We start from the raw sequence: 72089 nt of genomic DNA on the forward strand, positions 1-72089 counted from the left end.
GCCATAAAGGTCACTGTGTGTCTGCCTGCACTGTGTAACTCACTAGCTTCTTAATGAAGATAAGCTTATTACCTAGTAGCTATGAAACCAGGACCTTCCTGTTTTATATGGTTCAGTGCTAGACCAGTAAGGAATGGTTAAATTTGATTCTGATACAACAACTTGTCTATGTTTGATCACCCTTCAGCAATGAGTGACTGCATCCATATCTTTTTACCTCAGCTCCAAATGAATTAGTGGCAGTGAGGAAGACTAATTATATTAGCCAGCCAAGTCAATGCAGAAGGATTGAGGAATTAAGACTGATATCATAAACCTTATTCATTCCAATTACAGAATCTCAATACATTCCAGCAAATTTCATTGCCACATGTGAAACAGATATAACACATATAAAGCACAATGGCTGCTTTATTTAACCACAGAGCAACAGTGGCCAGGAGCTCTCATAGTGCAGTGATAATGTCCCTCGCTCTATGCCAGAAGACTTGCATTCAGGTCCTTCCTGCCCAGAGATGTGTTATAACTTATCCAAACAGTTTGATTAAATAAGAAGATCTAGGTTCAAGTTCCACTTGCCCCAAACATATGTTATCACATGTTCAAACAGGTTGATTAAAAATATCTGCGGCAATTGCCAGTTTGTAAAAGTACTTGGTTGAGGATCATTTTGGGATGTCTTTGAGGACATGGGAGACACTCAAGTTAAAGGCATTTCTGCATGTGCAAGATGCTAAGAAGAAATGACATGCTCTGAAAATGTTGACTCTTGCATTCTTTACCTCTTAATGAAGCATGGGCAAGCTCTTGGAAACTGAAGTCAAGAGCATTACAGTTTGTCCAATTCAAAGCCAAGTTGGTAACTGGATGCAAGTTGTTGCAATACAGAAAAAAGAAAAACATGACATTCACATGTACTATTTCTTGAGCTGTACCATTTATCATTTGGTTTTGTCTTTCAAAGGTACTGCTGCAAATACACTCATACTAATGGCGATCATTTAAACATCAAAGTGAAGCCATTGAATGGTGCAGACAGCTAGCTGCTGTAAAACTGGTCATCAAAATTAAATAATGTCCTTCAATGAACTAAATCTATCACTACCCCTAAAGATCACGAAACAAATGTAAAGGAGAGAGAAAAAAAATCAAGTTACAGTATCATAAATTATTTAAGTTGAAGTCTATGCTCACTTTGATCCTTCTCAGTCACTTCAAAGGTATGGACCTTATATTAGCAATAGAACAAGTGATGGCTGTTGAAGTTTTTTCATTTGCTGTGATACTGGTCACGAAGTATCTCCAAAGTAGAATCAGATCACTTGCTTCTCTAATTAGTATTAATCTGTTGAGCTCTGTCAGCCTGCTCATAAATTGATTCTTTATGCTGAGAGGTAAATTAGGCCTAGTTGCACAAAGCTCTGTGTCCCAATTAAATACATATATGCAGAAAAAAATGAAAGTTATCCCCTTGCAAATTCATAAGCTTTTAACCATTAATAGCAATTTATTGTTCTCTTAATTTCTTGATCAATCTTCTGATGGGAAGATTAAGAAACAATGAACCGAAACTACATGAAAGGTGACTGCCCCTCTGGTACTCTGGAGTGAAATATTCTTCAATTGTGCCCAATTTCAAGCTCAACATCACATTTTAAAGTTTTTTTAAAAATTGATCGCAGTGTGATATATTTGCCATTAAATTGGTCTTATTGTTTCACTCAATTTTTAAAAATATCCTATTAACCCTTCCCCTTGCTGCAAAAAAAAATTCATTGAAGTGAATGCTATTTTGGTGACAAAAGTCGCTTTGGTGAGGAAAAGGGTTAAAAGCATTAGCTTAAGTGCATTTAATCACTGTTGACATGCTGCAATTTTATTGACATCATAATAGAAACAGGGCTTATTTTTGTAGAATGTTAAAACATAGTCGCTGAATAATTTACTCATGTCTAGACCTGCACGTCAAAATTTCACACCTCTTTGGCCACCTTTGCTGTACCAGCTACTGTATTTCTGTGATTAGTGGTATTTGTGATGTGAACTTTAATTGTCTCAAAGTACCAGTTCAGCTACAACATGTTTTGAGAGTCATCACAGAATGATATGGCTCTGGACAAGCTGCCATGTCTCAAAATCCTATGGAGCTCCTCCTGTTGTGGTTGCAAATCCTGGGCTGGATTTATGTCCCCTGGCTTGCCCACATATTTTCCATGTTATGAGATGCTGCATAAGAGCAGTTTCTGGATTGCTCCTGCATCATTAATGATCACTATGTGGTGCAGAATGGACATAATGAATGATAAGGCCAACTGACAGTCCCTATCTCTTCTGTTGAAACCATCATCCATGTCTTAAACTCCTTTAAATCCGTTCACTCCAATGCCCTTCTGCCAAACGTGTCAAGTTCTTCTCCCTTGAGGTATATGTGAGACCATCCAAAACTATGCTGAAATTGCAACAAGTCCCACTCATCCATGGCCCCTGTGCTTGCTGACTAACATTATCTTAATTGTAAAATTTTCATTTCTGTTTTCGATGCCTTCACATCTTCACCCCTGCCCATCTCCCTAATTTCCTACAGACCAACTACTATCTGAGGCAATGGTCCTCCAATTCTGTTGCTTGACAATTCCTAATTTTAAATGCTCCATCATCAGCAGATCTGTTCAACTCTAGAATTTTATCCCTGAAATTTCTATTGATTTTTTCTTTTAACACATTCCTTAAAACTCTCTTATTCTTTAACAAAGCTTTATTATCTTGATAGCTCCTTAAGTAGGTCAGCCTCAAATATTGTTTGACAACTCTTTTGAAGGCCCTTATATTTTCTTACATGAAAAATAGAAATAAATACAAATCATTGTGGCGAATAAGGCAGCTTAGCAAGATTACTACCCAATCATGATTTTTATGTTTAAACGACCATTAAGAAATGTAAATTTCTGGATTCGTGCCACATATTCATAGAGTAGTAAGTTGGCATGGATTTCCTTTCCCAGTTGGATTTAACTAGATGAGACAATGAGACCTCCTTCAGAGAATCATACAGCACACATGACGCCATGTTGTCCATCATTCCTGTGTTGGCTCTCAAAGAGGACCCGCTCTCTGTTCTTTCCCTGTCGTGGTTTTAAGTAGAAACTTAATTCCCTTTTGAAATATATATCTGCCATTGTTTCAGAAAGTGGTTTCCAAATCATAACAAGGTTGCTGAGTGAAACGATTCTGCCCAGATTCCCACAGACTGTTTTTTCCTGGATATATTCATTTTTCTGTCAGAAAGAGCAGCATAAAGCCATGAGGCAGGAATTGAAATATTATTGGGCTTTCAGTCAGAACTGGAAAATATGGCAAGAATCTGGATTCTTGGCAGTACATCCTTAATGGTTGTTGACTGAAAAATCCAGCCTTCTGTATTTAGTATTTCAAAACAGATGTAACTGCATCAACGGAAAACAAGGATCCCTTGCCACGGCAACAAACTCAACAAATAGTTGATAACAACTGATGCATGCACCAATATAACAATGGCAGTTAGGAAACCCATTGCAAAAAGAAGAAAGGCGAAGAACAAATAAACTCACAATCAATCTCTTTGATGTGTAAGGGAAATGTCTCAATGGTAAAGTGAAAATCAACCAGTAAATTAACCTTCTGTATCCTCTGGCAATAACAAGCTGCAAATACGTAATACACAAAATAAGTCACATTATCTACAGGAGCTATCTATTTCTGCTGTGAGATAATACTGCCTGTCTGTACTGTGCCACATGCAAAGTGGACTGTGGGTCTCAACCAATCTGAAAAGCTCTGCCCACCACCTGATGAAGGAGCATCGCTCCGAAAGCTAGTGTGCTTCCAATTAAACCTGTTGGACTATAACCTGGTGTTGTGTGATTTTTAACTTTGTACACCCCAGTCCAACACCAGCATCTCCAAATCATGCCCACATGCATTGACATTATAATTTTTTTATATTCCAAGAATACCACTAGAAGAATCTACATTTTCATAATGTTGTAGAAATTTTATGTTTGGAGATGACCACATGGGCACTTTTTTAAACCTTGCTTTGCAAGATGTAGGAACATAGGAGCTGGCCATTCAGTTCAATTAAATCATGGCTGATCTGCATCTTAACTGCCTTGGGACAATGTTTCTTAATACCGCTGACAAACAAAAAATGATCAAACTCGATATTTTAATTTTCAACTGTACTACTCTCAGCAGCTTATTTTTAGGAGAGAGTTCAAATTTGCATTAACCCCTGATTGAAGAAGTTACATCGCTAAACAGCCTAGCTTGAGGAAAAGGTTGTATTCCCTTCTAGATTCTCCCAAACATCCTATTAAGTCATTTGATCGTCTTCGCAACTTCAATTCAATTACTTTATTTCTTTATTGCTCTAATTTTATTTCTCAGAGAATTTGTGCTTTAAAATCTGTAGCTAGGTACCTTTGTACCTAAGGTAGCACTGTAAGTGGCAACTTGTAAAATTCTCACTGTATTCATTTGCACACATTTAACAACAAAGATAATTCAATTCTAATTCTATCAAGGAGGACAGATCTCATCATACAGTGTGTATCCATCATTAATCCCTGCAATTGTGGTATCACTCTAGTAAACAAAGCATATTCTCTAAGACTAGTAATACCTTTCCCACACCAGGAGTATGCTTCACTTCAGTGCCAAGTCCAGTTGGTATGAGGTGACCATACTAAAGAAATCTGCAATGCTTTTACATTTTTGATCAGAATCTGGTCTTATAGTTATACTAGTAACTTGCAATGATGATGTATACTTTGTTTAACAGACCAAATTTCATTAAGCCAAAAATTGAATTAGACTGCAAAAGATTTTCAGAGATTTACAAGGCTTTTATTGCAAATCTATAGTTCAGCAAATACACCAATTTTCACCTTTCTCTTCTTGACACTTACATTGTCCAGAAGCCAACTCCCTACTGAGGAAGAGTCCAGTTCTCTTTTTAACGAATTGTACCCACAACCATCACCCAAGTGAACACTAAAGGTGACAATTGCCCACATGGGCAGAGCATTTGTTCTATGACCTGAGCAGTCTCCTTTTAATCTGAACAATCTCCTGTTCAGATGCATTAGGACACACATTTGGAATAGTTGGGACTTGAAAACAGCCCTTCTGGCTTAAAGATGGGTACACTACCATTGCACTTCAAGACATAATATTTGCCTGCTTGTGTTTTTAGCATGATATAAATCATAAATTCTAACTTAAAACACCAAAGAATATCACTGAGTCCTTCGTGTCTATGGCTTCCAGCTCTTTAATTGGAGCTTTTTGCTCCCATTTCCTTCAATAGTTTTATGTATTTTCTTCATCCAGTTTAGTCTATCTCACAAGCCACTCATGGTACACTGCTGCATGTTCCGATAACTGTCTGACAAAGTTTCTTCAGCCTTTCCTTTCATTGTTGTAATGATGATACATCAGCCAGCGATAGAAATGTTTCACTATTTAAGCTTCTGACCAACTTTCATAATATCCAGATTGCTTTTACTGCTCTGAAAGTATACCGATTTCTCAAAATTTCTTCCAATTTTCACTTTTAATTCTTGAGTCATTCTAATGAGTCTTAGTTATGCTGTAATAGCTGTACAACCCCTTGATGTGATGAGAGATTGAATAGACTAGGGCAGTTTTCTTGGAGCAGAGGAGACTAAGAGGAGACATGATTAATATGTATAAAATTATGAGGCTAGACACAAGTACCTTTCCCCTTGGTGGAGGGATCAGTGACCAGGGACACAGATTTAGGGTAAGGGATAGGTGGTTTAGATGGAATGTGATGACAAAGATTTTCAAGCGAACGGTGGTGGGAATCTGAAACTTACAGCCTGTAAGGGTGGTACAGCCAGAACTCTTGTAATACCTAAGAAGTAGTTCGATATACACCTGCAAAACCAAAACATACAATCCTATGGGCAAAGTGTTGAAAAGTGAGATTAGAATGGTATAAAGCCCAGGGTATTATTTACATTTTTGTTGTTTACACTACCTGAAACTTTCAAAACTGGAAAAAATGTAATTTGGAGAGAAATAAACTTGTAGTTTCTCCGAGTACAAACATTCCAGCAACCAGGTTTACTGGTTTTTGGCACTTAGGTACTATTATGCAAGGGATCAGCTAAATTGACACTGTAATCCTGTTTCTATAAAATAAGGTCAATCAAGAATAGAAGCCTTACCAAAATAAAAAAAGATATTATTCTTCCAGAGTTGCTCTGTGACATATGGCAGAGTCAAGTTTGACTTCTAATACTTCCGTTATTATACTTTGTGGTGTAACAAGTATTAAAAGAACCCTAAAATGGAGGGAATATGTGGTTAAAATTAGACTTGTGTGGATGTAAAATGGGAGGCATTTCACCCATTATACACTCTGCTTCCTATTCAGTTCTACTTAACTCAGTTAATGTTAAAGTCTGGTTGTGGTATGCCAGTAAGTTAAAGCAATATCTCCTGTTACATACGGTATAGCTTTGATCAAGTCCACTCTCACCTAACAATGACCAAAGTGAGCTTTACTAGGTTGGCAACACAATTTCACTTTAATAAAAGTAAATAAATAAGAATAAGTGTGATCCCACACATCTCCTAGATTTGCTGTGATGCCTGTTTCACTAACAGGCTTGCTTCCCCTGCAAAAAAACACACTGTCCACCACTGAGGTGATGACCTCAATCTTTACTGTGGGGTGGTGGTTGGAAATGCAAATAGCAGTCAGAATGTGTGGGTTTTCTGTAGACTCAAAGTTCTTGGAAACAAACATATCCTTTGTTCAGCACTATTAGAAATGGCTTGTCAAAAAAACCAAAAAGATTAAAAATACAAGAATTAAAAGCATTGTTTTTTTTTAAATAAATACTAGTATTAATATGACAACATTTGTTGCAAAGTGAATCGTTTTAACTTTTCCAAACAAATTAATATTCTAATATTGCAGAGGCTGGACCTTTTGCAAGCGTTGGGAGCTGCAAAAAATAGATAGATTAAAATTCAGCAAAAAGGCCATTAACAATGACACACAGTTGTTAAATGTAATATATCTATTGTGTGCAGATGGACAGTGACTCGTTTTGTTACATAAATCTTAGCTAAAAAGAACAGAATAACCTTTTAGTCCTGAGAATTTGATGCCACTGAAAACCCTAATGATTTATAGTTGGTGTACAAAAATTGCTTATGCCGATGACTTATTTATTATCTACCTGGGAGTGTAGGTCCTGTAAGTTTACCATTTCAGCCTGAAAATGATTTTTCTGTTTTGTCACAGAAACTTTCACCAAACTTGAAAAAGCAGATGGTTGAGGTTAACGTTTTACTTAAATAAAATAAATCAACTCCATCACTAGTAGCTAAGTTATTCACATCAAAATGAAGGATTACAATGCTGGAGAATGGAGGGTTTTCTACTTTTTGCACTTAGTGTCAGCATCAAGCACGTCCTGACCAGGCCTGCTACTTTAGACGCAATGCAAAAACTCTTTCTACACTGTATTCAACCTCATCTTCAGAAGGACATCCTTCAGTGCACCCCGTGGAGCATTATTTTGTTCTGCACACCACACATCTTTACAGATCACCTTCTGCAAAATTTACATATTATAATGTCACATTATGTAAGACTATGCTTTGGAAGAATGTTCGCTTAAAGCACTGAGTCAAAACTATCCAAAATAATTTTGTTTAAGACTCTTTACAGATGACATGAAAAGAAAGACATTTGTCCTGAGGAAGGGTTACTTGAGCTGAAACATTAACTCTGATTTCTTTCCATAGATGCTGCTAGAGCTGCTGAGCTTTCCCAAAACACTTCTGCATTTGTTTCTGATTTACAGCATCTCCGGCTCTTTCGGTTTTTATTTAAGACTTCTATCCTGTCGGTTTTGGCTTGGCTCTATCTCAGCCTCTTGTTCTCAATAAGAGTAAACACTTCATTTTTTTCTTCCTTGCAGGTTCTGCGAAATTTTAAACTGCTGGTTTAATGATCAAAGAAGTGAAAGATAATTGTGTTTTCCAGGTCCAGACTTCAAAAAGCACAATGCTACAGTGAGCACCAGGAATACAGACCAATATTGAATATCGTCACTAACTAGACCCAATGGATGAATACCAACCACAAAACCACCAGAGGCTGGATGTGAACCTGATTCTGAATCTCTGAGGAGAGGCTGATACAGAAGAGGTTACTCTTGTTTGCCTAGAATTCAAGCACATTTCTCATCATCACTCACCACAGTGAGGTACTAGCTGTTTCAGTTATTCAGCTCCGGTAAACCTCAAAATTGCAAATTATTTGAAGCATAATGTTTTATAGAGATACTAACAGACTTTTTTTGATGAGATGTTGGAAGATATGCTGCTTCGTTCAAGGACAGATGACTATTCCAAAAACTGTGAGATATGTACAATCATTTCAAACAAAAAAGGAGACAATTCTTTGCAGCAGAAGCTTGTTTAATATTTACCTCACTGTGCTGTTGATTCCTGGAAATAAATTGTCTCATTTAACCAACACTTTAACTAAATCTTGTAACGAATTTGTATTTTTGAAGCAGGATGGGGAAGATAAATTGATCTATTTCACCCTGTAAGCTCTCTAATAGTACTTAACTTCTTCTGAAGTTACATGGAATTAACCATCATAGTTTTTTTCTTGCAACAACACTTTGAACAACTAATAAGAGGGCAAAGGTCAATCAGAGTTCACAGCGGTTCAGTCTGAACTGCAGTCAGTAACCAAAAGCCAGAAAACAGCTTAAAAGTGACATTCATTTATAACTAACATGTGAAGCTGGTGACATCATTTGGGAAAACTGACACATACACATTTGTTCTCAACTGACAAAGGGTTGTCCATGATTTTAAAAAAGACAGAAATCACATTCACAACAATCTCCCTTCCACAAGAAGTTTTAGGTTTTTTACTTTAGTTTTCTGTCGAGCTGTTGAGTCTGGGTCAGGCCCAGACTGACCTTGTGTGTTACACCTTCCTAAAATAAAAAACTATTCAGTACTCACAAGTGTCTTTCACAATTTCTCCCATCTGACAAATCTACTGCACACCCACATTGTTTTGGGGAATGTTTGGTTTTTTTTGCTATTTGCTCTATATTCCTCCCTAAAATTTATCCCTTTCATATTCATTCTCTTTTTTACCATCTTTCTCACCTTACAAAAATTTCAGATCATGAGGCCATACATGATATTTGCAAGGTACCTTTTTTTTCAGATCTGCCTTGCCAAATTGTCAGTTCTACCACCTGGGCCTAGTATAAGGCTTAGCCAGTAGCAATGTGAAGGGCAGAGTATAGAACCTGCAGTTTAAATGGCTGCAACACCTTTAGGTCAGAGGTTCCCTCAGAGTTTTTCAGAAATCCAATGGATACAACAGAGCAAGTAAGATTAAAGGAGCCTTCACATCACTGCACAACAGAACATATATGTAAAAAGAAACAGCTGTTAGGTCTTTGTTGTCAAAGGAGAGGCAGGTAGCTAATACCAGAGACAGTCAGCAATCAAATCAGGGTTTCACAGTGCTGTCTTGTTGAACTGATCAGATCAACAGAAAGGCCAATGTCAGAGGATTGTGATGATGACTAGTCATTGAAAAACCTCACTTTGAATGAGGAAACTGTAAAGTAAGCAATATGCTTGGTAGTAAGGCAGAGAACGATGCTTAAGAAGCTTTAAGGTAGCTTTGTGGGCCTGTTTCATACATCATACAAACACAGGGCTGTGCTGTGGCTCAGGCGAGCTGGTGCTAAGCAGCAAAATAACAAATCCCTATGCATATTCAAATGACTCCAACCCCTCAGATTGCTGAATCCATGCCAGATGTTGCCTGTGCCTCATTCACTGCACATGTGTCACATTACACAAAAACCAGATAATCATTACCAATGATTATAAGAGACACCATGTCCAGTCATCATATCACTTACATTTATGCAGAACATTTGTGACAGGGGTTGAGGGGAACAGAATGCAGCTGTCCAACATGAACTTCCTTTCAAAAAATCAAATAAAATGGCCTGCTGCTCACTGACAGACAGAGAACTGCAAGCAGCAGCTGTAGGTTTTTTTTTAAAGGCAATCACCAATTATGGCATCACATATGTGATTAGGACAAAAATTACGGCAAAGGCTTTTAATTTTGTCAGGGAGGGGAAATACCCGGCTTAACTTGCTCATCAGATCACATTTGACTTAAGCTTCTATCTATCTGCCCACCACAGCTCTCAACTCAATGCAATTGTCCATGAAGCAGGTACATTGCAGGCAAAGTGATGAAAGACAATTTGTTGATAAATCTGGTTGCTACTTACTGTAAAATATTACAAGTGTAAGCATTGCTTCATTAGTAAAAATATTAGAGAAATATTGTCATTTTAACATCACATGATGAAGCTGTTCAACATTTTCTTTTAGTCTCTGTGATTTTGATATGCTTTATCAACTTCATCTGTTGAACGTAAAATTATAAATGCACATTCTGTGATATTTATTTAAATTCACACACAGAAATCCATACATATATTACATAAGCAAAACTAATGAAATACACAGACAAATTGGAGGTCTTATTCAATGCTTTTAAATTTCATTCACTCTCTGGTGCAGTTTTTTCTTCACTGTAAATAAAGAGTCAAAAGCAGAAGAAAGGATTCTTTCTGCATACTCATTGTTCAAAAACAGGGTTATTCACAATAACTCTTATTAAACTCTTTCCTAGTGAGTCTTACTGAAAGTGGTTATCATATAATTCCGTAAAGTGGTTGCAATTGGTGCGCAACCATGAGAGAGAATTCAGATTTCTATTTTAAATATAGTGTTTTCAGTGTAATATAATTATATATGTTTAAGTTATCAATTACATTGATTTGATGTTGACAATGTTGTTGGGCAACATTTTATGTATGATATAGAATAGCAGGAAGTTAAATGCCTTCCTCTATTATAATCAACAGAGATCCTATAAACTAATGAGGAATATTAGTTAACTGATACTTGAATAAAGTGTACAATATTTGCTACAGAAGATTTCTATGAAAAGTCTTGAAAAACAAGGAATTTATGAATAAACTATTTGCAGTTTCAAAAATAAGCTGCATTAATATGATTGTGATTTGATTACCTTTAGTCCCCATATGTATGCTCAACTTAAATTGTCAGCATATTTGTGTTTGCCTGAAACAATTGATAGATAATTTAAATGTAAATATTTTCTTTGTAAACTTCTGTCACCTGAAAATAATTTAAGTTTGAGATGTGTAATATTTTATTTGCTCTTTTTTACATTATAAACAGCCTAAACTTTGTGTTGTCTGTAAACTCAACTTTTGAAGCAACAATATCAGGATTATATCATATCGTATAACCTGAAGAGAACTATGGACAAAGGCAGGTCTTACTTAACTGGTAACTTCCAGAAAGGATATTGTGACTTGTTTAATGAAAACTAATGTTAATGTAAGAACTGCCGATGTTAGATCAGATTTACTTTTGAAATTTTATGTGAGTTATGTTTTGCTCCATAGATGTTCACTGCACACTCATGTCAGATTGGAAATGGAGAATATCACAGGGATGGGCACCACGGAGCATTGATATTTCTCAATCAGTTCTAAACAGACTTTAACTTTAACCCCATCTGAAAATGTTGCAAAAGCATTGAAGAAAAACTCAATTGCTCATTAAACCTTTTTTGATACTTAACACTCCTAGCACTTGGAAATTAGGAAGCTACCTTGCAAACTAATTGCGTGAGTAGCGTGGCATAAAGATCTGGAATACCGTGAATAGATTAGGTTGAAGAGTCTGAATCATTGGTCTAATATGGAACTGTTATTTAATTTGGTATGGTGCAGTGATTATCACAATAGGTAAAAAATAATTTTAGGTTTGTACTTCTTGAATAAAACAAAAGTTGTTCATATTATTTTAGTTGATAATATATATTTTAAAGAAAGAAATCAGGCACAGATTTAAAATGATAGAACTATCCAAAATACATATTAACATTAAACTTAAAATATTCTACAGTGTTCTAACTTAAAGCTATACAAAACCCACATATATTTCAACACTTTTTTGTATCTTTTGTTCAGTTGAAACTTAATTAAATTAGAAGTGAAAATGGATACATTAATTTTTAATATTTGTTTATCTGCTCAGTTGAAACAACATGTGTGGAACTTATTTCAAAGTAGTACATCACGCATAAATAATCTCATAAATTTGCTGTTTCTTTCAACTCAGTCATACAAAATGTCAGCAAAGTGCAATAACATTAACACTGAGTCCATCTTATTTAACTGGTTCAGTGTTTTCACTCTAGTCTGCAATCATAGATTGTTCTTATTAGATTATCATATTAAAATGACAGATATTTAAAAATAGGATGCTGAATGTTTCAAATTATCCAACACCTTCTTGTCAAGATTTAATTAATAGAGAGGAAATATGATCACATCTCACGGGGACATCTCTATAGTCCTTACTGGCAGGCATTTTATACAGTAAAGTGTACACACAAGATTTCAATATATTTTTAATATATGGAGTACAACTTAATCTTGTAGCATACAAATTTCCAGGTAAACAATAAACTAAGTATTCAAATAATCATTAACTGAATGAATTAGCTGTCAAAAGTTAACCACCTTTCAGTTACTAAGGTAAATAAGGAAGAAACTTGAACCTCTCCATGTTTCAACAACTTAAAAAAGAACAAGCTAGAAAAATGAAGAATGTGGAAGAAAAACTGGAAACAATCTATTAAACTCATTTTCATTAATACATTACAAGTGGTTAAAATAAATTTAGAACAATCTAGGATTTCTCTTCAAATAAGAAAAATATAGTTTTCATTGGAAATCATTACTTCTTTCCCATAGAGGCACTTAAACTAACTGTGGTCCTTAGTAGAACATTTTTGGCACTTACACCATTTAATTTCACAGTGAATTCTTTCAGAGCTTTGCATAGGATGATATTGACGCAAGTGAAATGACTATGCAGAGCACAATGTTGAAAGTTTGCTCAGTAAGCCTACGTTAATTTGTTGACATTTATGTAAATTACAATTAACTTAATGGACTGAAGTTAAAAATGGCTTAGTTTTGAATGTTCTTTTTCTTAAAGTTTTCGCTGAAACAAAAAATAAGTACATCTCACCTTAATGCCTAAAGAAGGCAGTGAATGTACTATGTACAGAAATGCCCTTGTTTTGCTTGCATTTCAAGTTTATTTTCACTTAAAAGCCAAAATTAAATATATGCTTAGACCTGATTGAAGTGTTGAAAAGAATTTAAAAATAGTTATCCAACAGTTGTTAGAGAAGAGCAGCAATCAAAAATGAGATGTATAAATGTAATAATTTGCCCAGAAGCAGATCGTAACACAAGGTTTGTTGCTCAAAATTGTTAAAATAAAATGTTAAATGTAGTTATAAAGGAAATGTATGAAATATATGAATTGTTTCATGATGGATCCTGTTGAATATTACATGATATTTCCAATTGATTTCATGTATTAATGCTGCTGATTACAACTTAAAGAAGCAAGATTTCATATGGAGAGTGTATGGTTCCATTTCCAAGCTCTCTGTAAAATTTTTATGATTTACTTGCTGATAGAAAACACATCAATGAAAACGCCTCAAAAATATTTTTAGCTATAAAATGTCTTATTTAAGTCAATTATTTTAGAGAGAATATTTGGATTTGCTTTAGCGAGATTGAATGGCTTTCGCTTTTCACACATTCAGCTATTTCTAAATACAAACTATGATATGAAAGTCAACGAAAAAGAAACACATCACTACTTATGATTATATTTCAAATGATTCAAAATAATTTATGGCCTTCCAATGATTTTCATTGTTTTATCAATTAATTGATTTTAACTAATTAAGCACTTTGATTTTACAATTTATATTGTTGTGATTTTTACATTTAAAAACAGGCACAATTCTGTCAGTATAAAAGAGGCATGCAGAAATGAAAGGTTTCATTAAGTAGTGCAAATTCTCCAGTTTGCTTCTGTACCTTAATTATAATGATCTATTGATCAGCTTATATAATGGTATCAGCACCTAAATTCAATTTGAACACAAGAGCACAAAGGCCTTACTAATTTAGAAGTTTATTAAAATACATAAAGTCTTACAATCAGAAAACTTCATGAAACTATTACCAAATCAACACACTCTGGATGTTACTGTACTCTGATTGGAAGACGATTTAATTTGTTTGCTCATGTTTGATCTTCAAAGAAGGTTTGCCGAAAAGGAGAATAGATGACCATACTATTGAGTTTCCTACCTACCTGATATACTAAATATCCTTTAAAATAGTTTCTTAAAAACTCAGCAGTTTTGAAACACATTAAACATTTGTGTAGCATTTCACTGACATCCAAGGAATATATTGTCAGGCTCAGTTCAAACATTAATCACATATTCTGAGAGATAGGAGCAGTCCTTTTGTTGACCTGCTCTGTGTAAACAGGCACTGACATGAAAAAATATATTAAACCCTCAGTGTGTCTGATGCCTGTCAAATCAGGAGAGGTGCCGTTATCAATTGAAAGAAATCAGTGATACTGCTGGCAGAATGCTCCATGTTGTACTATCTGCTGTTCAGTCCTGGGAGGCTGCTACAACATTAAAGAACGGCTCTGTTACATGCAGAAAAAAAAACTGATCATGTTCAGCTACAGTTAAAAAGAATATGAGTTCTTCAGTTGCAAATTACAAGAAAACCGTATGCTTTGAAATAAACAATTAGAGTGGTTGATCTTTGTCTCTTTTTTTCCTACCTTTGACACATGGTGGCGTCTTATTTCTCAACCTTTCTCAGAAAATTGGTTGGAATTCTTACTTTTTCATTCATAACGTCCCACATTGAGCATAATCTAGTGTTGCCTTCTAAAAGAAAATTCTAAAATGCATTAGCTGTCGCTTAGCACTAAAACTCCTGCTAGATGCTCTCTATTTACAGTGCTTTCTTTCTTGTGCTTGTCCAGTGCAATGGTGTCCTTTTGCCTCAAAGAGCAGCAGGACTGTGACCTTCAGGATTTGAGAAAAAGCATTCTTTCCAGACCCAGTCTCTCCCCTCCCACTGACACCATCCCATTCAGCAATACAGATAACTTCATCTGCAGGATCATTGTATCAAATTCAATGGGCATTGCTTTAGCCAAACCACAACACTGGACATGAAAGTTATGTCTCAATTTGTAGAAACCGCTCAAGTTGTTGAAGGCCGAGAGTAGCACTGCAGATGGCAAAAGAAACAGGTTAAAACTATAATTCTGCAAACAAAACTTAAGTTCACCTATAGTGAAATGGTGTGGAATAAAAGTAAAGTGTCTGTTGAATGGCATGAGCCAATATTTAATAAGAACTTTAGTTTACTTTTCTAAGATTCACAGTGTATCTTTTTCGTTATACAGCATATCACACAAATGGACACATCAAGTTTCACAATTTGTAAAACATCAAGAAAGAGAAGAAAAGTGGCAAGATGTTTGTATAGAAGGTGTGCTACCATTTGAAGGGATTTCAGTTCAAAAGGGAAGAAATTTATACATTTGCGCTGGAGTTGCAAAACACTGTTGATATTCAAATGTTTATTGTGCAAAATCTGGGATAAGCTTCTGCCTGAGAGCTTCACTAAGTGCCTACAACTATTGCTAATTCTCCTCAGCATTGTAAGCTAGACAATAGCGGTAATCCTATTTCACTTTAAGAAAGCATGGCCTATTTTCTCCCAGATAAACCAACAACACCACCTCAGCACACACAGAAGAGGGTCAGGAATGGGGCTGTGTGTTTATACTTTGCTGAACTTCTGCGTTATTTTTGGCTAAGGAGTTCCAGCCATTTTCGGAAGGAAATATAAACAGTTGAGGGTGAAAATATATCATGTTGGTTAGCAAAATAAATCAACATATGATGCAGAGTTTGGCACGTATAAACAGGGCCAAACAGCCAGAGGAGCTGTGGAAAACTTGGTAATTTCACCTTTGCGTTTAATCAATTTTACTCTACCGCTGCTGGATTTACGGGCGGAGATCACTTTTCTTCTCTGTATTTGCATCGGCAGCTGCCCATCTGTCTCTTGTGATTGTGAAATGGCTTAATTTTAACCAAGTTCAAAGAAATCTGGATCACTTAATAAAGTCCAAGAAGTTTAATAAGTAGTACAATGAGTAACATTTGATTCAGAGGTTTTGGAAGTCATTGAGCAACATATGAAAATGTTAGAGCTAAATTCTTTTTTCAGAAAACATCACACAGTGGAAGTAAAATGTCATTGAGCACTTTATAAGTCGGCAAGAGATGCCCATAAAGTTTGAACTGCAATGTAATGCTTCATCGAGTGATATAGTGGGAACTGCCTTGGCAGGTCAATAAGTTTATCAGCAATAACTGAGCCACCCAGATTAGGAGCATCCAAGGTTGCATGCTGAGTTAACTGATTTCAGAGTGTCAGTAACATCTTTCCACTTGCCCTAGATTTGAGTGCAGAGACGTAGCAAGGTTTCACCTCCTAATAACTGTCCAGTGGCCCCTGCAGGGAGCCCATGCATAGGGATACAGATGAGGACTGTTGAGCTCTCTGGTCATTTCACCAACAGACACTTACACTCAAGGCTTACTAGTGGCCACTTGAAAGAGGTATTGGAAGATGAATGGTGTCTGTGGAGTACACTCCGCTGAGAGTCATTGTATTCAGAAAGAGGGTGGAAGGGAGAAAATTGAAAGATGAAGATTATCAAAAGATAAATAAAGAACTGTGGGGTGGGAGTTTGCAGTTGGTCTCAAATTTTAATTCTTGTCTCCTGTTTACACAAGGATCTATATGGATGCCAAGTGGGGGAAACAAATTAGGGAAGTAGATATATTGGGTTGTGTCAGAGGTCTCCTAACCAGAACCATTGAAGGAAACCTGGGAGGAGATCTCACATTCAGGCACTTCAACAGGAAAGGTATTTGGTTGAGTTCCTCAGATAGAAAATAAAAATAAGATCTCGTTTGTTGCAAAAAGAATCTCAATCCATTGTTCAGATTTCCTTCTCAGTATAGAGAGCTGTCCCTTCATTTATTTATTTCAGAAACACACAATAATTACTCAAGTAAATTTGACCTTTCCAGATACAACACTTTGTTAAATTCTATACATGGGCGCGGTAATGACTTTGTTGGAAGGGTGCTATTGGAAACAGGATAAAATTAATGTGAGAGAGTGCACACAAATCAGTAGGAGACCATTCTTCACTTCCAAATGTGAAGTCTGAACCTCCATGATTCAGTTATTAAAACAACTGTCTGTTGATTTTATGAATCAGCACTCAAGAAAGACAAGAATATCTCTTCCGGTCCTTTGATGGTTCCCCATTTTCCCCTCCCATTGACTCTGCTTGACGTTTATGTGAAAATTACACCACTTCAGGAAGTCTAGCTTTTGCTTGGAATGATCCTTGTGGAATAAGATGTGTACACAAGGTCAGCTCTAATATCAAAAGGTTTAAAATTAATGATTTTGAGTGAGGTAGAATTTATTGCTCCTTTGTTGCGGTGTTAAAGAGAATTTCCTCCTTCCTTGGTCAAGCAGTGAAATGCTCTCATTCACACAGTCTGTACAAAGATTAAGATACCTCACTGTGTTGGATCATGAATTACTGACTGTATTTAGTACAAATAAAGACTTCATTAGTTTATATTTAACTCAGACTAATCATTACAGTGCCTAATCAATTCTTCTTGACCAATAGTCAATGACTGATTAATCATTAAATAATCATTGCGTGGTTTCCCTAAAGTATTTTGATTGATTTATTACCATATTGCACTGTTATTTACTTCCTTATACACTTAACTGCACTCAGTGATTCTTCTTTACAATATAGACATTTTTGTATAGAAGGTTAGATATACTAAGAGTACGTGCACCAGTAAGTCAGTTTCAGTTTCATATCAATAGGAACTATGCTGTACACTATGATATGACGGCAGCCTGAGCGGACAGCAGGGGATATATTCTCTTGCCACTGTTGGTCTTAGCTCTAACATAATACAATGGCAAAGATTAAAACATTGGCACATAACTAATTTCATCACAGGAGAATCATGTAACCTCCTTCTTAGGGTGTAACATGAAAAATCAGCTGACATTGATCTAGTTCTCTTCAAAACCTTAGGAATTCCTAAAGCCTTTTATAGTAAGTTAAACACTTTTGAAGTGCAGTTACTGTTGGAATTTAGGAAGAATGGCAGCTACATCGAGTACAGCAAGCTCTTGCAAATTTTAATTTGATAAGAAGTAAATTGTCTGTTTTAGTGTTTTTGCTTGAGGAATAAATATTGGCCGCATGACTGAAAACAAACTCGTTGGATTTACTTCACATAGTGTCATAGGAATTTTTACAGTCAGTTGTGATGCAGATGAAGCATTGGTTTATGATTTCATTCAAAAGATGGTATATCTGACATTGACATAGACCTTCTGTACTGGACTGAAATGTCAGCCTAGATTACGTCCTCAACTTTTCAGTGTGAGACTTCAACTCAGTGTTATAGCTCAAGTGCTATTACTCAAATACAGCTAACATAACATTAACAGACAGCTAACCAAAAGTTTCATTTAAGTCATGCTCTTGACATTAGGGATTTGATGTTAATGATCAGAATGGTGAACAGGAATGCAAGCACTCCGGTTGTCCTGGGTAGACTGCAGAACTAACAATATATTCAACATCATGTAATTGAAAGCCAGGGGCCAATCCTAAACTGGTATGTTTAGTAACTGCATCAATAATGATCTACTCTAATTCAACAGAGTGTTTTTGAGCCCATGTTTGTTAGTGACATATCAAGGAAGGAAAAACTCATTAATCGCATTGATTTTTGATAAAAATGCTGCATCAGTATAAAACAGAGTTTCCTGCTTTATAATCCTGGCAACATTTTTAGCAAAATTATCAACAGGAACACTTGTTGTTCAGATAATTACAGTGAGTCGCTGAATATCTAAGAGAAATATGTTTTAAGTCTTCTGTGCACATATTTTGGATGTTTACATTGAAGAATGTACAGACTTTTTGTGGAGATTGCAGAAAAATGCTAGGCATTAAATTTCAAGTCAATTTTCTGAGTAGAATCTTAAAATGTATTTAAAACATGCATAAATAGCACAATAGTTGAATATGAACTGCGCGAGTTATCCAGATACAGGTGCAATTTAATAATTGAGAGAGAATCTAGACAATCCACAGACTTAAACTTTGCCCCAAATCATGATATAATGTCACTGATGATATTTGCCACTTATTCAATTTGGTCACATACAACAAGATGCAACATTGACAGAATCGAATATTTTCTGCTTTGATTAATTTAGCAAGCAACTTCTGCCTCCCTCTGGCTAGAGCCTGCTAAGAATATATGGGACAGAGCTCCTGCAGTAATTCATTTTCCGATAAATAACAGTGATTTAAGGGGGAAATGCAACCCTAATTAAATCCATAGGGTAATTGTCAGGTCACTTACTGATGTAAGCCAAGAAGTTACTGTTGCTAATAATATGGAATGAGCGCTTAATACGTTTGTATGACATTCCCTTGTTCGCTATTGTCGTGGGGTTGCTAACTCATAACTGAAGTAAGTGGGTTAATATCTGCATTAAAATGCTGATCAAGGGAACATTATATGAATATGCAAAGTATTTGTCCTCTCATATCGCCAAAAATAACTGCTGAATTATATTCTTTTTCTTTATTTGCCTATAGAATAAATCTGCCATAAGCACATAATGCCCACAGTCACATGCCCATTTGCCATTATAATCATCTGTGGAAAGAGAGAACTCAACATCTGTGTACTGCCTTATGTGACCTCATGACTCCCAATGTCATTCAGCTATTGATGTGCACTCACTGTTATTATGTCGTAAATGTTACCTGTAAGACAAAGCAAAGGGAAAAAAAATGACAGATGGCCTGAAGACAATAGATTTACAACAGATAACTGTTACATTCCTTTAAAAAGAAGGAATATACTTCTTTTTAACCTCAAATTTCAAACTATAGTATTTTTTTCTGGAAAGATATTCAAATTAGTGCTTTTTTTGTGTTTCTATTGCGTTTCATATTAGTTCAAGGGATAGGGAGGACAGTTTGTTCAACGGCTAAGTTCCATGTCATAGGTCTCCACGTGTGGGATCAAGAGGGTGGAGGAATGAGTGGAAATGGGCTTTTGGGGTAATAAAGAAACAAGGAAGCTCTTGAACCTGGCAACCAGGCAAAGTCCAGTGCTGACAGGGTCCACCGTGAGTTGCATTTCCTGCCATGACTTGCCATTCTCTAGATCAAAGTATGACTAGAAAATAGCTGGGACAATGCTGACGGTGGGAAGAGCCATGTAAGTGTGATGGACAAAGCAGTATCTCCTATTTGATAGATGCCTTTATGAAAAGTTCAAAGGAGATAATAAAGGCCTGTGTTTAACCAGCTTGAAAACGAGAAACTGAATCATTGGAATATAAAATCAGCTGTATTGCTGGGAGTTATTTTTGGGAAAACAATGAGATAGATTGGTAACTAGAAGTGAAGACATTTTCTCTCTTTCTCTCTCCTCTTGCTTTCTCTCAGCCCTTTGAAGGATAAATTACCAGGTGATAACACACCTGGAGAGAAACAGCTCATCACCAAGAACTCAGGTACACAATATCCCTAACCAACCATAGTCTCAGGTTAGCACCTGATGCTTCAAGAACATCTGATGGACATTGAGCTATGTATTCTTTAATTTCTTTTTTTGTGCTGGACAGTATCGCATTTTAAACTTATGCTTGTTTTTGTGCTTGAATTTGACATCACATTTTTATCATTTTTCTTTGGGTTAGCAAATTATAATTTCTGATCAAGAAAATTTTGTAACCAGATCCTTCATTGTTTCTGGTGAACTAGTTGATTATATTTTTAACTGAAGTGAGGTATATTTGTGTGGTAAAATGATCATTAAATTTTTACTGTGGCCAGTTAAAGAGGTTAAAACAAAGAGAGGTAATTCACCTCTCCTTACATATTGGAAGTTGATTTTTGAATGAAGGAAAGGAAAATTAAATATATAATTCACCGTATGTATTAGTTCATAATTCTACTGTAGGGTAATACTTATCACCAGTAAAGACATTCTGTACTTACATGTTTCTTAACAGGTCTATACATCAGATTAATGGAGAAAAGGTAGGAACATATTGTTGAGGATGATCAGATTGACCACAATCTCATTGAACTGTAGAGCAGACTCAATGGGCTAAATGCCTACTGCTCCTTTGTCCTATGGTCTTTTTAACTTTCACAAAATATGTGCAATGAAATATTCATTGTGACACATTCAGATGACTTATATCAATTCGGCTGTACCAAGTGTAATGTCTGCTATGGATATTTTAGTGTGTGGCACAGGCTATTCCTAAAGGTCCCAGAGATTATTTTTCCTGCCAGTATTCACCTATAAGAGAGCAATTTTCATTGGGAATGATGATTGTAGCTACTTTGTGATCTGGTGTGGATAGTTCTGTCATTCAGTTGCATGCTTGCCCAACCTTAAATACAAAAGAAAAAAGCACTTGAAGAAACAAGAACATAACAGAGTTGTAAAGCTGTTTTATCACATAATAAGGTGAACATATAGAATAACAATTACAATCAGGGTCTTTCAATCCAATTTCCATATAATTTATTGTTCTTCCCTATATCAGGTCATCCTCATTAACTGAAGCAAGACAACTTTCAATCATTCTGAAACAATTTAACCTCACAGCGTGAGTCTTCATTATGAAAGTCCACTTTCCACAAACAATTTTTTTTTGAATGAAACAGGGAGTAACTGGACATGAAAATGAGCTATTTTGTGTTGGGTAAAATCTGCTTTTCATAGAATTAAAATATCTGATGTGTCAGACACTGTTTTATGGAGAGTGCGAGTACATATAGAGCTAACACCTGTCATAGGGCAGTCAGACAGAAGAGTACAATGCTGATTTGATGCCAGCTGTGTCTTTTTGAAGTTCATTTTTCTAGCTGATTTTTCAACCTTAATCTTAGACCACTGACCATCTGATGAACAATACGAAGGCAATGAGCTACAAATCTTCTCAACACTCGCTAAGAATAATGTGAATTATAAGGACCATCAACTATTGAGGGAATACTTTTTAGTTGGTGTTTCCTGGATGTTGCAATAATTGTACATATGCTTTGATATTTCTTTCAAACTACAAATGTCCACCAGAGTGGTGTGTGTGTGTGTATCACCAAAATCTTACCAGACCATAAGGCTGTTCTCTCATTAGAGAGAGAAGTGACTCCTGGTGATTTAACCTGAGGATCATCATACCTCAGGCATGGGGAGGAGTTGAGAAGGAGAGTCCTTTATGCTAACCTCAGCCAATGATCGGAATTGAACCCAATGATGTTGACATCACACTGCTTTGTATGCCATTCAGCTAATTAAGCTAAACTAACTCTAACAGAGTCATGTGGTAGCGATTTTAGTGAGTTTGAAATGAACAGTTCAAGGGCGTTTTTTTGGCGGCAGTTTGAAATGAAGATATACATTGACCGCCTCAACCTGTCCACCCCTCTCACTCATTCCAACCCCCACCCTGACAATGCGCAGCCCTCCACTCCCTTTGTTCCTACCCAACTTGGCCATCAAACCCGCAGACAAGGGGGGCACAGTAAGAGTGTGGCACAAAGGCCTCTACACCACTGAAGCCAGGTGCCAACTTGCAGATACCTCCTCTTACTGCCCCCTTGACCTCACCTCCCATCACCAAACCATCATCTCCCAGACCATCCACAACCTCATCACTTCTGAGGATCTTTCATCCACAGCCTCCAACCTCATTGTCCGTAAACTCCGCATCTCCCGATTCTATCTCCTACCAAAGATTCACAAACCTGACTGCCCCAGTAGACCCATTATTGCAACCTGTGCCTGTCCCACTGAACTCATCTCTTCCTACCTCGACACCATCCTGTCATTCTTAGTCCAAGAACTCTCCACCTACATTCATGGCACCACCCACGCCCTTCACATCCTCCAAGATTTTTGTTTCACCAGACTCCAATGCCTCATCTTCACCATGGACATCCAGTCCCTGTACACATCGATCTGCCACAATGAAGGCCTCCAAGCCATCTGTTTCTTCCTCTCATGCCATCCCAGCCATTACCCTTCCACTGACGCCTCATTTGCCTGGCTGAATTGATTCTTACCCTCAACAACTTCTCCTTCCAATCCTCTCACTTCCTCCAAACCAAAGGGGTAGTCATTGGCACCTGCATGGGACCCAGCTCGGCCTACCTGTTCGTCAGGAATGTGGAACAGTCCATCTTCTGCAGTTACACTGGCACCACCCCTACCTGTTCCCCCACTATATTGATGACTGTATTGGCACCACCTCATGCTCCCACAAGGAGGTTGAGCACTTCATCACTTTACCAACACCTTCCACCCTGACCTCAAATTCATCTGGACCATCTCGGTAATCTCTGTCCCCTTCTTAGACCTTTTCATCACCATCTCCGGCAACCGACTAACCACAGACATCTATTACAAGTCCACTGACTCCCACAGCTACGTAGACTACACCTCTTCCTACCCTACCTCCTGTAAAAACATCATCCCTTATTCTCAATTCCTCCGCCTCCATTGCTTCTGTTCCCAGGATGACCAATTCCACCTCAGAAAGTTCCACATTGCCTCCTCCTTCCAAGGTCACAACTTCCCTTCCCACGTGGTTGACTCCAGTGTATCTCCTCTACTTCATGCACCACTGGCCTTGAACCCCATCCCTTCCATCGCAACAAGGACCCACCAACTTCTGCAAACATCGCATCATCCTCCGCCACTTCTGCCGTCTCCAAACGGACCCCACCACCAAGGATTTATTTCCGTCCCCACCCCTACCAGCATTCCGGAGAGGCCATTCCCTCTGCGACTCCTTCGTCAGGTCCACACACCCCACTCCTGGGGCACCTTTCCATGCCACCACAGGAAGTGCAAAACCTGCACCCACACCACTCCCCTCAACTCCATCCAAGGCCCCAAGGCATCCTTCCACATCCATCAGAAATATACCTGTACCTCTACCAATGTTATCTACTGCAGCCACTGCACTCGATGAGGTCTCCTCAACACTGGGGAGACAGGAGGCCTTCTTGCAGATCATTTCAGAGAACATCTCTGGGGCAACTGCACCCACCAACCCCACCATCCCGTGGCTGAATGCTTCAACTCCCCCTCCACTCTGTTAAGGACATGCAGGTCCTGGGCACCCTCCACCTCCAAACCGTTACCACCCGATGCCTGGAGGAAGAACGCCTCATCTTCCGCCTTGGGATTATGCAACCACACAGGATCACTGTGGATTTCAACATTTTCCTCATTTTCCCTCCCCCCACATTATCCCAGTCTCAAGCCTCCAACTAGGGACCACCCTCCTGACCTGCCCATCACTCCCCTTTCTGACCTATCACCTTCTCCCTCACCTTCATCCACCTAACACCTTCTCAGCTACCTTACCCCCTGCCCCAGTCCCCTCCCATTTATCTCTCAGTCCCTGGCCCACAAGCCTCATTCCTGATGAAGGGCGTATGCCCAAACATTGATTCTCCTGCTCCTCAGATTCTGCCTGACTTGTTGTGCTTTCCCAGAACATACTCTTGACTCCAACAGAATCATGTAGCAGGTGCTGAAGAATATTTTGCTGACAATAAAGCTTCTACATAAACTAGTGGTCCCCAGACTCGGACGCAATTGTGGGCATTCCACTAGCACTATAGCATGACTTGGAGAGTGAAGTGAGGGCAAATACAGAAGGACAAGCTGCTAGATGAAGTAGGTTAAGAGTAGGAGAGAAATATCAAACTATGTAAAAATAGCACTGAAGCTATCTATTCAAATTAAATTTAGCTAAATTCATTACAGTCTCTTATCCCAGAAACCAGGAGGTAAACCACATAGTCTAGATAGGAAGGATTTCCCAAGGTGTTCAATACCATCAACACTTAAGTATCACTTTGCACATGCCACTTTTCAATTCTGCCATACACAGAAAAGGAGTCCATTCTCATGTTGCACAGGCAGGGAATCATCATGGATGATGTGCACATTGTCCTGGCAGCAGTTTATTTCTGGTTGTAGCTCACTCTGCCAGCTGCACCTGAGCTACCATGTCAAAGGGTAGCTACTCAGAGGCAAGAGATATGTGACGAGAAAGGTTCATGGCTATGGTGTGCAGGCCATATACATGCAAAGATTGCTTCATCATTGGTGACTGTTAACTCAGAGACCCAGGTAATATGCTGGGGATTGAGCTTCAAATCCTACCATGGCAGATGGTGCAATTGGAATTCAATGAACATCTGGAATTAAGAGTCTAATGGTGACTATGGATCCATTGTCAATTGTTGGAAAAACCCATCTGGTTCACCAATGCCCTTTAGTGGATGGAATCTGCTATCCTAACCTGATTTCGTCTATGTGACACTCCAAACCCACAACAATGTGGTTGACTGGTATGGGCAATTAGGGATGGTCAATAAATGCTGGCCTAGCCAGCAACGCCATCATCCCGTGAATGAATTACAAAAATCCCATCAGCTTAGTGATAAATAATGAAGGATAAGCAGCATCAAAGATAAAGAGGAGGAGGCTGAACGAGGAAGAGAAAGGGAAGAAACAACTGCTTTTAGCCTGTCTATTCGTGAAGAACCTTTTTGAACGTAATACCAATCAGCATCCCATATCTTCCCATTGTTACTGACCATCGCAGCATCCAATACTAAAATAACAGTCGCTGTGCAAGACAGTATGGTCAGAGAGAAGACTTTAGTTGGAACCATACAATCCTAGGTACCAGTTCTGTGTAATCTGATTTCACTAACACATTGCTCCTTCTGCATATGCTCAGCAGCTGACATTAAAATAAAAGTATAATTCCCTTCAGTTGATAGTTTTTTGTATCATTCTGTTCAAGCAGATATAGGATAGTATGTGCCAACTCTTACAAAAGCAAAATGTTCAGATTACTTGTAGCTGAGAAGGTGTATATGGCAAATAACTGATTGTTTTTGCATATAATTTCATAGTTTAAATATCTGTTGATAAATTTCCATTGACTCACGTGGTAAAGAAATTTACAGAACCAGGACTACTGCCAAAAGAGCAGTAGATATGTGGGACCACCTGAAAGCTCCCCTCCAAGCCTCTCACCATCTGACTTGTAAACATATTGCTGTTTGTTCTCTCCTGAACAGCATTGTGGGAGCACTTATAACACATGGAGTACAGTAGTTTGACAGACCACCTCCTGAAGTGCAAGCAAAGACGGGCAATAAATGCTTTCCCATTCAACAATGCTCACATCCTATGACTGAATAAGAGAAATGTTAGTTGCAGGGTTAAATTCATTTTGTTATGACTTGTAACAACAAAACTTTTAAGAGTTCTTCGATAATCAGGAAGGGCAAGGCATAGCATCTATTCCTATGGATGTGTAACTCCAATGATTTTTGATTACAAATTATTTTTATCCCTGAAATTTGAATTCTTCTCCATGAGAAACCCTGAAACTCATCATTGGTGAAGGGGATTTTGAGAAGAAAAATGAAGAAAGGCCAGGTTTGTTCTCTCATGCATAGGGCCCACTGCCAAAAGGACGTATTTTTATGGCAAGCATGTCTTTTAATCAGGCAATTTGCCAGTTGTTTCTTTTCTTCTGCTATGTCAGGCCCATGAGGCTTGTTTTGTGCAAATCACTGCTGCAGATGGGCATAAATCCCAGCAGAGGCCAGACCGTCAGCGTCTCACCTGTAAATAATCCCAGGTTAGAAAAGCTATCTGAATCAATGGGGCAAGGCATACTGGGACACCTTGAAGTCCCACCTAGCTGCAGATGTCCCTAACTGATAGCTTACTTTAAACAATTAAGTATTACAAAAATCTGTTCATTTGTTGCATGTTGTGGCTTCAAGTTATCACACCTTTACAGTAAAATGTTCAACAAGATATTGTTCTGCTCTGATCTAACTAAATTCAAGTCTTCTTTCTTTCATTAGACAAAATTCTGTTTTTCCTCCAGTAGTGGTTATGAACAGATATGTTTTGTAAAGTACACAGAAATGTAACTTCCTGATCCATTTGGCAGAAAATATTTGAATGTGGATCACTAAGTTGTTTTACATTGCACCTGATGTTACATTTCACTTACTTTAATGTAAATAGGCAATGCTATGATTCCTGTGGAGACTAAAAAACTTGCAAATTTTAGTACCAGTTTCAGCCACAAAGTCCTTCAAGTTTTCATCTCCTAAGGTAAAAAAAATCAGCTCCTCGTCTTTGAAGATGTGGTTTTCAATGGTCAGCAGAACCTAACTCACCTATAGGTTCCAAGGACATTGTCTTCTCAAAAATAGCATTTGTCTGCACAACTACCCATGGCGGTCCATGATGGTCAATCATGAGGATTTATCAGGATTATTCTTATCAGAAAGTTCAGGGCTAACTTTGTGCACTATGTCTCAAGTTGTGGTCAATCAATCATCCCAACTAACAGAAACAGCTGCAACATTGGTTGCCAACTCCTGCATTCTACCTTCATTTGTAAAATCTCTTTTTGAACTGTGCCCACTGTATATTTTCACAATGGTTAAATGTACCCAATTTCCACTGCAACTCCAGGTCTCTTGAGTTTGTTTATTGCCTTTTTGGTGGCAGGGCCAAATGCCCCAACAATGCCCAACTCTCTGAACCCACCTGTTGACTGCAGGTAATGCTATTTTCAGATCAAGTAGCACCCAAACCCTCAGTCTGGTTTCCCAATGCAATGGACCCTCACCCGGCTCCCAGAGACTAAAGTGTTGAAGTAGGAGTTAGCAGAATCCTGACTCCCTGATATAGAAGTCACAGCCTTGAGAAAACAACCAATAATACTTGTGGCCATACACTGCAGAGCTCATTGTAACAACCAACTCAATCCCATCACCAGATAAATAAGTTTGAGAATTGCATTATTGCCTTGTTTCTCTATGTATATGGAGGACCAAAGATTTCCGAGGCTCAAATATGTGCCCTGCTGGTGCAGACATGTTATGGTAAACAATGAAAGAAGTTAGAAAGAAGTTAGTGGTGGCATGATGGCTCAGTGGTTAGCACTGCTGCCTCACAGACCCGGAGTCTGGGGTTTGATTCCAGCCTTGGGAGACTGTCTGCGTGGAGTTTGTACATTCTCCCTGTGTCTGCATGAGTGTGCTCTGGTTTCCTTACATAGTCTACAGATGCGCAGGTTAGGTGAATTGACCATGCTAAATTGCCCATAGAGTTAGGTGCATAAGGGAAATGGGTCTGGATGGGTTACTCTTTTGAAGATTGGTGTGGACTTGTTGGGCCAAATGGCCTGTTTCCACACTGTAGGGAATCTAATCTAAAGTACCTAAGGGTATTGCAAGGACCAACAAAACTTTAGGACAATGGACTTTGTCACATGCATACTTAGATCATCCATCTACTTTAAGGTACAGTGTTCTTAGCTCAGAAACTTCTTTTCTTACCCTGTATGGACATTACATTATTTTAACTAACTTAATGTACATACAATAGTGGAAACAATTCTAAGTCCAGCAAGAAACACACTGAACTTTAGATTTTACATGTTAAAATATCAATGAAATTGGCTAGGCATAAAAATTAGATCCATTCTTTTACCTGCTGTTGTAAGTTTGAAGGCTTTGACATAGTCTGCAGCAACATTGTCCAACTTTATCAAAGTGGGTATATCTCAAACTACTTGCAATCAAGCTTTCGTGATTTCCTGATCATATTCATCAATGCCTCACAACATTTCTCTTATTTCTTTAAACACTCTGGAACAAATATCAGGGTACCTGGTGACTTTTCTTTTAATGGTTCCATCTGTTAAATCTGTCTAGGACTTCTGTCTTCCTGCATGTTATGTTTTAATGAGGAGGTGTTGCTCCTGTCTTCTCTGGAGAAAACTTGGAGTAAGTAATCATGTTATGCATTAATTATCTTCTGAGTTCTGAGATGAGGTGTCATATGTCAAACGGTGGCATTTTGCCACAGACATTTGAAACAACAATTTATAAATTTGTGGTGGGGAAAGGACAGTAATTTATGAACAGAAGTTAATGTGTAAGTTTCTGAGTTTTGGGAGATCCAGTTGTAGCAATCTTACAGTTTGGAGACAAAAGCAGAAAATGCTGGAGAAACTCAACAGGTATGACAGCATCAGTTCTGAAAAGGAGTTATATTGGACTCAAAATGCTAACTGTTTTTCTCTCTCCACAGATGTTGCCAGATATGCTGAGTTTCTCCAGCATTTTCTGGCTTTTATTCAGGTTTCAAGCATTCACAGTATTTTCCTTTATCCAGCTCAGAGAGACTTAATTCAAAAACAATTGTGCTAAACTTAACTAAGGGTAATTACAAAAGAATGAGGGCAGAACCAGTTGGAGTAGGTTCAGGAATAAAGGCAGATGTTTAATCAAATCGTTCATGATTCACAACAAAGGCGTATGCCAGTGAAAAAGAATAATTCTAGGAATGGGTTGAGTAAACCATGGATATTAAGAATAACAGCACATTGAAAGATAAAAATCATACAATGTGCCACAGATTAGTGGTAAGCCAGAGGTTTGGAAAAATTAAAGAAGTAATGAAAGATGATCAAAAAAATATAGCAAAGAAACAGGAAATAAACTTGGAGAATAAATATGCATGTAACATAAGATGAACAACAAGAGCTTTTTTAAATATATAAAAATGAAAAAAAAAAGCCAGGTATAATCTAAGCCCCTTCAAGAATGTGTCTGGAGAAATAACAATAGGAATAAGTAAATAGCTCAGGAGTTGAATAAATAATTTGCAATTGTCATCTGGTAGAAGATGCTAATAGCATTCAAAAATATTAAATTATTAATGGGGCACAAAATAAATTTTGAATCATTAAATAAAAAATACTAGTGAAATAATGGAGCTAAAGACTGATAGGTCCTCTGGACCTGATGGGGGTTGCGTTATATTATATTAAACAAAACAGCTCCAGAGATAATGGATGCACTGTTAGCAATCTTCCAAGAGTCCATAGATTCTGGGACATGCTAGAGGATTGGAAATCTGCCAATGTAGCACCTTTATTCAAATAGAGAAGGAGACAAGACTGAAGAAAACAAGTAGCTGGGCGTGCTGGCTTTACATATATTATTGGAAAAATGTTAGAATCTCTTGTAAAAGATGAAATGGCAGATCATTTATAAATACATTATACATCAAACAGAGTTAGTATGGTTTCATGAAAGGGAAATAATTCCTGACAAACTTATTGGAATTCTTTGAGGGGGTAACAAGTAGGATGGATAAAGGGAAGTGGTGGATGTAATGTACATTTGGATTTTCAGAAGGTGTTTGATAAGATTTCACACATTAGTCTACTTGATAACATAAGAGCTCCATGATATTGGAGGTGGTGTATTAGCATGGATAGAGTCTTGGCTAACTAATGGCAAACAGAGAGTTGGAATAAGGCAGGGGGAACATTTCCAGATTGGCAACCTGTAACTAGTGGAGTGCCACAAATATTTACAGTATATATGAATGACTTGGATGAAGAAAATGAATGTATCATTGCCAAGTTTTGGATGACACAACAGATGGGAAGACACAAATTCTGCAGAGAGATGGAGACAGGTTAAGCCAATGGCCAAAATAAATGAAACATACAAGGTTTTTATTGGACTTGACAGGACAGATGCAGAGTGGTTATTTCTTCTTGTGGGAGTGCTTAATATCAGAAGGTAGAATTCCAAAGTAAGGGAACACTCAATTAGGACAGAGGTGAGGAGAAGTTTCTTCTCTCAGAGGGGAGGGAATCTGTGCAATTCATTCCTACAAAGGCTTGTAGAGGCTGTGTCATGAAGTATATTCAAGACTGAGAAAGACAGAGCAGAAATGGCTTGGTGCAAAAATACAGGGCCTTGTTGAGATCACATCTGGAATATTCTGGGTAGCTTGGCCTTCTTATAAGAGCAAGGGTGTTCTTGTTATAGAGGGAATGCAGCGAAGGTTTACCCGCCTGATTTCTGGGATGGTGGGACTGATGCATGAGGTGGAGTTGAATTAGGATTGTTCGGATTGTGTTTGCTGGAAAAATGAGGGAGAGGTGGTGGATCTCAAAGAAATCTAAAATATTCTAACATGGCTGAACAGGATAGATGCCGGAAGGATTTTCTCAATGTTGGAACTGTTCTGAAGCAGGGTTCACAGTGTAAGGATACAACAAACTACTAAAGACTAAGATGAAGAGAAATTTCTTCCCAAGACAGTGGTGAATCTGTGGAATCTGCTACCATTAAAAGCAATCGTGGCCAAGATAGAGTATGATTTCAAGGAGGAGTTAGATATGGCATTTGGGATAAAGGGATCATAAGATATGGTGGAAAAGTGTGAACAAGCTATTGGATTGGCTATCGAGTGTGTGTGGTGCTGGAAAAACACAGCAGGTCAGGCAGCATCTGAAGAGCACGAGAATCGATGTTTTGGGCAAGAGATGAAGGGCCCTGACCTGCTGTAAGTTTTCAAGCACCACACTCTGGACTCTGATCTTCAGCATCTGCAGTCCGCACTTTCTTCTATTGAATTGGCTAATCAGTCATATTCATATTAAGTGACTCAAAGGGCCAAATGGCATACTCCTGCTCCTTTATTTCCAAATTTAATCAGGGGATCAAAGTTATATGAAAAAGGCATGGATGTGGAATTGAGGATTATCAGATTAGTCATGATCTCATTGGATGGTGGAATACACTCAGAATGGCTTACTTATGCTCATGCATTTTATGGTTTTATACCAAAGAAGAGTAATATGGGACATAAAATATTAACTCTGTTCCTCTCTTTGCAGATGCTTCTAGATCTGCTGAGTTTCTTCGGCACCTTTTTAAAAATTTCATACCTGCAGCATCTAACATACTTTGCTTTTCTTTAAGTATTGTATCTTGTGGTCCTCAAGGAATGGATTGCCTGCACATCTTTCTATTGGATTAATACATTGGATATCATGTGATGATCTGGATTCCATTACCTAACAAAGTGATGGAAGCAGATTTGGTTTTAACTCATAAAAAAAAGATTGTGGAGCTATTCTTAGAAGATTGTGGGGTGGAGGAGGATGATGGTGGAATAGAAATTGCAGACTTTGTGAAAATAGCTGGGGCTGGGACTAATTGGTACCTCTTTCAGATCAGTGACCCAGATCTGATGGGCTAAGTGAATTTGTTGTGTGCAGCCCAATTCTATGACACAGGACAACTTCCCTGTCTTTCAAAACTAAGCATTGTTTGGCTGGATGCAATGCCTCTGAAGAAGGACCACTGTTATTTAACAGAACATTACATGACATGAAACTACATATTCGTCAAATCCAATCCGAGCAGTTCTACAGAGAGTTAGCTGGTGCTTTTGGTGCAGTGAATTATCATATCAGGAACAGTAGAATCTGTAGCATAGTCCTCAGAATAAATGGAAATGTTTATTTTTCAGAAGCTGAAGTAAAGGACAGAAGAAGAGAACAAAGTAACTGTCAAAGTGAATGCAAGGGATGTAATATCAATATGCACAGCCCTGAAATCTTTTCCAATTGTTCACTCTTTGACATTGTTGTACTTCAATAATATTATAAAGACTTAATCGATGGTGACATTAGTTTCTATCAATGGCCCTTTGAAAATGCTTACTCTTAGTTGTAAAGACAGTGTTGATAGAAACTATGTCTAAAACTCCCAAAGCTGCATTATCCCCTTGCACTCTTTATGGACGATATATAGATATCACAAAGAGACTAGTATTGTATACTAAAAATCAATATAGGGATACTGGCACCAGCTACCCTGACCTCGCAGGTGAACTTTGCACATACCAAGCAGCCCACAGATTGTACAATAGCTTTACTGCGTCACTCCTAAGCACACCATTGTCACACTTATCAGTATATCTTTTAAAGGTTAAGATAAAGTGAATAAACATTTGCATGACTGAATTTTTCAACATTATATTAATTGCATGTTAGATTAAAAGTTGAGCTTGAACTAAATCGGATTTTATGTACAATGTGGGAAAACTCAGAAAAATATCTAAATCCACAAGCATATTTTGATGCAGTTAAAAAGTAGATATTTCTATATATTATATGATCATGAATATTCAAAGCAACAGCTGCAAAATCTGACCTCAATAAAGACCAGAAATTGATTCTGGAGCATTACCTGTTTGGGACAACCTTGAATAATTCACATTATACGTTTTGACTCACACATGACCACGTTGAACTGCCTCTGGAAGTTAAAAAAGAAATTGCTGGTGAAACTCATCAGGACTGGCAGGTTCTGTGGAGAGAAAGCAGAGTTAACTTTTTGAGTCCAGAGACTCTTCATCACAACCGGTAGCAGCCAGGAAAAAGTCCTACCTATATTGGAGACGAGCTTGAGGGCATTGTAGGATGTTGGGGTAGGGGTAAGGGAGAGTTGGAGACAAAGCACAGATCAAAAGAGATATGATAGGGATAGGCAGATGAGGGGATTATTGATAGTGGGCCAGGATATCAGAGAAGCTGCATAAATGAAAATGAGAGCTGGGAGCAGGAGAGAATGGGTAGGTTCTGCTGAAAGAACCCATGTCTTGACAGGACCAGGGTGTGGAGATTGTTAAAAAATATGGAAGAATGAAAGCAAAGTTATTGAACACAATGTTGAGGCTGCAAGGTTCCCAACGGGAAAATGCGATGGCGGTCTTTGGGCTTGCGCTGAAGGTCACTGGAGCGCTACAGTCGGCCTTGCTCCTTATGTATGAATAAAAGGCTTCCTCGTGACATTTGTCTTGAGGGGGACAGAACAGATTTCTAGATAAGCTAAAAAAGGCACCACAGCCCCAATCTGAAGTCCTGCCTCAGAAACAAGTAGCAGCCATTTTATTTTACCAGGAATGGGGTGGGAATAACATGGAGGGATTATAGTTTGCATAGCTATGGCTCAGGGAGGCTACTGAACACTGAAAATTGCATCAGCCTTCAAATTTTTCCAGTTTTTGTTAGTGGGACATCTGAAGCACAACCTGTTGGTAATAGACCATTGAGGAAAAGATCTAAAGCTGTCAAGATATTTGTAAAGTCGCTTACCCTTGGAAGAAGTCTGGGGACCTCTTTGGAAGAGGTACGATGTACTTTGGAATATGAATGGAGGTATGAATGTTCATAAAAAGCAATCACTGTGAAACTGTAATGTTTTTGAGGGATTTAAATCTCTTGTCTTTTAAATTAAACAAGTGTAAAAATTAGAAAAAAATTCTAAAAAACTCTGGTTATTGAGATAGATCTGAATACTCTCATTATAGGATTTATGCCACATGATTGATTCCGCAATCTGACATTTAAACATTAGGTGCATATTAGTTCACACTTTGATTGACAGCTCTGAGTGGTTATTGTTGAATTTAGTCCTGAACTGGTCTGGAAGTGTTAACATGGTGAGACTACCATTAACACCATCTCCTGTGATGAAATCGTGAAGTCTGATAAAGAGAGTTACTGATGGTCTTGAAAGCATCAGACCTAACACCAGGGTATGCACAGTAATGTATAAACCTTCAGAACATGTAAATAGTTATAGAGATTTAATAAACTACGTCATGCTTATGACAATAGACTCTTCTAGTTAGATTTAAAAATGGCTGTCCTCATCCACTTTACACCGCGTTGGAGAAATATGTACATAGAAAGTATTGATGGCAGCAATGCTCAGTTTTAAAGTATTTGATGTGAGTCTTTGAATACAAATGATTATTTTTTAATAAAAGATTAAGTACTTTAATGAAATGTTTGCTTTTATAAGGAATTAAATGCTTGGAGAAATTTATGTTAATTGAATGACCTCTTACATGAATGAGAGTTTTTTTAAAGTAATAATTTCTGTAATATACAAGAACTTTGTGTTATTTTCATCTCAGCATGGCTCCTGACATCTGCCTATGGTAGAGACAGGTTGTACTGGTGTGGAAATTATTAATGGCAAGGAATGGTGGGTGAGAGCATGTGTTGGCCATAAGTTTGTACTAAGTTGGCTCAGTATAAAGTAGCAAGTGTATGGATCGAGGGGAATTAGTTGGCATATGACACAATAGGGATAAGATTTGTAGAGAGAAGCTAGGTTGGAATAGGGGTATGAGGGAAATGGAGTGTGTGTAAAGGGAAATAGGGAGAAAGGAAAATATGAGAGACCCTGGGTAAAAGTAGAGAGGAATGCGTTGACGTAAGGGTATGAGATGTCACTGAAATGGTAGGGAATTTGAGATGACATAAATTGGTCTGGATAGGAAGTGTGTGGTGAGAGGTAGAGGTGTAATCTGTTGCCCCACATATGTACTTCCAAAGTAAAAGCAAATGCTCAGTCTATAAAGACCAAATTCCTAACACCATCCACCCACAAAAAGTGGTAATATAGCAGACACCAGCACTGAATAAATACATTCGCCTTTCTCTCAAGAAGCAGACAGACAAATATTCTACTGCTGACAAAATGCGTTATATCAAGTTGCTGGAAAAAAAGGGCATAACTAAAATCCTCTCAAAAATCAAACCAATGAGCTTCTTATTGATTTAAAAAGAGTGCTATGTTTCAATAGCTGTATTGCACCTTCAGGGATAAATTTATATTAAATTATCAGAGCAGGTACCCATAGGCAAAATTAGAACAAATCCCCTTGTCATGAAAATTATAGTCATTAGCAAATTGTCCATGGAATTTTCCTTGTACAGATCTTAGGTGTGAGTTTACAATTATGCGTTACATATATGTCCAGAAAGTTGGGAGAGGCTCTGTGATCTTAAAGTTCTTTCCTATCTATCTCTGTAGCTCCTTGTAGTCTTACAAGCCCCTGAGATCTCTGCAGTTCTCAAGCTCTGACACATTATATCTACACAGTTTTAATCAGTCAACAATTGGCATCCAGCCTCTTAGCTGCCAATTCCTATGTTCTGGAATGTCTCCTCTAAACTTCTCTGTCTCAATGCTTTTCTCTCCTCCTTTAAGACGCACCTTACAACATGCCTCTTTGGCTAAGATTATGAGCATTTTGTCATGTGTGTTAACTCCTGGGATGTTCTCTTCCCTGGAGTAATGAGTGTAATGCAAGGAAACTGTGAAAATATTATGACAATGAGAGAAAACAGAGCTGTCAAGAGCAAATTTCATTAAACTTTAAACGGTGACTTCAGGATCTCGCTATTGATTGGCAAATTAAACAGAGAGCAGCCAAGGAATTCCTAGAGGCATGGCACTCATCCACAGATTCTATCAACAAACACATCGACCTGGACGCAATATACCGGCCACTGCAGCGGAAAGCAACTGACAACCGGAAGCGGCAGAGACAAGCCACTATAAATGCTGGAGGAAATATCACAGAAGCGCTTCACAGGAGGCTCCCAAGCACTGAGGATGTCACCTAGAAAGGGGACGAAACATTTGCAACACAAACTCCCCGCTCAGCAAACAGAACCACAACATTGGCAAATAACTTACTTTCATGCATTTGCATCTCAGTCCAAGTAGCCTCATTTCTTACTCATTTCCAATTCTCCTCTCTTTCCCTGAGAAACTAATAGTGCTGAATCTCTCTTGGCCCACTACTTCATAAGCCAACAGCCTCACCACAATACAATGGCTATTCTTGAACTAACTCACATACCATTTCAGCCCCATCTTCAAATGACTTTGGAACTTGGGGATACCTACAACCTGCATGCTTCTCCCAAGTCACTTTATGTGCAGATACTCTTTTCAGCATGCATTTAATGGCACTTAGATTTAGATTTAGGTTTTATTGTCACATGTGTTCAAGTACGGAAGTACAGGGATAGAGTGAAAAGTGTACAATGTCACCACACATCCCAGGTATACTATCTCAGGTGCAAAGGTACCTACGTTGAAAATCCTTATGTATAAAGTAGTCAGGGAAACAAAGTTAAGAAGCTAAGCATTAACCTTCATAGTGTAATGGGAAAAAAAAAGAAATAAGGTCATCGTAAACATTAAAGTCCTTCTTAATCTAAATTAGGAAAATCAAGGAATTAAGTTGTTAAAGTTATTAAATTATTACTTAACTTGTTTTCAAATACTCACTCACTTTACACTTACTTGGAGGCTGCCAGCTTCTATGGCTTACATTTTTTTTTCATCCAGCAGGAGAGGCAGGTAACCTGTTGTGGTGGGAGACTGAACAATCGTGGGGATGGATATGTTACTGTGTGGTGCTGGGCTACATCAATTTCTCACCTACATGCATATGCCTGCAGCCTTTGTAAAAATGCAACTGCATCTGCTTCAAGCCATTGGTCATGTCTAAAACACGGAGAGGAGCCATCAATTGTGGTGTCAAGGGGGACCACAATTAGTCACTGGGTGCACCCATAGTCAATCATAGGCTTATCTGATTCCAATCCAGAAGCTTAGCAATGGTCAGTCAAATGCTTAATCCAGGATCCACGTCCTTGTAGTCCAGGGATTGGGTCACGGTCAGTTCTTCAGGTCAAATTTTTAAGAAAAAGGGTGATTGTGTATGTTGATCATGAATGAAAAAGTAATTAGTGGTAATGCAGGAGCAGGATAAGTGGAAAGGTGTCCTCAGAGAGTGAGCAGGAAATACCAAGAGCAGGAAGGGTTAGCAGTTTGGGATGATGAAGTGGGTAAGAGCAGTGGAATGGATATGTTGCAAGCAATAGTGAGTGTTATAGACCATATGCCTTTGTGCAATATTTTGAGTAGTTGCAGAATTCAAGAGAGAGACAGCCCTGTGAGAATGAAAAGACAGAGAGGAAATGGAGACACTTACCTTTCCACAGCACTTCTGGGAGTTCCTTCCAACCTGGGACACAGTCCTGACCTGGGTCATTTTGTGGATCCAGGCTGGCTGGATCTGGTGGCATGTCTTCCAATGCGAATCACAAGGGAATATGTCTGCCCACCTCTCCGACACCTTGTTCATGGGCACCTCTAGGTCTGCGAAGGAGAGAATGAACTTTATTTGCTGAGCCATGTCCTCAGAGATAATTACTGAACACCACAGGCTGAGGGGCAGTTCCTGGCGTCCAGCATTTAAAGTACTGAGATTTAAATACAGAGCTGGCAGTGTGAATGCCAGGAAGTCTTAGCAGTGGCAAGTACTACCACTTCTTCAGCCTTATCATTGAACAAGAAGGGCATGGAAATGTCCAGTCACGCAATTAATGAGATAGAAAGTGAAAGATTGCTTAGGAAAAGTCACCAAGTAAGCCAAGCTTTTCTCAACAGTACACTTCAACCAAACATAGGAAATTCCAGCCCAACATCTGTGAATGTGTCAATTACATATGCAAATCAATGTAAAATTGCATCTGATGATGCTTTTGTAAGTGCCTCGGGACATTTAGTTATATTAAAGGTAGTGGACAAATGAAAATTGCTGTTATATAATAGTCAAAGAACTGTAGTTAAAAAGTGATGGCTAAAAAAAAGTAAAATGGCCACAACATTAAGCAAAGCTGAGGTTTAGGAAATGTGCACTCTGCAATGTTTTAATCTAATTATGAATTATTTAAAAATCACCACAATTTTGGGGTAAAAGCTACTGATGCAGCAGAACAATGTGTAACATACAATGTGTATTACAAGATGACAAGAAAAAGCATGCAAATCAGCCTTTCACTGCTCACTAGTGAGAATCTCATCTCATTGTCAAACTTTTGGTTAGAAAATGGGACTTTTTGGTTTTGATGTTGAGAAGCTCCTTCCTGGTCTTCTCACATGATTGCTACAACTTTATAAGCAAAAGTGAGGACTGCAGATGCTGGAAATCAGAGTCTAGATTAGAGTGGTCAGGCAGCATCTGAGGAACAGGAAAATTGACATTTTGGGCAAAAGCCCTTAATCAGGAATGAATTTTCTCCCCATGATCGACGTTGTTCTTTGCTCTTAGAATAAACAACTTTTATAGGATAATTGATTTTCAGTGAAGAAATGAATTTAAAATGCTCTGAATCTATTTGTCTTGAGAATTTATATGATTCTCAGACAGTGCAAACAGCAAAGCAACTTGCAGACATGTGGTCGGTTTTCAGTAGACAATATTGCATGTATTTTGGACACCAGTGTTTATCATCTACTTTGCATTCAGGGCTATGGGGATAGGCAGGAAAGCTGAGCTGAGACCGCACCAGATCGGCCATGATCTTATTGAATATTGTAACAGACTGGGCGGCACGGTGGCACAGTGCCACGGTGGCACTGCTGCCTCACAGCGCCTGAGACTGGGGTTCAATTCCCGACTCAGGCGACAGACTGTGTGGAGTTTGCACGTTCTCCCCGTGTCTGCGTGGGTTTCCTCCGGGTGCTCCGGTTTCCTCCCACAGTCACAAAGATGTGCGGGTCAGGTGAATTGGCCATGCTAAATTGCCCGTAGTGTTAGGTAAGGGGTGAAATGTAGAGGTATGGGTGGGTTGCGCTTTGGCGGGTCGGTGTGGACTTGTTGGGCTGAAGGGCCTGTTTCCACACTGTAAGTAATCTAATCTACTGAAGGGCCAAATGGCTTGCTTCTGTTGTGAAGTCCTGTGTTCTTGTAGCTATGTCTGAAACTCAGCATTCAAGCTTAAAACTACAGATTACCGTTTCTCATTTATCATGATGAAACACTAAGCAATACATAGTTGTTATTTATTCAAATTGCAAAAAGTTGAAACACTAAGCAATACGTAATTGTCATTTATTCAATTGCAAAAAGTTGCAAGAAAAGACATTAATAGTAAAATAGGACTCTGACACATACAAACAACATCAAAGACATTAAACACAAAATATGATTGCTTGTACAATAAACAATTCACTTGATAACTATGATATCTATGGTCTCTGTTAACTATGGCAAAAAAAGACTATATTACAGTGAGATAAAGAAGCTACAGTAAGTCAAGGAAGGAGATTCTGTACTATTGGCTAGTATTAAGCGTCTTTAACATAGTAAACTAAAAAATGCTAATGTGCTTTGCAGGAGCAGGAGCTGGAGTGTATTCTACCCTGCTGGTAGCCAGTTTGAATAGAACATTGTCAAAATATGGGTCCATTCATTTAATGCAAATGGGCAGAAATAACATAGGCTGGAAATTGTTGTTGATATCCTTTATAAGGATTACATGGGAATAACTTTTGAGTTAGCAAGATTTTATAGAATCTACAGATTATTTATTTTCTTTTTCAATCGGTGCATTTAAATATATGATTTAAGCAGGCTTACAGCAAGCTAGTCAAAAAGGTAAAAGTTATAACCTACACAATTGAGAAATGCAATTTAAGTGCTGAAGAGACTACACCAGATGTTAACTATAATGCAATGTTTATGTACCCAACATTGATGTCTGTTGGAAGGGTGAAGACATTGTATGGTCACTGATCCCAGAAGTAGCCATTGTGATAAGCAAGGGAGGACATGTAAAGAGATGAGGAATATGCCAGAGTTGCTCAGGTACACCAACAACAGATTTCTACATAACAAACAGCTGCAAATATATCGGTCTGTTAGAATAGTTCAATCCTTTAATGCTGGAAGATACTGAACAGTCACAGTAAGTTACCTGGCTGAAGTTCTACCAATGTAGAATCAGGACAAGCAATACTTTATTTCAATTGTTCGCATTTTAGCCATATGTTTTGGATGCAAGTTACACCTGCACATTGCAATTTCTGTGCATTACAGCTATTTCTGAAGAGGTTTTCCATAAAGAATAGAAAAGGGTAGATCCCTGATTATAAACCCCCAGTGAGAAACTGAACTTAGAGAAATGCTGATTGGCAATCATAGGGCTACAGGCTGAGGTTTTCCATTCTTTAATTTGAATGGATGGAAATCAAGGTGCTCAACTCTTTAATTTTCTGTTCAGTGATCTCTACAAACTGAGTTCCAAGATGGAGGAATTATTTGCCTTTTATATCCTTTTATCTCTAGCATGTAATATAGCCTTGTGCATGTACATTCTATGTACACTTGGACAATATTGATGCGCCATCATGTACTTCCACTCCTGTTTGCAGAAAAGTTGGTTTTTAATAGGAACGAACAGCCCAAAACAGGAGGTGGTCCTAAGCAATTTAAGCCATTGACTGCTTTTGGCCAGACCTCCCTGAAAATAATTGAGAGTGAGAGCATCAAGGGAAGAGAGGGCCAGTGATGCTGGAGCCCTCCCCTGAGCTCATGGATATTACCATAATGATTAAGGCGGATAGCAATGCCCTACTGTGTGAATGTCATAGAAGCACTCAATCAGCTTCACACAAAATATACTGCAATAAGAGAAGTGCTTAAAGATGCTTATTAGATGCTGCATTGTGATAACTTTTGCTAGGAATGAAAGAAAAGACTTTTAACTCAACCGGTGTCCCGCACGAAAGCCAGAATCTCAATATGCCCTCTGACACTATCACCACTTATGCCAGGCATCTGCACAGCTTCCAAGACCCTGGGAAATTTAGATGGAATAGAGTGCCCTGCAATACATGGGATGGAAAGGAGCCAATGATGTGACTGCTGTAAAGAACCTTATGAACATTGGGGTAGTACAGTTCTTAGTCCTGCTCTGGTTAATGATATTAAAAAATGTTGTGTACATTTACATCCATGATGGTGAACAGCATGGAACTGCCCACTTCCCAGATCTATACAATTACATGTAAATTACACAGAAATTGCAGCGCAGAAAGAGGTCATTTAGGTCTATACCAAATCTAAACTTTTTATGAGCCTCTTATGATTCTAATTGGCAGCAGTTTATCAACATACTGTCATGCTCCTTTTCCCATCATGTCTTCATGTAGATTTCCCATGCATGCATCTCTGTGATTCTATTAAACAGATTCAAATGCTGGACAACAAATTCCAAATTCTCAGAACAAAAATATTTCCTTCAATTTCTTATGTGTAACTATTTTATATTTATGGCTTCCTGTTTTGAATGCATCATAAATGGAAGCAGTTCCTTTGCATCTGTGCAAATAGCCGTCTTCACAATTTTTCAGGCATCTGTGAGGCTACCTATCATTGTTTCTCCCTATATAGGAAAGAATCCGAGCCTATTTAGTCTTTCTCGCTAATTGCATCCTCACAGTTCTGGTAACATATTCGTAATTATTTTTTCACTTTCTATGACTTTTTTTTGTAACATGGGGATCTGCACTGTGCACAGTACTCTGTGATCTGACAAATTTGTGAATGAACGTCCAGAGCATTGGCAATGACATGCAAGGTCACCTCAGTTTCTTCTGCAGAGGATCCCTTAGTGGCAAGAATAAAGACATAGTGAAACATCTACCTCAAAGACTCGGATTGTAGATATCAAGATGTAAAGTTCACTTGCCAGCCTCAGAGCCCTCTTGGCCAACTTCACAGAACAGCAGTCTTGAGGTAACAATTCAGAGCTCTACTTTTGTCTCTCCAGGAACACTGAGGAAATGCCCAGTAGCTGCAAAACTGTTGGGCTATTTATGAATAAAACACTTGCCTCTGAACTTTGGGCCACATCTCGGTTAACTTGTATCCAGAACAAATGGCAAGTCAGGTTTCCAGTAGGAATGCCTGACTCAGACATGAAGCTCTCACTGTGAGGGCAAGAGGCAACAGAATCCCAACAGGATCAGGAGTCAGTTAGTCAGAGCATATCCTTCATCCACAAAATGAATCAGTAGACAAAATAATAGGTATCACTTGTCATTAACAAAGCACAATTAAAAGTAGGGAGAAAAGTGACACATCATGCTTGCAAGATTCACACAAAACAAAATATATTTAATAAATGCTTTGCATTGATTGGAATATTATACTCAGAAATTATCTGTAATTATTTAGAATAGTGCAGGTGAAAAGAATAAGAATAAATAGATTTTGATGAGTTTTGTAGGAATTTGTGGGTTGCGAATATTACTTTGCAAATCTACATTATTCTTTTAAGAAACACTGGAACTCTAATTGTGCATGGGAAGAAATGTTGAATTCGTGCCTGGCACGCCAGTCTTCCATAATGCATGGCCGAGTTGGCAACTAATTCTTCGTTGTCATTTTCATCATCTTGTTCTGTCATTGCTTTGACAGCCACTTCTGCGACCTGGTTATGCCCCTTTATCGGCCAAAGTTATGGAGCATGCAACAGACAAAAGTTATTTGTGAAACCCTGGGGGATTGTACTGTGAGGCATTCCTGAAAAGGTCAAGACTTCTATTGCATTGCTTCAAGATTTTGGTAACAGCCTTAACAATGATTTTGGCTTTTGCATGAATTTTCTTATTTTCTTGTGTTTATCTTCTGTTTGTGATTACTGAAATTTTGCGATGAGCCAGAGCTGCAGATAATAGCTTTCATCTCACTTTTCCTTCACGTAAGTGTGACGGATTTAATTGCCTTTAAATGAAGATATCATCGCAGTTTTCAAGGAACATGCATTATTCTGTGTTGATGGTCGCATACCAATTAGATACTGAGAGAATAAATCTCTTTCACTTCGTGTAGAGGGACCTGAATGGCAACATCAGGGCACTCAATGATCCCTGGCTTTTACAAAGCCAGTAGACCTGTACAATTATGTTCTTCTATAACATTGCTGCTGTTGGTCAGTGATGAAGTCATTGACCCTGTTGAATAATGCAGCTCTGACCTCCTTGATACATCTGTGGACAGCAGACTGCTGACAGTGCAGATGTCCTCAGTACTAAAGTGGAAAGAGCTAGACACCTAAAAATAGAGCAAGGTGACTTTGACAGCACTGGCAGCATTGTACTGAAGTTCGATCATGTCTCGAGGTCCTTTTGAAGATTATGGCACAGTTAGCGTTTCCAGCCTTCCTATGATAAATCTCAGCCTTATTGGTCACATTACTTCATTAATTCCTGGTAGCCCTGTTTGATACGGTGGGGATTCACTGTTGCATAGTAATGGACACAGATGACCATGCATGTTAACTAACATCAGAGGAAATTCTTTCTTGCCCTTACTGGCCCACAAGATTTGCAATTGTAGAGCTCCTCTTGCAATCAATGAAGTATCTTTAAGTATTTTCACTGCGGTAACATAGAAAAGATCCAGCCATTTTGTGCACAGCAAGATATCAAAAACAGGAATGTGATGATGATGAAATCTCTAATGGTGTTGACTGAGGATAGTAGAGAAATTCCTGCTCTTCTGTGAAAAAGTGCAGTGGAGATTCTTACATCTAGGGCAAATAATGCTTCAATTTAATGTCTGATCCATAAAATGGCACCTCATGTTGCTTCATGAGGAATGCTGCCCAACATGTTGTGCACAAATTTCTGAGATGGGACTTGAATCTACAACACTCTGCTTGAAGGCACGAGTGGTAACAACTTTTAAATGAAATAAGCAGCAATTCACTTTGCAATAAATAGTCACAGGAGCCCATGGAACAGTTCCCAAACCTACACTAGTGAAAGTGCAAGTCAATGCTAAACAGCACTTAAAAAGTTGTAGATCGATAAAGCTTCAGTACAAGAGTCATTAAGCTTAACACAAGCAACAAGTTTCCAGACTCATATTGGTTAACCTTCAAACTTTAATGGAATACATAATCAAACTTCCTTTTCTTGTTGGATGTTACAATTTCATCAATGCATCACTGCTTAACTGTTCCATGTATATTTGGGAAAAAAAATCATGTTAGCTTTTTTACAATTTGTATAAAAATTATACATCTCTTCACCTGTTATCTTACTTCTAACACTCAATTGCTCATGACCTCAGCACATCCAAAAATGCTTCATACCTGAAGATATACTTTTGAACCATAATATCTGTTTTAACATTGAAGAATTCACAAACAGCAAGAGTCAAATTCTCATCTCTGTCCTAAATGTACTACCCCATATTTTTAGATTGTGACTGGACTCCCTAGTCATCAATCATATCCTTCTTATATCTACCCTGTCTAATCCTGTTCGAATTTTATAGGTTTCTACAAGATACCCCTCATTCTTCTAAACTCTAGTGAATATAGTCCTGATCAATCCAGTCTCTCCCTGTAAATCAGTGTTTCTATCCCAAGAATCAGGATTCTTTGCACTTTGTATTCCCTCAATAGGTAGCATCCTTCTGCAGAGAAGGAAAACTGTACATAGTACTCCAGGAGTAGTTTTAACAATGCTCTGTAGTTGCAGCAAGATGTCCTTGCTTCAGTGCTGAATACCTCTCAATGGCCAACATACCATTTTCCTTAATAAAATTGGCCTGCTGCAATGTTCTGGTGAAGCTCAAAGCAAACTGGAGGAACAGCATCTCATCTTCCGACTAGGCACGTTTCAGCCTGCCAGTCTCAAATTGAATTCAACAACTTCAGATAATTTTATTTCATTTCTTTTTTTTCACCTTTTTCTCTCCTCGTCCCCCTTTGCTACCCTTCTCCCCTGTTTTCCATTTTGCCTCTGCTTCACCCCTTCCCCCCCCATCCCCTAATATTTTGTCACACAGCACTGGCTTCAGCCTTGGTCATTCACAGCTCCTAATCTCCCTATCATCTCTCTATGCATTGTCATTATCACCTCTTTATTGCTACCTTTGCTTCTGAAGCCATGACTCACCTTCTCTCAGCCTCATATAATTACCTCCCTATTTCTCCCCTTTTTTTTAGCTTTGACAAAGGGTCAGTTAGACTCGAAACGTCAGCTCTTTTCTCTCCTTACAGATGCTGCCAGACCTGCTGAGATTTTCCAGCATTTTCTCTTTTGGATACCATTTGCCTTCTTCAGTATCTGCTGCACCTGCATGCTTACTTTCTGTGACAGGGATACGAAGGCATCCAAGTCTTTGGCATCTCCCACTTTTCCAATCTATTGCTATTCAGCTAATGAATTGTCTTCCTGCTTTTGCTCCCATAGTGGGGATTATAGTAACATGGATGCGGGGTGACCTGAACTGAATATCCAGGGGTTTTCAGAGTTTTGAAAGAATAGACAAAAAAAAGGACAGGTGAGGTAGCATCTCTGATCGAAAGGAAACTGATGTCTATGTGAGGAAGGAAATGAAGCTCTGTAAGAAATCTGCCATCTTTCCCCAGTTTGGCCTGATCCAGAGCAATGTAGTTGACTTTTAACTGCCCTTGAAGTTGCTAAATGATCCAATGAATTCAAGAATAATTAGTGATGGGCAACAATTTCTGACTTTACCAGTGATGCCAAAATCCTACAAAAGAATAAAGACAAAAGATATTCAGAAATCATGACTTGTCAAATCACATGAACTGAAAGCAAGAGCCTGGCAATCACCACCGTGCCATGTGACAAGCCTGTGGGCTATAAAAAAATTAAAATTTGATATGTATAAACCCCAAAAAACTTAAAATGCATACTACGAAGCATATTTAATTATAAATGAAAGCTGACCTCAAATACATTCCATAGCAGTGCCTCATCTTAAAGCTGAGAAGATATTCATTAACCATTCTCATCTCACTTTCTTGGTTTAAAGCATCAACTGAACCTTTTGAAGTGTCACTGTCATGTAATGTACTGCAGAGTCCCCTCTTTAGTGCTGTCAGTTTCAACAACTGTTACTAATAAAACTAATGGCATCATTCTGCTAGATACTGCATGCTGTATTTGTTATTGTATACACTTTCTAAAATTGATTTTATGATAAATTGATATGCATAGCCATAGTCTTTCCACATTCAATAAAATCGCAATAAATGAACTGACAGTATACTGTGGAGTTTTATAGTTCTCAAGCTTTTTAAATTATTTTTAGCTTGTCAATCATATTGTGTATAATTCATCTTTGTATACAATTTTTGCAATTAGCACACAATTGTTTTAATGTGTTTTAGGCTTTGTATTTTCCCTATTCCTAAAAAAATGCATATTATGATATGCATGAAATTTGCCTTGAGTTACTTGTCCAAGCGTAAGGCTTTATTTTTTATATCTGATAGCACAGTGGATCCAAACTACAATATCTTAGAGTCCCGTGATTTTGTTTTCTGCAGGTGCCCGAAGCAAAACCACAAAACTGTTCTTCCAGTTAATACTTAAGTGACACCAATTAAATTACAAGTGCAGTGTCCTATGACCTAGCGTCAGGAATGTCCATATCAAAAATGATAACAACCTCTGATCTTTCAAAATATAAAAGTGATACAAAGCCCTCTATCATTATAAGGACACATAACTTTGTGTAATTTGGGTAAGTTTTCAAAACAATTATTATTCCCTGAAAATCATTTAATTGATTAAGATCCAATGATTTGAAGGTTGTATTGATAAATCAGTTGCATTGATTTCGTCCTATTCATTACAAGAAACATAAGAACATAAACAGTTATGTTACTGTGAACTGATGGTTTGGAGCAACTGAACAACAAAAAAATCTGATAACTGAGGGAAATGCTAATATATTTGTTTCAAATAGTATAGAGGTTTCAGATATATATTGCCAAAGATAATACATGCACCAATCTAGTGAATATTGTTAGCAGGTAGAAAGAATTTCAATTTTTACTTTTCTAAGAGTTCAAATACTGATTTTCTTTTGTCTTTTTCTGTTGAATTAAGCATACCTGTTTTAGGTATTAATATGAAATAGTGCAGCATAGTGATGCTCTGCGCACATAATAACTTTGCAAATTATAATAGGTATAATTATCATCATGAATGCTATAAAAATAAACAACACTTCACCAGGAACATTGCTTTAATAATGGTATCCCATCATTAAACTGAAAATTGCTAACCTTGTCTTATCTCACAGCAGGATACAGAAATACTGCTGTTGGATAATTGAAAAATTAGTTTCTTTCTGTGGATAGATAGTGTGTGGTTTGCACATCAGCTGTCTTATTCATAGCATTTAGGAATGTTTTAGAGTGTTACAAGGAAACAAATAAGCAATAGGCAAAAAAAAGTTTGGATGCTTTTGAACTTAACTAAACTGGTGACCAAAAAAGTGTTTATCAGTTTAATTGAAAGTAAAATGAATGAATGTACAGCACAATACCCAACCGTATTTAAATATTAACCTCAGACCCTCATCAGCAGCTCTTATCATATCTCCCTTGCACACGGACATAATCTGTTATGAGTCACGGAGTCCTGGCATGAAGACAGCATTATTTCTGGAGTCAGCAAAGGCATATGTTCAAGCAGTCAAGACAGGTAGGCAATGTTGCAGAAGAGAATGTTGACCTCAGTCAGGATTTTCATGAGAGGTGTTAATTGAGAAGGTGGTTTAATCTGCAGTTTATTGTCCTGAAGCTCAAGTTGAAGTTTGTTTCCTCTTTTCCCTCATGGATAAGCATGCCCATTGTTTTTTTTGTATGTGGGAGGTTTCTGACCCAGAGGATATTTTTCTGAAGCACTCGTCTGAAATTTAGTGCTTTCTCATTTAAAGCAATCTTGTCTACTTAATCTTAAAGCTACAGCAAGAAGCAAGTTATTTTCTTATAAGATTTTCTTGAAGGCTGTCATAATTTAAACAATCATGTTCTGCATAGCACAGTTGCAATGGTCTCCAACACCCATCTGCTTCACAATGTAGCTCATTCTTCACAAAATTGCCACATACATTCAACAAGAAGAACAATGGAGGTAGAACTGCATATTCTTCATAGCTCTGAGGATAAGACTGCTGTATTGATCGGCTTAATATTACAAAGAATGTCACTCTAAAAAGTTGAGTATGAAGCAATCTAGAAAGCTTTTGTCAGAGCATTCACAAGCAAGTTTATGTAGAGTGGGTGCCTTGTCATGCCTTTTGGTTAACTCACCACACACGAGGAGGGCAGATTGGAGTGTATGGTCTTTGTCAGAATCCAAACTGAACTCAGTAAAGAGGTGTGAGGTAATGAATCTCCTTCACGCCCTCAATGCTTCTCACTGCTTTCACAAAGTCAATGCAGGGGAAACATGTTCCCAGTAAAATTAGCTTGTTCAACACAAATAAATGTTAACAATTTTAAGACACATTTCCCTCTCCCCAAACAAATACCACTTCCCCCCCCCCCCACCTTCCCCACTCCCCCCAAAAATAAAACAATGCTGGACAAGCAGTATTTCCACCTTTCTCCACCTCATATATTTGCTATTTTCAGCACCATTGCACCAATTTGGAAATAGCAGCAAGTAGGTAGCGCATTAATATTTAAATGAGGTGGTAATGATGGGGCCACCATTTGTGTCATTCCTCCTAGCACTAGGGAAATTGGAATTACTGTGCAAGCGCATGGGTTCTGCAATTTACCTTTAGCAAATAAAAACAAATAAAGAATACCTCCCCAAATGGCCACTTCACCATCAGAGTTAATGCCCTGTGCTTTTTCTCCCCTGACTAATTCTTTACACGCATTTTAACAAAATGACACAGAGATGAAGATTATTGGCCCATGAACCTTCAGAAAAGACCCTAATTAGTCGCTTCTCCATTGTTACTCCTTCAGATTTAAACCCACACAGACACAAAAGAAAAATGTTTGGTAATATGAGGCAAATTTGTTTGTCTAAAACAAAATGCACTAAACACAAAAAATGTTTTTTTTAAAATCCTTTCACTCTCATTTGAAGTTTCTGTCTTGGATTAGGATGAATTTCAGCAACATTAAGTTCTCAAAGTTGGTGGCTTATATGAAAGGATTAAAAAAAACTTGCAAAGCATGTGGTGTTTGAAAAACTGCTATATTTTCGAATTGTGCCGATTGATGGGAATCTGTAGGGAATTATATTTTGAGAGGACACTGTCCGATTAGCTCAAAAGTAAATCCAGATGTGATTGACTTAATGCCAAGCAACACAAATGGACTTAAAAAACAAAATTCCATAACTGCCGATGATAAATCTAATTAAACGCATTTTATAAAAATAACACAACTCCAATTTTAGTTTAAGATCGGAAGGAACAGAATTATACGCCAAAAAGAGAAGAGTGATATTTGTAGAACTGGGCTCAGCCTCAATGTTAACTCAATGACAACCTGGTTTTTATGTTGTTCAAGAAGAATGATTTAAAAATACACAAAAGGTATTTTATATTACTGGGACTTCTCAAATGTGGATTTGAGAATTTTATTTGAGGAAGGGGTTACATTACATGTATTTTTTAATGCTTTCACCACACCACAAAAAAAGGGGAAGTGACAGCACCCTTTAAATGGCAGTGGTGGTTTATTGGTGGCAACACATTGGGGATAAAAAGACACAGCTATTGATGAGGCAGAGTGCAGAAGTGATCTTATAGGGAAATAGTGCCACTTATGCAGTGACAACATCATTACTGTGGAAGATAATTTTAATTTCCACACTTGGCAAGCCAGGAGTGTTATAATACTAGATAAAGTGAAAACATCATGCTCACAATATGACTTGCTAAACTATTAGTAGATATTCATATTGACCAAAATATAAATAAACTGTGATGATCTATAGATATAGAATCCAAATTTGATCACAAGTTATTTCTGTAATTCATTTTTAATTATGGATTAAGCTTTATGAAGCAAAATATTAATAAACTTTTAGTTTTAAATAATATAAATATCAACCATGATGGTTATACGAGCAACAAACAGTTAGTGATTTGAAAGCATTATTCTCTGCAAACTTGCAGGTTAAGGGTAATCCAGACTTATATAACTTCCTCTATTTTCTGCCAATTATTTTGCAAGGAACATTCACATGACATAAAGATATGTTCCTTTGCCCTCAATGTACAAATCTATTATCTATGAGTTAAAACTTTCTGCAAACTTGAACATTCTAACCAGAGGTTGGGATAAGTAGAATGCAGCAATCAATAAATTATATGGAATATAAAAAAAAACTCTCATAAGTGGATTTGCCTGTATTACATGAATTATTCTTAAAGTAGCATCTGTAATTAAAAATGGCACTGTATATTAACTTCTGGGAAGTTGAATTCTGTATTCTCTGCAATCTCATGGTCCATATATTTTCCATAGCACCAAACAAAATCAATTGCATGTAATGCAGTTAATAGAAGCAGATATTAAGCAAGCAATGTAATTATTTTCTCTCCAAATAGTTATTTAGTAGTACAGAATTTGAGCAAAGGACACATTTTGTCAAAGTTATTTTCTTTTCCTCTGCCTGCCCCTGGTTTTGACTTAATTTTTCAGAGGGTGACAAGAGATGCTTGGTACAGTTTGCCAACTCAAGGAACAAAATGGGGAGACAACAGTAAAATTCAGGCAAGTTTAACAAAACAAATTCTGTGGATTAGTAGTTACGATCACACAGGTCATTCCATTTCGATGCCATCTGGCATGCTTTGCAAATTGGATATGGAATTCTCCAATGACATGAAAATAGACAACTAACTTGCAAAGTATGCATTCATTATGCAAAAAAATGACTTTGAAATATATTCAAAATGTTTGGTTATTCTCAACTTTAGATAGCACAGAGTTTTAGTTGATATGGAACCATTTATTTTTTCTTACTTTTTGAGGATCACAGACTAAATGAAAAACCTAATAAAATGTTAAGCTCAGAACCCATTAGAAAGTGGTCTATGGGTTTCCACCTTTGCACTGTTCTTCCTTGATGGATGTGAGAGAATGATAAAACCTGTTTGTGTGTCAGCTTGAAACTTTCATTGACATTCGCCCTTAAAATGCTCACGCTGACAAAATCCAAAGCTGGCTACAATTTATGAATTACAAATTTATCATGCAAACAAAAACACAAACCTTGTTCAGACAAGATAAATTACCAGTAAATTTCACATCAACAGTCAACTCTTCAGACAGTTAATAAATCACAAGGCTTTTTTGTCCAGTTACATTAAACCCTCTTTCTCTGTACCATATATATTAAGTGATAAGAAAATCTATCCAAACTGTCACTCCTTGTCATGGGAGTTGTGTCATTTTCAAACAACTACTGCTTAAATGTTCTAACTTATTACTTTTTAAGGAATTTTAAATGTATAAACTGTGCAAATGTTGAAATCTGATTTTTTAAAAATAGATTAATTTAAATTTAACATACCTTGAAAAGGCACAAGTATCAGATATTACAAATTGATGCCCATGTATTCCAAATTTTAAATATATAATTCAAGTACTGTAATACTAAATCTGTTTGATTTTTAATGATGGACGTATTTGTAATTTCAAATATTTTTGTGTGCCACTTATTATAGGTGATATGGTGGCTCAGATAAGTATCTTATTCCTGAAAATTGATTAATTAAGATATTGGCAGAGAGTGAAGAATTCTTGAAGTATATTAATAAAACATGAAACATATTTAGCATGGAGGTTTCATGATATAAAACAAAAACATTGCTGTAAGTCTAATGTTAGCAATGTTTCATTGAATATTCTTAATGAAAGTTAATCCTGCCAATTTAAGCAAAATCATATCTTTTACTTGTTGGTGTACTGTATAATAATTTATAATCTTTACAAAGCAATACATTGTACATCGTGAAAATCTCAAACTCGCTTGGAGATTATCTGAGATGCTTGTAGCTTTGGAGCCTCTTATTATATGCAATTTTCTTTCTAACACACAAAAGAAATAAAAGTATTAAAAGCAAGTGGTGAGGTTTATTTTTGTGGTCCCATCATTGACACTAAATGTGATCCTTTCTGGTTAGGATCCAAAGCTTGGTTTACGTATTTGAAGCATCCCTGAGTTTTTCAGTTGCACTCTATTGAATCACAAGCAGCGTAGAAGCTTTGCCAGCCCTTTGCAACAGTGCCAGGATGAAAGCAGCCACTGAAAAGCATGGTTGGCATTTTTAAACTCAGGACTCACATTCCACCAGCATTCCCTCAGCCTCAGTCTATTGGTCATAAAATAAGGCACCAGTTCTCTCATGCCAGGAGTATGAAAAAAATGTATAGCTGGCAATCTATCTGAAACAATGAAATCCAGAATCTAACGACAGCAACCTTACTGCTGACAAATAGAATGCTAATTAGAATTCAGCATTTTTTTTCTCTATGACAGATGAGGGATGCCCCCTATTGACTCTACCAAGCAAGCTGAAGGAAAGGGTCTCAGCTAGCATACGCTGCAGATTGCAAATTACAGCAAAATCTGTGCCAAGTCCTAGCTCTTCCCTGAACCTGGCACCGAATTTTAAATTGCAGAGAAAAATAAAACACACCACAAGGAGAGACATTTTCTACTTTGCTAAGACTCCAGTATGAACCCTAATGACCCAAGTACATTAGAGTTTTTAATTATTCATTGATAGAACTGAAATGGGAAGATGTACAGTATTCAGTCAGTTGAAACCTCACTGCATAATAATATCCAGTTCAATGTAAATGTTGTATAATAACAGTACATATAATATATATAAAATAATATATAATTGTAGAATCAAATATGTCTCCTCTCTATATCATAGTACTCATGTTACCTACAGTTAATAGCCCAGAATACATGGGATAACAACCTGATATTAGTTAATTCATTCCGTGAAACAAGAGTTAAAATACTGGTAACCAAAATATGTATGCATGAATTATTTTAGAAAAAATGTTGCTTCCAATATAATTTTTTATCATTTTCCATTGTTTATTGGCATTGCTATTAAATATTGTTACATTTATTTATAATACAAAAATGACCTGACACTAATCCTTCAAAAAGTAAGCCGTTTTGAGAAGAGCAAATAGTCCTTGCTTTTTCTACTTACTTGTTTGAGCCAGGAGTTAAACACAGAGCGACTATTTGAAATCAAAGAGTAAAGAGAAAGCAGACTTGGCTTTCTTTCCAAACTATCAACTGCAAAGTCCGCCATTTTTAGAGAACACTTGGCTTCATTTGTGAATCTCGCAAAGCTCATCTCTAAAGTATTGAAAATTGTGAATTGTATAGGTGTGCTATTAGTGGAAAATTATTCTTGGAAGAAACGTTGTCTAAATTGACTTGTATTAATTTATTTCTTCATGGCAACAGCAAATTGGCTTTTACAGATCTGTAGGAACTTAAATTTAATAGTACGTAGCAGGCCGTACTCATGCTCCTGCTGTATTTGGCCGAATAAACAGAAATTGCATGTAAATATTGGATTGCAAAGTATCATTTACAATCCTTAAAATTTTACATTATTATAGTTACTGCAAGGTTTGTTAATCCACCCCCTTCCCCGCTCAGTAAATCAAATAATCACACTTCTTCTTCAAATAGTATTAATAGAATTCAGACAGCTTGCAATCTCATTTCCTACGTTGCAAGAAATATTTATTTCCCTTATGGACAAAAGTCACAGATTGCAGATGCAGCTGTATAGGTGCAAATTGTGTATGGATATTTACTCAAAGAAATATGAGCAATGTACATTCTCTGAAAAAGGCTCCAGCTAATCTTGAGGTAGCGTCAATGTGCGGATACCTCATCTCTCCAGCCTCTATCCACTACTATAAAGCTCCTTCATTCCGCTAAGTAATTAGAATAATACACAGAAAAATACATTTTTTTTCCCAAAGACACACTGTCTGGATTACTCGTGTGAGCCCCAGCCTTTATTAAGCTACTGAGTTTCATTAAACTTCCAAAATCTGAGGGCAAGAGAAAGTGCAGTAGCACAGATTTTGCTTTCATGAGGATTCTGAGCTGAGCCGTCAAAATGAAAAGCTTCTGCACACAGTGACGGACCTCGAGCGGATGAATGACAGATCTATTTCTCTTGCTCTCAGATGAGAGTTGGAGGGGCAGTGACACTTTCTTCCCAAAAACATTGTCACTATCTGACTAGTTCAAGAGCTTTTCATTAGTGTCCCCTCTGTCTGCAAAAAAAACCCACTGTGTGGAACCCGTTATATATTTTTTGTCTATATCGAGAGAACAAAATGGGAAGACTTTGTGTTTTTCACTCCATGGCTGATAGACATGCCTTACACTGAGAATGAGGCTTTTCCCTTTGTTTATCATGAGAATAAGATGAAAAGGCCCATTGCTGTGTCTGAGTGCATAACCACATGGAACATATCTTTCAAAATAATAGTCATGCATTTATATACTTTGAACAAGAAGGGTTCAATCTCTTGCTGTGAGCTATCTTGGCTAATTGTCATATGCAAATGAGAGCAATTACAAAGCTTTTAGGTGAGGATGACAGCTGAGGTTGTCAGTTGAGTAGGCCTCACCTACCTTGTTGCCATAACAACACAGAGGATGGAATCAACAGACAAATGGGAAGAAAAACAAAGTGTTTTTTTTCTTTAGTTTCAGAAAAGAAAATTAAATGGTAATCAGTAATGAGTGCTAGGGAAAGTATATTTTCAATCAGTTAAGAGTGGTCACAAAACATAGCTCGTTCAAATTCTTTTGTTTGTTACAATACATGGAAACACAACAATAGAAAAGCCAAATGCTGCATACATTCTAAATATGAATTTTAGTCACAAATGGATATTTTCTATGGCAATTTATTTCACAATTACTCTTGTGGAAGCTTTCATGAATTATATATGAGTTTCGTCTCTGAATTAGGTGTTATAAAGCTAAATTACAAGAGGCAGTCAGTAATTGAGGTGCCAGTGACACAGACCTACTGAACTAATCTTCAGCAGAGCCATGTGACTGCATCCTAACCAATGGCAACTCCCTGCTGTCAAAAACAGGGCAACTGAGAAAATTGATTTTTCATATGAGCAATATTTGATAGCTTTTGAAATCAAAAATTGAAATTAACTAACCTAATCCCCTTCAGTACAAAGAGCAAATTAAAACTGCAACAGCAAGCCTATTGATAGTGTGAAATACTGCCAAGGTGAATTTGTAAACGTATTTTCAACTGCTTCCTCCTTTTCTTGCTTACTGTGAAGTAACTACACACATAGATTATTTACCTAAAGTGCTGGCTGTGCACTGTTACGAAGGTGGAGCATTCACAAGCTAGGCAAATGAAATTTCCACCCCCTGCAATCAATGAAGTAAACCTGCAAATCTTAATTCTTTCCAGGCATCCAACAAAATAAATGTTTGCCCATCAGAAATATTTGCAGCACGTAACATGAATTTTCAGTAATTATTTGTCACTTGTTCTAATAATGCCTAATTGATTGGCCTGAGAAACTGTTCCAGTAACAGTAGAATCTGTAGAACCCTGAGTTCGAGAGTCAGATATTTCAACAGCAAAGCTCTTTCAAAACGCTTTTCAATGTACAATTCTAACAATGTGTTTTAAATTGTCTACTTATTCATAAGAAATAGAGTTTTTAAAAAATAAAATCCATCTTCTCTTATACTCCTTGATAATCGAAGAAAACCCAGACTGGAAATAACAGATGAATAAGCATTGTCTCCTCATAAAACTGTGAGAACTTTAATATGTTTCTAACAAAACAGATGCAGGCCTTTAAATTAACCTGTGCGATATTAGTGGCAGTATGATGCATTTCTATGGAATTTCTTTGTCTGCTGCTTCATGGATGCATTAAACCATTTAAAAGAAAATAAGTTATTTTCTCAATCACAAAAGCAGCATAGTAAGCATGTTACAAATTCACAGATTAAAATAGCACAGCATAATTTTAGGGCCATCATTTGGCATGCCAATATCTAATGTAATGGATACTAAATTACAATATTTTAATTTAAGTATTTGCTTTGACTGTTCTTTATACAAGTGAAGCACAATTGTCAAGAAGTACTGTATATTTAACATGAGCTTGCATAAGCTATTATTTATGATAAGATTTTATAATTTATTGTACATAATATTGCAATATGTGTTTAAGTATGCTCTGCAAATAGTTTTTCTGTCAAGTCACTGTGTTATGCAGATCAAATAGGTCATAGTTGGCATGGTCTCAGTTATCTGATCTGAAATGGGGTAGCAGCAGGTGGATTACATTTGACTTCAGTGGCCCTAGATTGGGCACTGATGTAGAGTTAGCTTTAATTACAGTAGATAAACGAAGGGCTCAGATGCTGAATTAAATTTCACTAACATGAATTGGTTGGTACAAATCGGCCAGGCTTCCTGCAGCTAATTTCTGCCCAGTGATGTTTGCAGGGAATTGATGTATATCGACAAGTAGAACTTCAGTTGGGAGATAAAATAAAGCCGCAGATTTTTTTTCAAGTCATTCTGCAAAATAAACCTCAGCTAATTAGTGGCTTGCAGCTATTAAAATGAGGAAACAATTGGACTCGGCTGTGATGCCCCCTCAGCGAAATAGCCTGCCAATCAATGTCAGGGCACACACGTGAAGAATTGCCACTTGGAAAATGAGCAAGGCCACGGATACTACGCTTCAACTGGGAGGCAATGCGGAGGGGAGAAAATTGGCCGGGAAACAAATCTGTACACTTAATCTTTAATTAAATGGGATTTGGGCAACCAAAACAGGCTGGATAATTATGCCAACCTGTTCTCAGCTTATCTTCATTGTGTACTGAATCAAGATGCCCCTTTCACCAGTGCCCTCAATTGGTTTCCAATTGACAATGAAAACCTGTGGTGATTTGGAGAGGGGGACTTTGGTAGGGGGGAGGGGTGTGGGGGGATTTGGTTGTTTGAGCTACGCGGAAGATTCAAATATTGGCATCTCCTTCCCACAAAAAGGTCAAGCTCCTCTCATTCATGTGAGAGGGCTTCAATTCAACATCCCAGCCCTTAGCTTATCTAGTTTAATTGAAGCTAACTTCACATTATCCATCAAAAGTTCAAATCCTGACAGAGATTTGTTATGTGGTAAAGGAAGGACATCACTATCACAGCAAGAACCATCAGCCCATGTCTTTGTGCCAAAGTTGAAGGAAGCTAATTATTTTCTTCCAGATATTGTAGTCAGCTAGTTAACCTCATCCCATTTAGACTGGGTGAAATTGGCCATCACGTAATTTTTCTGGGCAGCTCTGAATGTCTTGTAGCAGTCATGTTGCTTTTTGTTTGTTATATTTATTATCAATTATGTGACAATTTCATCATTAGATCATTTGAAAGTGTCTGTTGTGGTGCATGAAATGTGACATTTTCAGAGTACTGATTTACTGAGTATTGGCAGTGGACTGGAACAGTTCGGAGCCCCCCTGTCTGTTCTGAGATTCAGGAGAACAATTGCAAAAAATCACTAGGTGGGAGAGGGTTAATGATGGAGGAGAATAATTGTTCCTTCAAGGGAGTTACCTAAAGTAGCAGCTTCTGTCAATCACAACACAAGACAGGAAAACATTACTTCCACTAGGTAGAGTACTTAGCAAAGCTAATGAGGAGGAAGAAAGCTTATTTCCTCCAGAGAGTCAACTAAGGTAGTGTCATGGAGTTAGCTAGGGTACTGTTTCTGGTCAGCGCTGGCAGGAAGACTCAAGAGGGAGGCACTTACTCCAATAGGTGGTGTAATAAGGTAATCAGTCCTGACAGTTGGGAGCAGGAGAAAGAAACTTATTCTCTCTGGAGAGTTTTTAAATAGAGTTCAGGTGAGACTGTGTGTCTCTTCTTACAGACAAAGAAGTTAGGTCTGAGAGAAAGGTCAAGGAGCCTCCAGCACCTCCAAATCTCAAGGTAGGTTTGGTAAACTACAATTACCAACTGTAGCAAATAATTTAATCACAAGATTATTAACTTGTATTATTTCATATCAATCAAGAGCCTATAATTGATGCCAAAACAGAAACAAAGCAGGCATGAGAATACATGCTGGGCATTAACTTATATAATGCAGTTAGCATTTTAAATCGCAAATGGAGCAGATCTCTAGAAATAAAAAAAGTAAGTCGCTTCTGAAAGGAGGTAACAAATTGGGAGGAGGAGGAGGAGGGAAGTAATTTGACATTGCCTTAAACTGCTCAAATTCCAACTGCTTCTAGCTGATCAAAGCAGCACTGAAGCAGTCATGGAGATTCTACAGCCCACACTATCTCCCCCTCACATCTAAAGGCGGGTGCATTGAAACTGAGAAGAGAACAATGGAAGAAAGTGAGGGGAAGAAAATATTCAAACAAAGGAAGCTTAAAAGTAAAAGGGCTAAGTTTTTTCCAACCATAAATGGCAACCCCCTTTTTTTGAAGCATTTTTGAGACTGCAAAAATATCATTATACTGTGTCAACCAACATCAAATGTACTTTTCACCATAATGCTAGAAGAGATTTTCAGCAGTCATTTCAACTTGCTAATTTCTATTTGTAATGAATAGAAAAAGAAAGGATACCAATCGAATTTGACATGTTAGGTTACTTCTACAGGTTAACAAATAATAATTTTAAGATTTCAAAGTCAAGCCTATGAATCATTGTTGCTGATAGTAAACATATGAAATTTAGCACGAGCACTAAAATAGTGAACTGGCAAAATTTAATAATCATGTTAAGCATTTGTCTGCTAATGTTGATCACAGTAATTCACAAATCCACATGTTAAAATTACTACGCATCCCTATTAAGCTCCTGGTCTTATTTTCAACTAAGTGCAATTATTTCCTATGTGTTTTCCCAACATGACCTTACAGTGAAAGTACTTTATTGACCATAAAGCATTTTGGGATTCCAAAATTATGAAAGATGCTATATAAATGCAAGTACTTCTTATTTTAAGTTTTAATTACACTGCACATGCAAGGCTTCATTGCTGATATTGCCAACTTACCATTCGAGTCTTCAGTGAATATTACAGGTCAGACAGATGGCAAGGAAGCTCTCTGAGTCTGTTTTCCATTTCTTTTAATGGAAAAGAAGTTCAGCTGATTTCTAGAATGATGGCTCAACTAACCATTTGGTTTTAAGCAGCAGCAATAAGCTGAAAGTCACCTTTGACAACTGTCTGCTTACAGTACATGCACATAATGCTACAGATTGTCTCATTCTTTGGATGCCCACCAGACGCATCCAAAATGTTCTGCTGTAACGCTTTTATCTCAGATTTTCAACATTGCAGTTTTGTTTTAAAAGCAATCATCTTGTTGAACCTGTTTTACTGTTTGCCATCTTAACCTTGCACTCAAGAAGCCACTTTTAAGTTGAAAGCTTCCATTCAGTGTGTTAGGTTACTGGTTCTAAAAAGGTGAACAGAAAATTCAAACAGATCAGATAAATGAACATATTTTTAGGTACACACTATTGTGTTAAACTGCTTCTAGGTAGATGGTTTGCTTCTAAATTGTGAAAGAAAACTTCTAATGTTGGACCATGACTAGTCTAACAAGTAGAAAAGGAACTAAAATGAAATCAACAATTATAAAAGCAGTCCAAGATAGTGTAATGAGGTAAATTTAAGGATTGTAAAGAGACTGGTATAAATTTTATGAGACAAGTTTGAAGGGATTAAAGCAGTAACCCAAAGGTCAGTGTTGCTCATGTGTGACTCTACACAGAGAGGATAATGACTGAGGAATTCACAATCAGACTAGGTGTGCTTTGTAATAAGGTAGATGTGGCTGCTTGAGGTCCAGTTCAAATAGTACAAAGCATTTCTATGGAGTAATAATAAACTGTGAGTGTGACAAATTCTCCTTCTATTCTTTTGATCCTTTTCTGAATCTACTTAATTGCTTAACATTGTGCCAGATAGGATACACTTAAAGTAATGCAGTGAAACATTTGATTTTTATGCAGTGAGACATTTCACTGTTTTAATACTTGGGACCAATAATATTTAAGCTGCATCAGTATGTGAATTTAAAATTTAGAATATATTCAGAGTTTAAAACCAGGAGCAAATGCTCAGTCTAGTCTATCATATGAATGCTTAGAAAGTGACCTGAGCAAAAACGAATTATGCAGCTTAAAAAGTGTGGCAGAGCTTTGACCCGGGGGTGGGGGGTTGGGGGGGGAGAGGGTAGTGAGGGTTAAGTGCACAACTATAATTAGCCCAAAAGACTATAGTTTGTATCTTTTTCCACCCATGAAACATCTCTCCCTAATAAATCCCAGTCCAGCACACAGGCTCTATTCTCACCAATAATTAAATGTAGCCATCCTCAAATGTGGCAAAAGTGAGGACTGCAGATGCTGGAAACCAGAGTTTAGATCAGCATGGTGCCGGAAAAGCGCAGCAGTTCAGGCAGCATCCAAGGAGCAGGAGAATCGACGTTTTGGGCAAAAGCCCTTTATCAGGAATAGAGGCAGGAAGCCTCCAGAGTGAAGAGATATGGAGACTTCCTGCCTCTATTCCTGATGAAGGGCTTTTGCCTGAAACATTGATTTTCCTGCTCTTCAGATGCTGCCTGACCTGCTGTGCTTTTCCAGTCCCACTCTGATCTATCCTCAAATGTGATTATTTGGTGACTCTGAATATTGCTACCAGATATTCAGGTAGGCAGGAAACACAGCAGTTTTGTATGTTTCGTTTTATTCTTGTCGGTGAGATCTGCCCTATATTTTTTGTTGCTTTTAATTGATTTTGACAATGTAAGTCATGCTAAGAAAAATTGATAAGCTTTCCCGACTGCATGTTCTGAAGCACACTGCCTGCAGAATTTGGCATTGCAGCATCACTGATTCTGAGAGTCAGTGGAGGATGGTGTCTCTTCCTCCACTGGTGTCAGCTGCAGCCCATGCCAATCACCAACTTTTTGAGGGCAGTAGTGTATCTGGTACTTGTGACAAAATCTTGTAGAGTGGATACATCATCACATTAAAGTCTAAACGCCAATTCAACATCTGACAGGTCCTGTTAATACCCTATTTTAAACTCACAAAGCCAAACGTTCAGCTTTGACAAAGTTGTTTTGGACTCGAAATGCCAACCTTGTTTCTACCTCCGCAGATGCTGCCCAACTTGTTGAGTTTTTCCAGCACTTCCTATTTGTTTTTCAGATCCCCAGCATCCACAGTGTGAATATGCATTTGGCTGCACAAATGAGCCTCATCTACTTTCAGGTGACAGTGGCTGCTTGCGACAGAGGTTACTCATTCATCATGTGGTTGATAACGTTGTTACAACATCGACCACATCTGATCTGCAGGAACATCTCAGTGACAAGAGGAAATCATAGAATCCCAACAATGTGGGGCAGGCCATTCAAACCACTAAGTCCATCTCACCCCCCTCGGAAGAGCATCCCACCCAGACCCATGCCCCTATTCAATCACTGTAACCCTGTATTTCCCATGGCTAATCTAACAAGCTTGCACATCCCTGGACACTTTGGGCAATTTAGCATGGCCAAAACACCTAACCTGTGCATCTTTGGACTGTGGGAGGAAACTAGACCACCTAGAAGAAACCTACGCAAACATGGAGAGGATGTGCAAACTCCACACAGGCAGTTAGCCAAGGCTGGAATCAAACCTGGGTTCCTGTTTCAGCGAGGTTGCAATGCTAACCACCAAGCCACCATGCCACCCCATGGACAAAGTCAGAGACATCCAAAACATCATCACTCAGGGCAGGCTTCCTGTGTGAATGACTCTTTGGATTCTGTTTCTCCTTAAGAATCCTCCTTTATAGTCTTCACCCTTATTTCTCAGTTAGCAATCTTAGCAAAAATCCTGAAAAAAACATCAAACCTAGAACATTACAGTGCAGTACAGGCCCTTCAGCCCTCGATGTTGTTACAACCCATGAAATCAACCTAAAGCCTATCTATCCTACTCTATTCCATTATCATCCATATGTTTTTCCAATGACCATTTAAATGCCCTTAAAGTTAACGAGTCTACTGCAGTTGCAGGCAGTGCATTCCATGCCCCTACAACTCTCTGACATCTGTCCTATGTCTACCACCCCTCAATCTATGTCCCCTCATGCAAGCCATCACCATCCGAGGAAAAATGCTCTCACTGTCCACCCTATCTAACCCTCTGATTATCTTGTAAGTTTCTATTGTCGCATCTTAACCTTCTTCTCTCTAACAAAAACAGTCTCAAGTCCCTCAGCCTTTCCTCATAAGACCTTCCCTCCATACCAGGCAACATCCTGGTAAATCTCCACTACATCCTTTACATTGCTTCCACATTCTTCCTGTAATGGAGTATTCCTGTACGCAATACTCCAAGTGCAGCCACACCAGAGTTTTGTACAGCTGCAACATGACCTCATGGATCCGATACTCAATCCCTCTGCCATTAAAGCTAACACACCATCTGCCTTCTTAACACACACCACAAATCAACCATTCTCCAATAACTTAATTCAAAAGCACCTTCAATATTTTAATCAAACTCAGGCATTCAGCTTTATGCACCCTCTGCCTTGAGTACTCTGATACAGTACTTTAATGCAGTTCTTCCCAAATGGCACATTTGACGAAAGCTTGCAGATATTCTGTGAGTGACACTGTGGATGGCTTTGCAGATTGTCCTTGAATGTCCTCTGGGCCTGAGTAGGGGTGGCAGCTGCCTGGACTAGTTAGCTGAAAGGCAATAGAAAGTAATGGGAGCACAATGGAGAGTTATCAGACTCTGACTGGTTGACTGTTCTTGCTGGGCAGAATTTTCACCAATGGCATTCAAAACCCCACAGAAGGCCTTTGATGATAGTCTGTTAAGATTCCAAATGGACCTCTAATGGAATTGGGGTTCCATGTATTTGTTTGGTCTCGTGGGTGAGATCACCCATTGGGCTGGTTTCGGACATGCTATTTTTCTGCATTTCCATTTTCATGGTCAGGCCAGGCAACAGGTCTTGGGTCTCTGCCAGCCGCGTCTGAGTTTTACACTCTGGTCTCCATGGTGAAAAACGTCAATGACATTCTCCATTCTACCAGAGTAAGTGCCACCATTTTTTCTCTGCTAGCTCAGGCTCCCTCTATCTCTGCTACTGCACACCTTCCACCAAGGCTAGTACTCTACCACCCTCACTAATGCGTGCAAAATCTTCACCCTCTCCTGCCTCAACCCATTCACCCTACATGCCCTCTGTGCTGCCTGCTCAATCACTTGGGACAACATTCCCCAATCTGCACTAATGCCAGCCATTTTAATCTCTCTCAATCCCTCTCTTTTTCTTGTTGTTGGAGAAAACATTTCATAATAGGGCCATGTATGCCAGAATGGGTGGTGGGACACCCAGCATTTGGCTTCTCATCCCTTACAAAGAGAGGATTTTGAATGTTGCTTCCAGGACCAGGACAATTTCTATGCAGCTATTAAAATGTCCATGTCTCACCATCTGAGTAAGAAATGTGGTTCATGGTTGTGCTTACCTCCAAATACCCCCATTGTCAATGTATTCTTAACAGGTCGCAACATTTACACTTTGATCATGGCACATTCTCTTTCAATTCCTTCAAGTATCAAAGGGAGGGCCACGGGTGTGGACTTGTTGGGCCGAATGGCCTGTTTCCACACTGTAGGGATTCTATAATTGTATGATGATTCTATGATATCCACAGTCAAGAGGACAAGATACCCCTCCCCCCCTTTGTGGAAGAAAGCATGAACACTTCAGAGGAAGCACCAGTAGGGCTACCTACTACACCATCCACGAGCTCAGATATTGATACAGTGGTGGAACCATTAGCCTGACTAGAGCCAGGAGTGACTGCTAGTGTGCACACCACTACTAGCTTGCAGAGGAAGAAAAGTCCCGGTTCCCAGACATTCAGAGGACTGCCAGACATCAGGCACCTGCACAACCCCAAGTAGGAGATGGATCCCACAGGTGTTAGCCATTCATGACTTGCATGAGCAGAAACAGGAGCTGCCAGCAGGTCTTTTGATCACACTGATGAACTTGACACAAAGCAACTTGCTTGGGCCCTTGCTGCCTCAGGCACATGAATGTCTGGCTGCCTCCATGGTCAGGTTAGTGGTTGCCATGGAGAGTCAAGATTTGAGTGGTGCTGGAAAAGCACAGTAGGTCTGGCAGCATCCGAGTAGCAGAAAATCGATGTTTTAGGCAAAGGTCCTTCATCAGGAAAGGCTTGGAAAGGGTTAGGGACAAGGATTTGCACTACACACAATGGGCTAATGCCTAAGGTTCACAGAGCATATATTACTTAGCATTCATGTACGGATGCCCAAGTGAATTTGTTGCCCTTTTGCCTGAAATGTCAATTTTCCTGCTCCTAGGATGCTGTCTGATCTGCTGTGCTTTTCCAGAACCACTCTAACCTTGACTCTGATCTCCAGCATCTCCAATACCCACTTTATCCTGGTTGCCGTGGAGAACCATGTCCAGCAGTTTCAGAGACTGGTGGATGCATACACAGATCTGCACTCCATTGCTCTAACCAATGGTGCTCCCCACCAACCCCAAAACAACTGGCGGATGAGGGACCTTGAATTCACTCTGAGTATTTCTTCCTCACAAGGAGATGGGCATCTAGCCAGAGGAGGAACCCCCAAAAGGGTCCCAGAACTATCCTACCAGGACAGTCCAGAGATGGCTGGACCTTCCAGCTCTTCCACCCTTCTGGACAGAAGTGCCCAGAGTCACCTGATCAAGCCTACAAGGTTAATGGGCTTCACTTTCAGGCAGGATCCCTCCACCCCAACTGCAGAATGGAGGATTGCAATGAGCTGCAAAAGGAAGCAAAGAAAAAAGAACACCTTGGGAGGGCATATGTGTGATGCCAATGTAAAAAGGATGTCACATATTCAAATGTATGTTCACTTTTCTTTGTCAGCTGTGTCTGTGTCTATCTAGTCTTTCATAGAATCGATTTATTATATTCTATGAAGTGGTCAAGAGAGTTTGGGGACAAGGATTTGCATTACACACAGTGGGCAAATGCCTAAAGTTTACAGAACATGTATTACTTAGTATTCATGTCCGGATACCTGAGTAATGTGTTGCCCTTTGAAGGGCCTTTCATCACTCAAAATTGAAGCGCTCTCCTGGACAGATGGAAACACGTACCCTGCTTATTCTGGGTGTAGTCGCAGCTATTTTTGTTTCTGTAAAACACTTGTTATTTACAACATGATGGAAGGCAGTCAACCCCAGGTCAAAGGTGAACAAATGAGAGTTGGGCATGATGGAAGGCAGTCTGGAAGCAGTGAGCTTTAGGTGCAGCCATTTATTAATGGCGTATTCTGAAATGTAAACTTTTTTTGGCATCCCTCCCTGTCAAACCCATAAGCTGGAACATCACCAGGTCCCCAACCAACCCATTTATCCAAACTTCACTTTAATGCCCCGGTCCCAGGCAAATCAAGTGAACACGCTGGAACACTGTCCCTCCAGGGAACTGCTGATTGCATATGAACTTTTCCCTTCCACGTTACCCCACTCCCTTCCATGGTCTCTTATTTCCTCCCTATTATAGATATTTCAAATCAACCTATTCAGATATGTTATGGCACATCTCTAGAGCAGGTGGGATATGACACAGGCCTCATGGCCCACAGGTATGAGCATTACCCCAAGAGTCACTCCTCCTTATATATTGAGTTGCCTCCCTTCTCAATTATAATCCCACCCGCATCCCAACATTATGCCTCAAATCCTTACAATTGACTTCTCCAGCTTCCCTGCTGCAGTTGTGACACCCATTAAAGCCTCCTTGACTTTTAGTAACTGGACCCCTGGGACAGACCATAGTCCAATGTCTTGATCAACCTAATGGGACATCCTTGAATGCTGAATGACTCTTGACTGTGTACAATTCCTGACTGTGTCCTGTAATTCCATGGACTGGCTACATTGGATCCACATGGGCGATAGCCTCAAGCTGTAGATGTAAGGATCCCTTGGCCTGATGGCCCCAAGCAAACCTCAAGCCTGATATTGGAGGCTGTTCTTGACATTTTGAGCTGACACCCTCCATGAAGGATGCCTCTTTCAACTTGACTGAGGATTTCCAATGAGATGTGCTGGTGCATTCCAAAGTTCTGACATTAATGTGCAGAACCATGCTGTAAGTGGATCGGAGATAACTTGAATATGTGAAAGGCCGGTGCTCATGCACATGGCCTGAGAAGATTGTGCCTGATGTCCAAGATGGAGGTTCAGAGGAACAAGCACCAATATTAGATCAACTAGATTCGATTAGATTACTTACAGTGTGGAAACAGGCCCTTCCATCCAACAAGTCCACACCGACCCGCCGAAGCGCAACCCACCCATTCCCCTATATTTTACCCCTTTACCTAACACTATGGGCAATTTAGCTTGGCCAATTCACCTGAACTGCACATCTTTGGACTGCGGGAGGAAACCGGAGCACCCGGAGGAAACCCACGCAGACACAGGGAGAATGTGCAAACTCCACACAGTCAGTCGCCTGAGTCGGGAATTGAACCCGGGTCTCTGGCGCTGTGAGGCAGCAGTGCTAACCACTGTGCCACCGTGCCGCCCACAATTCTATTCTAGCTGAAGTGCCTCCACAATTTTGGCATGATCTCTTTGCCCTTACATTCTTTGTTGTTATTAATAAACCCCTAGGATAATGTGTGTCTTAACTGTTCACTCTACTTGTCCTCCCTCCTTTAGTGATTATGCACATACACAACCAGGTCTTGTCTCCTGCACACTGTTTGAAGTAGAGCTCTTTATTTTATCCTCTATTTCCATACTTTTCCTACAAAGATGTACCACCTCACACTTCCGTGTGTTGAGGTTCAGCTGCCACTTTTCAGCCTACTGCTCCAACTTGTCAATATTACTTTGTAGATTTACACTGTTGTCCTTTCAGTTGTCATTGCTTTAGAGTTTTGTACCATCTGTAAACTTGAAAATTATCTGCTCAGATAAAATTTATCAGATATAGCAAAAGGCCCATCATTGACCCTTGGGGAACTCCACTACAAACCTTTCTCCAGCCCTGAAAAAATATCCATGAACTATTATTATTTTTTCTATCCCTTATTCAATTTTGTACCCTTTATTAAACATGTGGTTGCTGGGTTGCAAACCACAAAATGCATGCTCACTTCTGTTAGACACTGGGAAGGAATGTATTGCAATCATCACCCCTGGACTTTATCTAATTTTTTGCCGACCTGATATGCATGAATAATGGTGAAATGAGTTGAAGTGCTAAATCTTATACTTGGTAAAGGATTCTACCTTCTCAGCTTTTGTAGGTCCCTGGGCTGATTGGGTTGATTATTGTCCACATTCAATTGGACCAATGTTCTCATGTGAGATCACAAAATTAGCTGCAATTTCCTCACAGAAGCAGGATCAACAGCATCACTCCACAACAGGTAAACAATCATTGATTCCACGTAGTCACTTTCCTTGAAATGATAGCGACAACTCATTTAAATCCTGGCCACAGGGTGGGAAGATGTTGTAACCATTTCTCAGAAGATAAATCTTTGAATAATTATGAGACTTCATTTGGATGGCTTTGGAGATGTCAAACTCCGATGGATTTCCATCTCATTTTGAAAAGATTTTGAATTGGCTATTTTTGATTCTTTTTATGAATGAAAATTTGGATGTTTTGCTTTGAGAAAGTCAGTTATATTTGAAAAAATTCTTGACTATTCAATTCTTGAGCATTAACTAGAGAATCATGCAAATCCTGATGCCTTAAATAACATTGTCAAGTAAGAGATGTATTAATTGAAACATTTCACTTATATGTAGACATAGATAGGGTATAAATTGATAGTTGGTAAACATCTTTCTTCATATTAGGTTGCAACACAACAGTGTGTGGCTGGAGATAATGCAATAATGTCTCCACACGGCTGCTGAGACTATAGGGAAACAGGGAAATCTTGAATTCGAACATCAACGGGCAACAGATTACATCTAGCCTCACAAGTACAGAGACAGTGCTAATTTGCATGATCTAAAGAAGCAATATTCCAATGAGCAAGTGATCATTAGGAGCAGATTCCTAGGGGAGATAATGGATGCAGATAATCTTATTCATTCAAATCAAATCAGATTTTTTTCAGAAAATAATATTAAAAAGTAAGTTGTTTTATAGTTGACGAAGTTAACCTTCCTTATGAGGAGCAGGTGACGATTGATCTATTGTTTCCACAGTGTCCCACAGCTGGAGCTTTCCTAAGCTAATATCTGGATTCTGTGTACTCATTTGTTGTGATTTATGAATGACGTTATGGATGTATATACAATGATTCAATAATGTAAAAGACATACTTGGTGGATTGTTGTATTTATTGCTGAGCAATTCTAATGTGCCCCTTGTGGATAACTTCATGTTTAAACTTTTCCATTCAAATGGCAATGCTCCACAGAAAAACACTCATTGGAAAATACTCCATAAATAGAAGAAATGGAATATCAAGCTTCATTTGAGTGAGTACTTTGGGGCAATATCTTATAGTGAGACAGAATAGAAAAATGTAACAGCAACTCATTGATAACTGGTTAAGTGCCATTAGTACATAAAAACATCTAGCCTCAAAGAAAGGCTGCTGGCCCTGTACCTGTTGATGTTTTGAAAGAGCTACTCAATTTGTCTCACTCTGTGAGTCTTTGACCTGCAAGTTTATCCTTTTCGAGTTATTAGTCTATTTCCCTTTTGACATTTAGTATTGAATCTGTTTCCACCTTCTTTCAGACATATTCCATATCAGGACAACTCTCATGGAAAAGCTTCAATCTTACTTTGGTCCACGTTTACCAAAGTTGGGAAGTTAGATGTCATGGAAGGCACAACATCACAGAACAATACTCTGTGACAATACTTGCAAAGACAGTTCACTACTAGTTGCATGCAAAGATAACCTCACTGTTCAATGCTGCCTAGACTTTCATGTTGTAATGTGGAGATTGCTTGCACCTAAGATAGTGTGACAGTAATCACTTTGTGAATGGTTGTGTCATCAGCAAGACGATGAACATCTGCTTACTAATAATGATGAGATTCAGAATGCCAAAAAAAAACACTTGCTCAAGGGACTGTAAATATGAAAGATGAAGCTTTGTTATTGTACGACACCTTAGTTTAAATAACGGCTTGCAATTCTCAGCATTGAAGCTTAGAATATACAACACTTCAAATTAGTAAATCTATTCAGTATAAAATATGCAAATATTGTTTTTTGCGTAATTTATCATCAAGTCAAATGTGTTAGCAGATGTAATTCACAACAGCTGTCCACTAACTTCAATTCTTTTCTCCTAGGTTCAAATGCTCATAAAAAAATGCTCAGTATAGAAGCAAATTACTGCACATGCTGGAATTCGCACTGAAAACAAAAAAATGCTGAAAATCACAATGGGTCAGGCAGCATCATAGAGAGAGAGAGAGAGAGCAAGCTAATGTTTCAAGTCAAGATGATATTTCACCTGACAAAGGAGCAGAGCTCCAAAAACTTGTGATTTCAAATAGATCTGTTGGATTACAACTTGGTGTCATGTGATGTTCTACTTTGTCGACCCCAGTCTAACATCAGCACCTCCACATAATGGATGCTATACTCATCATGCCTGATCCAGGCAGTTCCAAGACCCTCAATTCCATCTCTAATGACCCATCATAAACCCTATAGTGGGAAATGCTACTTCCACCTAACACAAATAAAGGGCTCTTAGGCACCCCTTTACCAGGCTGTGTCACGTCAATTGCTATTAACCCATGATACATTGCACAGAAGCAATGAATCATATAATAGTGACAACAAATTGGAAGAAAAAGTTTTACAATTAAAAAAAAATCTCATTTATCCATACTTCTACTTAAAAACAAACAGATGTGACAATTATGCAAAGATTTAACGTATCAGTAGCAGAAACTATAAACACTTGAAGCATTTCCATCTTGTAAAATCAAACAGTGTACATATGACAGCAAAGATTAGGTAGACAACGTTGTTAAACAAACAACATTTTCACTGAGGTTTAGATATTTCAACAGTTTAATGGATGTTTAGGCTCCCAGCCAAGTGCCATTATGCATTCTTGGGTGATAACCTAGACAATCATACCTGAACCAAAGAGAAAACTGCTTGAATGGCAGCTTTGCCTCACTGACCTATGCTGGCAACTGCACAATGTTCATTTATATAAGTACTGAAGTACTTGCCGTTACTGCTAATGATACTCAAAGGAGGCTGGATGATTGACATTATTATAGGCATTTAGGAAATAAAAAGTACTCAACTGCTCTTTTTTATACACAGAAAGCTATTTACACATTTATTGTCACAATGGGGTATATTTCAGTGCAAATTGGATGAATAGGAATGAAAGTGTAGCTGCCTCACAGGAGGATACATGAGTGCCATAGATGAAGGGGCTGGTAGTGGCAAATAACCTGTCATGGGGGGAATTGAGGTCCCATTGGGTTGGGTGGTGGCACATCTTGAGAGATAAGAATGTTTAGGTTTACCCTTCAAATATTTTCTTCATGCAGACTATGGCCATGACATTTGTGAGGTGCTGTGGACCATAGGCCTTGAAACGATGGCATGGATCCAGGGCATGTGACAACCCTGGTGAAAATCTGAAATCCTGGGGGTGGAGCTGGAACTTGACTGCCATCTTCAAAGAATAGACAAGGCATCCTGATTCGGTTAAAATCTATGCCATTTTATTACATAAATCCCTCAATCAATCATCCTGCTGTACTGTGCAAAGCAAACATTTGTCTGATCATTTTAACATTAGCACTGAAACTTGTCTTTTTTTATGTACTTGTCATTTGATTGACTTGATATTTGACTCAGCCTTACTGAGTTTGTGCACCTCTAAGTTTTGATTTCATAACCTATCTTGCAAGGATGTAGCAATTGACAAGTTAGAGCATTCATATTCTTTCTCTTGATAAACAGGTTTATCCAAATTGATATGGAAGATACCTTGGTCACATTTTTTGGACTAAATTACAATGACCTTTTCCCAAGTTGATCAAAAATAGTTATTCAGATTTCATATCTATATCAATTCAATAAATCTAATGATAATTGGAAGATGTTTGTTCATCTACTTCAAAATTAACTGCATCAATAAAGTGCTGGACAAGGAATGGATACTTCTGGAGGTGATATTTACATGTTCTGAGCAAGTTGACCATAATTAATTCAAAGTATGATGAACTATATCTCTCAGGAAATGGTCTACCAAAAATAGTGAACTTTGGACATTTCT

Source organism: Hemiscyllium ocellatum, chromosome 39 (genome assembly GCF_020745735.1).
Source record: "Hemiscyllium ocellatum isolate sHemOce1 chromosome 39, sHemOce1.pat.X.cur, whole genome shotgun sequence".
In the NCBI taxonomy this organism is placed as follows: domain Eukaryota; kingdom Metazoa; phylum Chordata; class Chondrichthyes; order Orectolobiformes; family Hemiscylliidae; genus Hemiscyllium; species Hemiscyllium ocellatum.